Below are 72,089 nucleotides of genomic sequence, written 5' to 3' on the forward strand. Positions count from 1 at the left end.
CTATGGTCAATGGGGACCAGCAACTGTTTAGTTACAAACCTTCTTTAAAATATCTTCTTTTGTGTTTAGCAGAAGAAAGGAAATCATACAGGTTTGGAACAACTTGAGGGAGAGTAAATTACAGAATTTTCATTTTTGGGTGAGCTATCCCTTTAACATTGTTGCCCAGCATGAATAACAGCGCAGCAAACAGAAGTCTAGAGAGAAATTTCACCTTATTTGAGCGGACTTGTTTTTTCCGGTGCGTGATCGGTACATGATTGGAGCGTTTGGGCCGTGAACGACAGAGCAGAACGCGCAGCGCGCCGACACCTATGGCCGACACACACACACACACACACACACACACACACACACACGGAACGGAGAGTGCGGCGGCGCACACGGAGCGGAAAAGACCCGCTCATTAAAGCTGCTCGAGAATGAAACCCGATCCACATATTTTCGGCTTTTTAATAGCAGCCGCAACAGGAAATCATTAAAACGAGGCAAAAAAAAAGTGCTGCGTTAAATGCGTTATTTTTTTAACGCGTTAAACATTTCAAATTAATCGCAAAGATTAACGCGTTAATTCCTCCAGCCCCAATATAGCCTATATATAATAAAACACCACTTTTACCCAAACTGATTAATAAAAACAAGTTTAAATTAATACATTTTCTATAAATATTTTTGTCTTCATTTTCTTTAGTAGGCTATGTCAGAAAAGAAAATGAAGGCAAAAATCCTACTCCAGTTCTTGTTCAAACACACTAACTATACATGCAATATGTGCATTTTAGGTACTTTTTGTGTGAAATCATATTTATTTTGTCCATCAAAAGTGTGCCTTCACTTTAATTGAGCGTGAGCAGCGCAGCAAAAATAGACTCGGCGCCGAAACCCTCCGCTTCACTGCTGCTCACGCGACGCTCCTGCTTGACGCTCACGCGCTGCTCCTGCTCGCGGTGTGAATGCACTCACTGAACATGCACGCCGGAAAAAAAATCGCGCTGCTCGCGGTCTGAAACGACCGTAATTCACAAGGTTTCCTACATGTGCGTTCTGTGTGCATGTGTGATGCTGATGTTGCGCGATCATGTTATTCATGCGGCGCCCGAGTGCATTTGAATCGGCATATGTCAGACTGAAAATCACGTGAAAATCGGCCAATTCTTGTCACTAGCCGATCAATCAGTTCATCTCTAAAATATTAACATTAAAAGTATAATGTTAAGATAGGCTATGCAACAAATTATTATAATGTTATTTCATAACAATACTCATATTAGCAAATATTTAATATTTTTTATAAATATATATTTTTTTACTTTTTTCCGCTTTTTTCCCCAACTTGCTGCGGCCCCCCTGGAGCCCCCTGGCGGCCCCCCAGGGGGCCGCGGCCCCCACTTTGAAAACCCCTGGCCTAAGATACTATAATTTAATGGCATTTATTTTAACCTTAAACTTAATGTTAGCAGTTGTGAGTTCTCCAGAGGCCACAGACAGTGTGATTTTGTATAACAATCATGTCAGTTTTAAGACGCACTTTTTATCACTTTTTTAATTAATGTTTTACACTACAGTTGTGCAGTTTTGGGGGATATATGGCATTTTTTTAAATTTATTTAAATTTATTTGAATGATATTTATTTACAGGTTTATTAAAAATAGCAAAGTTCACATTAAATCTGTATTGTAAAACGCGCTATAAAAGATAATGGGGACTTGACTTGAATGCTAGATGTAATACACTACAGGCCAAAAATTTGGACACATTACTATTTTTAATGTTTTTGAAAGAAGTTCTTCTATCATTTATTTCTGTGATTCTGTGAATTTTCAGGATCATTACTTCAGTCCTCAGTGTCACATGTGACATCCAGTCTATCACATGATCCTTTAGAAATCATTCTAATATTCTGATTTATTATGAGTGTTGGAAACAGTTCTGCTGCCTAATATATTTGATGAATAAAAGGTTAAAAAGAACTGCATTTAATTAAAATAATAAAAAATATTTTCTAATAATATAAATCTTCTTTACTATCACTTTTTATCAATTTATCAAGTAGGCTATTGCTTTATTTCAAAAAAAGAAAGAAAAAAAATTACTGACCCCAAATTACTGACCAGTAGTGTATATTGTTGTTACAAAATATTTCTATTTTTAAAACATTTGCTTCTTTTTTTATTTTTATTTTTTTACTTTTTATTCATCAAATTATCCTAAAAAGTATCACAGGTTATGAAAAAATATTAAGCAGCAGAACTGTTCCCAACTTTGATAATGAATCATCATATTAGAATGATTTCTAAAGGATAATGTGATAGTAATGGTCCTGAAAGTTCAGCTTTGCATCACAGAAATAAATGATAATTTAAAGTATAATGAATGAAAACCAATTATTTTAAATTGAAATAATATATCACAATATTACATTTTTTTCTGTATTTTTGATCAAATAAATGCAGGCTTGATGAGCAGAAGAAACTTCTTTGAAAAACATTAAAAATAGTAATGTTTCCAAACTTTTGGCCTGTAGTGTGTGTGTGTGTGTGTGTGTGTATATATATATATATATATATATATATACTGTATATCATGAACACAATGACGGGGTGAAATGGGCTGTGATGCATGGGGCGCCAGGTAAAATCTTGCCTAGGGCAGCAAATTGGTCAGGTCATCAACATAGAAGTCTCTTAAGATGAACTGAGCAGCTAATGAGTGTGATTGACTATGCTCACTGGCTAGATATCTTAGTCCATAGTTTGCGCAACCAGGCGAAGAAACCGCACCGAAAAGATGCACTTTCATTCGGTAATCTTGAAGCATTGAATTTGTGTCTCCGTTTTTCCACCATAAGAAGCGCAGGTAATCTCGGTCATTTTCCTGGACATGAAACTGGTGAAACATTTTTTCGATGTCACATATTATAGCTATAGGATGCCTTCTGAACCTAACAAGGACTCCGGTGAGATTGTTTATCATGTCTGGTCCTGGTAACAAATGTTCATTGAGACTTGTGCCTTTGAATTTTGCGGAACAATCAAAAACTACACGTAGCTTGTCTGGCTTTTTTGGATGGTAGATGCCATGATGAGGTATGTACCACTTTTCACCATCAGTTCCATCATCATTCACTGTTTCTACATCACCTCTTTCAATGATGTCATTCATGTAAGTAATGTAGTCTGTCTTCTATTTCTCGTTTCTACAGAATTTCTTGTTCAAATGATCGAGTCTGACCTTGGCAAGCTCTCTGTTATCAGGTAAGTATCGTCGTTGTTTGAACGGAAGAGGCATTTCATAATGTCCTTGAGCATTTTTCTTAATACCTTCTTTGAGTTTGTCTAGGAACACAATATCATCCTGAGAAATTGTCTTTTCATCTGCTGTGACATCCTTAAAGTCCGACTCGAGTACACGGATGGCATCCATAGGTGTCAAAGCTGGAATCTCCTTTGTGGCAATTCTGTGACAAAGACTGACCGATGTTGAACCGTTGATACCTGGTGTGGAGCAGCCCACAACACTCCATCCTAAGTCAGTTAGAATAGCATAAGGTTCATCATCTTTACCTAATATGACTTGCCTGGGAGCTAACACTCTGTGGCAGTTGTAGCCAATAAGTAAACCTACTTCACAGCTGAGAAGAGGTGACATTTCGTCTGTGATTACCTTCAAGTGACTCCAGTTCTTTGCCGTTTCCTGCGTTGGTATGTGATCACGATTGACAGGAATACACTCCTTGGTGTATACTGGAGGCAGATCGATATGTACTGATGAATTGTACCCTCTCACACGAAGATCAGACACTCTTTTGCTTTTAATTACCATATTGTCTCCCATCATGGTGGTAAGTTTGAGTTTTATTGGCTGAGTATCCACTTGCAGTGCATTACTCACTTCTTCGTCAATGAAAGTGGTGTCACTCTGAGTGTCTAACAAAGCATAGACAAGCTGTTCATTGGATGGATTTTTGATGGATGACACCCATACAGGTACAATCATGGATGTAATGACTGAACGACCTTCTCTTGTGATATTAAGCGACATGGCATCTGTAATCTCACTCTCACGTGCACGCTCATTGCTTACCGTTGGTTGCTTTCTGTTTCCGTTATTCTCATAGTTGTAATCATGAAGACATGTGGGATGTCGCAGTTTGCATACATCACATGTGTGGCGACGCCGACAATCCTTAGCACAGTGACCTGGTTTCATACACCCAAAACAGAGTTTGTTGTCTTTGACATAGGACCTTCTGTCTTTCAGACACTTTACCATGAATTCTGGGCACTTACAGAGTTGATGGCTGTCATCTTGACACAACATGCATGGTGTTTTTAACTGTCCTATAGCCATTGTCTGTTTGTCACTGTTTACTGTTGTTTGTGTTTGAAGACAATTGCCTTGTTTCTTTTGGTTTCATTTGAGATTCTTCTCTCATGAGGTGACTCACGTGAATGAAGAGCATGTAGAGAAGTGATAGGATTACACACTATTTCTGCTTCAGTTGACATGAATTTTACAAAGTCTTGAAAGCTTGGAAATTCCTTGCCGTCCATAAGTGATGTTGTGACTTGGCGGTTCCACCTGGAGGCTGCCCAGTCAGGAAGTTTCTGTACCAGCTTTTGATTCTCTTTACAGTCGTTTAATATTTCCAGGCCTTTAACATGAGGTATGGCTTGCAGGCAGGCATTTAAGAAGTCTGAAAATGTTCTCAGGCCTTCTGCATCTTTGGATGGTATTCTTGGCCACTTTGACAGCTTTTCACGGAATGCTCTTTGAATGACAAATGGCTGCCCGTATCTTTGGTTAAGCTTGTTCCAAGCATCTTTGTACGCTTCTTCATCATTACGATAAAAGGTGCCTTCAAGATATTTGTGTGCTGAGCCACTGACATACTTTTTCAGGTAATAGAGTTTATCAGCTGCAGAGATGCCTTTTCTATCTATAAGTGACATAAATTAAGCTTTCCAGTCCACAAACTGAATTGGGTCTCCATTGAACACTGAAGGCTCGGGTATGGGTAACCTGTTGATGGCTATGCTGTCCTGAACTGCCTGAGCAAGATGAGACACTTCACTAAGAGATGTTGGCTGGACAACATTGTATTGCTGCTGTGTCGTTGGGAAGATTTTCCGGCTTTCATGTTCATTCTGTATACACTGACTCTTTGTCTCTTGCTTTATTCCTTCATCATATGATTTTACTCTGGCCCGAGCAACCTCCAAATCCTTTTCTATCTGCAGCTGTTCTAATTCAAACCTTTGTGTTTCTAGCTCTTGTCTGAGCTGCTCTTCTAGAGTTCTTATTTTTTCCTTTTGTTGTCTTTCCCTTTGCAGTATTTTGTATTCAGCCTCTTTCGCAGCCAGATCTGCCGCCGCATCTGCTCTCTTGCTTGATGTACAAGAAGATCTAGAATGCTTGCTGACTGTTTGTGAAGCACTGGAACCATATATGGAACGAGCATAACTATGAGCTAAAAGTTCATGTAGACGGCCCTTTTCCTGTTCTGCATCAAACTCGCCATCTGCTGTTGATAACCTTTCTAGCACAATTTTGACAATGTCATTGGTCACGGCTTCACATGCATCAATTTTACGTCTTAAATCAGCAGCGGGTGTGATATGTTCCCTTATTTCACTGAAGATTTTTATGATACAGTTCTTTTTATCATCAAGAGTGTCAGCAATGTCAGCAAGCTGCTTATCAGAGATGTCTGATTTTAAGTCATGTCTTGCTTTACGAGCATCTAATTTCCATTGGTCATACAAAGCCGTTAACCTTCTTTCTTTCTTACAGCACTCTTCTTTCTGGTAAGCAAGCATTCTCTCAGTAGGAATATGTGGACGTTCTGAACGTCGAGGGAGTTCTGCACTGTCTTGTACATGACACTGAAGTTCAGATGTATTTTTATCTTTACATTTAACTGCTCCTTTTCCATCCTTTTCCTTTTTACCTTCTGTTTCCATCTGCAGCAGGCTTTCAGATTCTGGATCATCAGTATCAATTTCCATAGTCAACTCACTTTTATGGCGTTCCAGCTCTTTAGACCATCACGCTGATTCCATCGTGTTGCAATCCGTTAACGATCGTCACGTTGCTCCCATGAACAAGCACGTGCAGCGGGGATGTGAACCAGCGAAGGTGAAGCTCTTACTGTAGCGGACCCCGCCCGAATGATGGCCAAAACTTTACTGATGTTAATGAAGTTTATTGAGTCCGTTTTCACTCCATAAATCACCATAAGACTCCAAAAATCACAGTAAGAGCTAAACAAACAAAGTACAAGAAGCGCGAATTACCGACTAGTTCAAAACTCTATCATTAACATACAGCGAATTACACAAAACAGTCATTACAACAAACAGTTATCAAATATATACATACCTTATGCCTTTTCGGGGGGTGCTTAACAAAGTTGCAAACGTTATAGCTGCGAAACAACTCTGACGAACTTTAACTGCGTGCTCTCCCTTTCCTTCCCCGTAGACTACAATACCCGTCAAAATAAAAGTCCCTCCTTAGTAAGACAGATAATGCATTTCTTAAACCCATTTAAATTCACAGAAATATAAAAAAATGTGTTCAAAAACTAATTAGAATATTTATCAAAGCAAAGTCTGTTACAGGGGGCCTAGGACAGAGCCTTGGGGGACACCACAGCTAACAGGAGAAGGTTGGGAATTAAATTTCAGATGCAAGAGAATACTGTGTGAAATTGTGTCAAAAGCTGTACTCAAGTCAAGTAGAACAAGAATAGATAACAACCCGCCATCAGCAGCCATTAACAGGTCATTCGTTACTCTCACTAGTGCAGTTTCAGTGCTATGCTTAGGACGAAACCCTGACTGAAAACACTCATACAAGTTATTATTACTAAGATGAGCATGAACCTGTGCTGCCACTGCTTTTTCAAGAATTTTTGAAATAAATGGAAGATTTGAGATAGGACGGTAATTATCTAAATTGTTTGGGTCTGCGCCAAGTTTCTTAAGAACAGGGGTTATGGCAGCTATTTTAAAAGATGATGGAACAATGCCAGAACTAAGAGAAGTGTGAATAATACGAGTTATAAGAGAAGATAAAGAGGGAAAACAAGCCTTTACCAAATGAGTTGGTATAGGATCAAGTAGACATGTGGAAGAATTAGATTTATAAATTAGCTGAGAAATTTCTTCTTCAGATGGTAAGTTGAAAGAAGAAAGGAAGAGGAGGGGCAAATTAATTGAGACACTGTGTGGCGAACTACAGTAAGAGGTAGCCAAAAATTACTGTTATTCCTCACAATATAGCCTAACATGGATAAATCATCAATAATGGAACAAAATAATTAAATAAATAACCTATCTTTGTGAACCTCTACAGGCAAATAACTACAACACTATAATATGTAAATTTAAAACTAGTTCGACTTTATAATAACTATTAATTGCAAGAAGTAATTCAATCATTAACATGTAAAGTTTCCGTTGTCAAACTTCATTAATATTTCTCTATATTCTCATGGATGTATAGATTTGAATTGTTTCTCGTTCGTTACTCATACAGTTATCTGCCAAAGATAAATGTCGAAAAAGAAATAAAGGTAAACATGAAAATGGCCACAACAACACTTGGGATCGATTCCCATTAATTCCCCTCACAGATCTTAAACTTTGAGGTGCCAGCTTAGGGGAAACCATAACCATGAAAGACAGAGGGTGGGATGGGAGGAATGGGAACTTGATTGGAGGCACTCTAAGGCTGCGTCTCATTTCTCTGTCTTACCCCTTACTCTTACCCCTTCCCCTCGGTTTTGCGCGTTCATGTGAGGGGAAGTGGTGTCCCAATTCTGATTTTGATTAAGGGCTAGGGCCAAGGCGTAGGGTTACATAGCCTTTGAAACAAAGTTTGCGGAGGACCACACTTGAAAGAGAGGGGTAGGAATTTCTCAGAAGTGAGTCGCACAAATGTAAGTATTTTCAGCAGTTTAATGACACTTGTGTTTTATGATACTTTTAATAAAATGTTCAAGCGGTTTTAATTGTAATGTTTTTTGTAATGTTAACCGCTAGCTAGCAGCTATGCGCTATTTGCCGGTTGCTAATGTTTTGCTTAGCTATGGTGTCGTCGGCGCCGTCGTTAAATACAATTCGCGAACATACCATGACTTGATCCGTAAGCAGTCGTATGCGTCTGAGAAATAATCTTCTTCTTCTACAATGTCTTTGACTGATGGCACACAAGCGTGCAAAGATAAAGAGAGACCAGGCAATTGATATCACAACCTGAGATGACGGCATCTTCGTTTGTTTATGTCAACGCTTATCGCCTCTGTGGACGTAGCAGACAGCTAGCGGAAAGAGAAAATGCCGCAAACGGTAAATCGAGTGGTGTCTCATTACTTAGACACCTAAGAAATTGTTAGACACCTGATGTTAGACCATTATTGAAGACACCTGATGTTAGACACCTGAATTGTTAGACCATTATTGAAGACACCTGATGTTAACAAGCAGAATCACTGAAGGAGAAAAACACTATTTTTATGTCACCATTATGGAAATCGTTTTTTTTGCTTTATTTGGGCTCTTGACCCTTACATTTTTTACTTTAGATTTTGTTTGGCTGTTGTAACTAAGTTATAACAGCCAGATGAACAAAGAGAAAAGGTGATCTGATGGTGTTGGTTATGTTTTGACATAATCATCATTTGACCTGAATCCCTGAACTCATAATAATAATATTAGCTGAAAGAATCACCTTTCCTGTAGCTCAAACACTAGAGCGTTGGCGCTTGCAACGCCAGGTCATGGATTCGATTTCCAGGGAAAGCAAGAACTGATAAGAATGATAATGTCAGTCAAATGCAAATGCTAATGTTAAAATGGGACAAATAATTACATAATAAACGTAAATACATTACTGGCTAAGCATTTCATTTCTTTTCAGTTTGGCAATGATTATGTAGGTCAATGACAAACTAAGATGTTGAGTTGATTATTCTGTAATAAGGTCTAATATATATTGTTAGTGGCGAGAATTTTCACGTGAATAAATACATAGATCCGACTGTGTTAAGCGTGTAATTAAATGGTCCAGTGGCAGAACTTTTACCATCCGTGTCAGAGGATCTGTGTTGAGTGTGTTCTAATCCGCACTCGAATAGTTTTTTTTTCTTTTTTTTCTCATCAAAACCGATTATGTGGTTGAATATCAGGCAGGGACACGTTTGTGTGCATTTTGTTTTGTAATTTCACCGGCACGAATAGAAAGTTTTGAACGGATTGAAGCGCGCGTCCGAGTGAAGAGTTTAGACTGTCACTGTGCGCAAGCCACAAGAGAACACAGTATCCGCGCCACTGATCGCAGCGGCAACGAGCACTTTGATCACTTGATTTAAAAAAACAATTAATTTCAGCGCTAGATCGCCTCTTATTTAACAACGAATGAAATTAACACTCTGCTAGTTCACTGGAGATTTTTTATTTATTTGTATTGATACATTTGTGCGCCGAGATGTTTCAAAAGTGGTAGGGACAATATCGACCACGCCTATGACTACACTTCACTCCAAGGGCCTGTACAAAATCCCTCAGGGGCCGGACCCGGCCCAGGGGCCGACAATTGAATAGCCCGGGTCTAGAGGTTACAAAGGCAAGAGTCGTGCAGCTTAGGTGTTGAATGCTGAAGTCCTCAACAGAAGCGGTTGAGCTGCTTGAAGGTCCGTGTGGGTGAAGGTTTACTTGCAAGAGTATAACCTTGGTTGTGCTGTTATTCCTTCCCTCGTCAGGTCAGAAACTGGGAGCAAGGGTGTGTTCACTTGGGAAAGCTTTTATTCCATTCAGTTAGGGAGGTGATTACTAGGGAGGCGATTATGATTCCTCCATTACTTCCCACCTTTCCACCCTGTGGAGCTTGTTCCATTTTCCCAAAATACACAGCTAAATGAAAACAGTGTCTTTAGAACCTTGGAAATGCATATTTCCTTTACAAACCTTTCTCAAAGTACTCGTAGAGTCCAAACTTTATGTAAATTGGTTGAGGTATCACCCAGATGTCCATTTCTGTGTTAGTGGGTGAGATTACATTGGCTGTTATTCCCAGTGCGGTTTCCACTGTGTGTGAACGGTTCCCTGGGTGAATAAGGAGATATGTTCCTTACAGTTTTCTGTCCATTTTTTGTTGGTTCTAAGCCAAAGTGTATAAATAAAAAGTTGGTGTTTGAAGGCATTGTATATTATACATTGCAATTAATATTCTTCAATGTATTACTTAATTTCTGTTTCTTAGGGTTCTTTGTTCCTACTGTGTTCTAGCCAGAACTGGTTTGGTGGCCTTGGGCAGTCCATGGTCGTTCACAGCTTAGCCTCATGAATGGAGGTTTGAGGTGAAAAATGGGCAACCGTTGATTAGATTAGCCTGTGATCAAGAGGTCGTTGATGTCGTCACCTCTGGCCGTCCTGATTACCATAGTCCTTTAGTGTCTTTCACATCCTTTCACATCCGCTTCTTAATCACAGTGAGACAAAGAGAAGAGGTTTCTAAAATTGAACGTTCGCAAAGACCCGCCCCCTCTTAGTTACTGTCGCTATGTCCGACAAGCTACGCCGTTCTCACGCCACACCATGTTCTCACGCAGTGAAAAATACATTGCAGAGCAGAGAGGAGACTGACAACACGCTGACAGACAGGACAGAGCAGGCTACTTTTCGGTTACGTTTGATATTAAACATATTAAACAAAGTCTCAGCTTTCAAATTTGGTCATTTTTTAAAAGAAATTTAAACAATAAATACCGTTTTGTTGCTCTTTAATGTGCCGTGACAGATCACTGTAGAGCATCAGTTAAAGCTGTTCTTGTGAACCGATCATCTCTTCCTTCTAGTTAATTTATAGCCTCAAATAAACATGAACAAACATAAGAAGGAATGTTGTTTTAACCACGGAAAGGCGTCAGTACACTCCGTTTTTCAAGTTCAAATCCTCCTATGTTAATCTACTAACTCTCCTGACTGCTTTGTCGGACAAAATGGCGGATGGCGAAGTATGATTGGTCAGATCACCTGTCAATCAAGCTCCCTGCGAAGGGTCAATTATTCCTGATTCAAGCAGAATGAGCATAAAATAAAAACGGATAACAATGAGTTGCTGATAAAATGAGTAATGAGTTTAATCGATTATTACTTGAAGCAAATACAAAAAAAAAGTAAAAGTGAAAGCGAATGAGACAGATCTCTCTCTTTACTGACTTATAAGAGCCAAATCATCTCAAGAGAAGAAAAGTGTCCAGTTTCAAAGATACATGAAAGTTTATGTTGTATTTGCATGGAAGAGTAGAAGTGGAAGATAAACTAGATGTTCTGATGAAAAACAATGAAGAACAAGTTAAAAGTTAATATCAGATTCATGTCTCTCTTATAAGTGTTATGGCCTTTTCTTCAGCTCCTGAACGTCAAAGTTTTTTTTCCAGTGTGTATTTTCTGGTGCTCTTTAAGTTCATCATCTGTAGTAAAGGACTTCAGCACTGAAACACACACTTGCTTTGTCTTTTCTGGTGTAATATTCCGAATTAATCTTCTCCTTTGAGTGAATATTCAAGTGTTTCTTTACGACTGACGCCCAAAGAAACTGTTTACCGCACTGATCACAGTTAAATGGTCTTTCTTCAGAATGAGAAGATGTGATTTCAGAGTGAAATCCTGAGCCGCTTCTTCCCAGTGTGAACTCTCATGTGGATCTTCTGAAGTGTTTTTTTCACTGAAGGCAGGAGAATGATTTATTGGCTTCTGTTTTTCCTTTCTTGTTCACGTCCATCACGTCTAAAAGAAACATTAAATCATGTGAGATTTCAAACGAGGAAAAAACATGAAATGAAAAGTGAAGCTCAAAGTCAAGATCACTGATGAGTTCAACAGTCATTTTAATTACATTAAATCTGGTCAACAACTGCTGAGCACGATTATGATCTATTTTAATGTCATGAAGATGATTTGTGTTATAAATCATTAGTTTGGTCATGAAACTTTAGATGACACAGGCTTGACATGTGACCAGTAAGCAATCACATCGTTTCCTACACGACACAAGCTGATTGACCTCTAAGCTAGTGCTGGGCGGTTTACCGGTTCATACCGAATACCGGTGTTTATTTTTGTTACGATATGAATTTTTAATATACCGCAAAACCGGTGTATGTCACTTTAATCGGAACGCGGCGCTGCGCGACACAGTCTCACCCCTCATTTACAACACACGTCTGCGGCGCATTACAGCTGCGACAAGGTTTTATTCTGTCCTCCACGCGGTGTGTCAAAATAGACTAGGCGCCTATATTTAGCGAAGCGGCGCGGAGAGCCGCTTCTGGGAAGCTTCGATCTGAAACACAAGCATTGACTAGAATGGGCACGAGACGTGTGGGGGTGAGAGTGTCTTTTTTTCTCGCGGAGCGCGTGTTTTTATACTGTATTAACGTATCTGAAGTGAACTGACGGTCTTTAGAAAAGTTTCTTTGTTATTACGATTGAATCTTTCTTAATCTTTCCTGATAAAGCAGTGTTTATGAGCGTTGCTGCTTTGTGTACAGCCGTTACCGGGGAAACCACTGTTTCTGCCGCTCCTAAAGCGCGTCGTGCTGTAGGGCTGTCAATCTTCCTTTATAATACTATTCGAATTCCATTCCGTATTTTATTTAATATTCGAATAATATTCGAATATTAAATGCTAAAATTCATCCTATTATTAATATTTACGACATTACACAGTCTTATCGGTCGTCAATGCTTGATGTTGATCGGGCTCATATCTTCACAGATAAACCGTCAGTTTGTCTGATATTGCCTTTTGGCGGAAAGCTGATAAGCCCCGTGATGAGGAGAGAGGCAGAAAATAAGTAATTCTTGCCTGGTTTAGCACGGCGGTTCCTCGGACAGATCGCCTAGCTTGTCAGGTAGTAAGTTGTCATAAAAAAATAACGTATATTTTTCTCTCCGTTTTGGCCTTCCGTCCACAATGAGACGGCGTTTTTATTAATGAAAACGCACTCCAAAGTGGATACATTTGAAAACGCCGTTATCGAGTTGTAGTGTGGACTGTGAATCAAATTGTTGATCTCCGTTTCCGTGGAGACTTTCCTCTCCGCGATTTTTGACAGTTGTTATGACGATACAGCGTGGATAACGTGCACGATTCAAAAACTTTATTGTTTATCAGACGAGTCAAAAGCATTTAATTTTCACATGCGTGTGCCAAGGCGGCGAGAAAGGCAAGATTGCATTTAAAAAAATATATATAAATAAAAAAGCAATATTCGAATAGGAACTTCAGCATTCGAATAGTATTGATTTTTTTAATATTCGAATTATATTCGAATTTCGGAATTTGTTCCAACAGCCCTATCGTGCTGGTACCTCTTTGTAAACAGCCTTGCAAACCTGTATTATTAATATTAGTGTGGATTTTTTCTATAATATTCACTCATGACAATAAAATAGGGCATGATAAGTAAATCTACTGCAGTATTTCCTCTCTCACTCTGTAGAAAATGTGGTTAACACCCATCATGCTTGAAAAAAAAAAAAAAAAACGGTAAAAACCGTGAAACCGGTATAATTTAGAAAAAAAACGTGATGTTGATTTTTGGTCAAACCGCCCAGCACTACTCTAAGCTATGCAAAAATGTAAGAATCTGTTGAGAGACCATTTACATTTACATTTATTCATTTAGCTGACGCTTTTATCCAAAGCGACTTACAATTGCTATACATGTCAGAGGTTGCACGCCTCTGGAGCAACTAGGGGTTAAGTGTCTTGCTCAGGGACACATTGGTGTCTCACAGTGGATTCGAACCCGGGTCTCTCACACCAAAGGCATGTGTCTTATCCACTGCGCCATCACCACCCCTTTTTCGGTGTGAAAAGACCATCTTTTCACACTGAACCAGTTTGACACAGAGCGCTTGCTGAGGCACGGAAGCTAGCACGGTTCCAACCGGATGTGCTTTTAACCTTTCCTGGTCATGACGTCACAAGCCTGTGACGTTCACTCTCGCCACTGGACTATTTGACACATGTGCTTCAGACACAATCACGCAGGGACTTCCCAAAGCGGCATCAATGCATCGCGAGTTCCCTCGAAAGGGAACTGAGACCTGATGTGAGATTTGAACATAGCCAATGCTCACATGCATATTGATCATTTCCAATTTTTTGCATGGAAACAACCGTGCGCCCAATTTTCGCTTGTACGCTCGTTTTGCAAATGAGGGCCACTACACTGTGTGAAAACATATACCAATCGTGCCAATTTCTATGGACTAAATGCATAAGAAAATTAAAGTTCACAATGGTGAGCTACAGCAGGAAAAGCACACAGGCCAAACTAACTTCAAGATTTTAAGTTTCTCAGCACATAAAGATGAACTACTCACCGTGATCTCAGACTGCGGTGATGTTGTTTCTCCACTGCATGGATCTTCATATGTCGTTTCAGGCTACTTTTAACAGAGAAACTCTTTCCACACTGATCACACGTGTGCGGCTTCTCTCCAGTGTGGATCCTCTCATGTGTTTTCAGACTTCCTGACTGACTGAATCTCTTGTCACAATGTGAACACTTGAAAGGTTTCTGTCCAGTGTGAATCCTATCATGTGTTTTCAGACTTTCTGACAGACGGAATCTCTTGTCACAGTGTGAACACTTGTAAGGTTTCTCTCCAGTGTGGATCCTCTCATGTGTTTTCAGACTTTCTGACAGATTGAATCTCTTGTCACAGTGAGAACACTTGTAAGGTTTTTCTCCAGTGTGAATTCTCTGGTGCTGTTTTAAATTGTCCACAGTAATAAAAGTCTTCTCACACTCAAAGCACATGTACTCTCTCACACCAGTATGTCTTTTCTGATGTCTTTGTAAATATGTCTGCAGTGAAAAACTCTTTCCACACTCAGAACATGAATGCGGCTTCTCCTTCTTATGAACTGTCAGGTGTATCTTTAGGGTTGATGCCCTAGAAAATGTTTTTCCGCATTGATCACATGAGAATGGCTTCTCTCCAGTATGAACTCTCATGTGAACATTAAGATTTTGTTTATGTTGGAAACTTGTTCCGCATTGATCACATGTGAACGGCTTTTCTCCAGTGTGGATTTTCATGTGTTTTTTAAGGTGTCCTGATTGTGTGAAACTCTTCCCGCACTGATCACATGTGAACGGCTTTTCTCCAGTGTGGATCCTCATGTGACACTCAAGATGTTGTTTGGTTGTGTAACTCTTTCCACACTGAGTGCAGGTGAAAGATTTATTGGATCTTCTTTTCTTTAAAATTTTATTTCTTGTCTTTGAGCGATTCAAAGGCACAGGTTTGACATGATGTTCCTCCTCCTTCACTTCACTCAGTTCTTCACTCTCCTCCTTCACTTCACTCAGTTCTTCTCTCTCCTCCTCCACTTCACTCAGTTCTTCTCTCTCCTCCTTCACTTCACTCAGTTCTTCTCTCTCCTCCTTCACTTCACTCAGTTCTTCTCTCTCCTCCTCCACTTCACTCAGTTCTTCACTCTCCTCCTTCACTTCACTCAGTTCTTCTCTCTCCTCCTCCACTTCACTCAGTTCTTCACTCTCCTTGCTCTCTTCCATCAGGTCTGACATGAAAGAGAAAAAGACATTTCATTTTCAGTGCATCAAAACAATTCCAAGAAAGATATGAAGTGAAAGGACATAAATGTCAACCATGATGTAACAAAGTAGACAACTGCTATAAATATTACAATAATTTGTATGCCTTTTTATAAGGGTGTATTCACACCTGTCCTGTTTGGTTCGATTGAATTGAACTCAAGTTCGTTTCGCCCCTTGGTGCAGATCTTTTGGGCAGGTGTGAATACAGCAATCGCACTCGGGTGCGGTCAGCCTATGTAGCACCTGTGTACACCAAACTTTCCAGTTATACACTTAGCAGCATTCTGAAGATATTTTCAGAGGGATTTGTTAATAATGCATTCCTGGCCTGATTTATGTGACCTTTTAATCAAACAGTCAGTCTTTTTATTTGACTTTTCTTGTTCTCCTGACTGTTTTCAGAATATGGTATCTCAGAGTTTACAAAGTGTCTTGAGTAGATCAAATAAATCAAACAAAGCAATATATGAAGCAAAATCTTCAGGGGTGAGCTAATGCCAAAATAACAAACAAACAGAACTAACTTTCCCACAAGAAAGCTAACTTTTTCTAAAAACATGTCACCAAAAATTAGGTGGCTAACAGCACTCTGTTAGCTCTACACAGAAAGTACACAGAAAGAAATTTTGCACCTGGCTTTATCATATGTTCAGATCTATCTACCGAAAATATATGCAAAATCATGCATATTTAATGAGATGCCTAATTTGCATAATTAAACATACAAATTTCTAAAACTTGTAATACTTTTTTTATATACTCGTGTAAGTAATCAACTGAGGAAGTTTCATGGTGATATCTATTATTTAAAAAAATGTATCCTATTCACCTGTAGTGTCTCACCTTAACTGCTAAATTTAACCATCATAGAGTGAAAGTTTATAATTCGGATGTGTTTTTTCTTGCCAATTTACATATTCAAACCATTTTAAATGCAGACGAACAGGCGAACATCGGGACTCAAGTTATTTTCACCCGAAGCACACGCAGAGAGAGAGACGGAGAGAGAGAGACGTTTCAGACAGCACTTGTACACCGAACTGATTCCTCTTTTGCGTTTCCTTGCCTTTGAACCACTCGCGTAGCTACGGGTGGGCCAGGCCCACCCACCTGTCAGTCAGGCCCATCTAGTCACTCAGTGGCCTCACAGGGTAGCCTAGGAAATTATGTTGCGATTATAACAATTTTGACCTATAAAAATAAATCTTAATGTTTCTTGATTCTTGTTTGGTTGTCATGGTGATGACGAAATGCCCGCGTAGCGCATTTCGGAGTCAGACTCAGATGATTGCGAACAGCCCATCCCCCCTTCACAACGACGAGCACATTTCACAGAGGGTTTCACTGAAGTTTAGCTAAGGAACGTTATGTTAAACTAAAATGAAACAGAGCAACAAGTTTGTGTCAAAAAGACCACGGCCACCACAGGAGGAAGATAATGCAGATGTTCAGGAGAATTGACTGAATCGTTGGACTATAACGAAATCATTGCAGTGAGTGTTCAACTCTTAAGGGGGTCGCACACTGGACGCGCAGCGCCGCGTCTAGGACAACTCTCACCTGAAAATCCGATAATGTCAGCAATTTTCATTCAAGCAGCTGATTTCTGTACATGAATATAAAACTAAACGTATATTGCAGCCCAGGGTGAAGTCAGATTCATTAACTACGATTTGAGACAAATAAATGTAAATTTAATATAAAACTTTAAACTATGAAAAATAGCGCTCTGTGGCACGGCAGGATTTTGAACAAGGTCCTGAGCCGTTGCTGGGCGCAGCGGACAGACGCCGCCGGTGTGTGTACACTCAGAGAATAATGTGTTCGAATTTAAAACTGTGTGCGACCCCCAGCCCCGTCGTCTCCTGTTATAAGCTAGTCATCAAAAGTAAGCCAATCTACGTTTATGTAGTTGCCTAGTCAATGTTGTTTATATAACGTGGTTTATGTGGCCGCTGAGCCAGACTATGACCAAGCATTGTTTTTGGTTTTTACACACTGTCCACTACTGTCCTGCTGCTGATTTGTTGATGTTGTTTCGCATCTGTCAGATGCGCGTGTGTGTGTGGTGTGGCCTGGCCGCGCGCAGTGGAAATGCTGTTCTTATCGTTATGTTCTTTATTAACACTGCTTATGATGACTTACATGCTTGTGCTCTGATTAAACTGTGGTGTATTCAAGCAGGTGTAGTTGTGTTGGCCTATTTTGATAACAGATGCATTTTAGGCTGTGCCCACCAGATTTTCTCTGGGCCCACCCACATTGTGATTCCTGGCTACGCTACTGCTTTGAATGGACACATGCACACACAATGATATTAAAATACTTGTCTAAATGCTCGTCTCAGCAAATATTCTCTCTCTTATGTCATAAGTGGACAGGTGAGAAAGAAACCAGGGCCCGTATTCATAAAGATTCTAAGAATCCTCTCAGAAAACTCTTCATTTAGCTTAAAAACTTTTATGTAGGAGTCTTAGCTTAAAATCAATTCGGGACCGATCTGAGAGCAACTCTGAGTAAGGAAAAGACAAAAACTATCATCTTAGTGAGGAGGCGGGGTTGACCCCGTTGCTATGTATGACACAATCTTTTGAAGACTGTGATTGGTTGGTTGACCAAGAAGGAAAAAAATAATGATTTTTAATATAGGGTCTATTCTTAGCCTTCACTTTGAAATTACATGCGTAATTTTTCCTATTTGACCATTTTCTCTCTCTCTCACACACACACACACACACACACACACACATTATATATGTTTATATAAATCTTTTTTTTTTTACCATGCTGTTAATTTCCTATAAGGTATTTGACTGACTTAGAATGATAAAAATTGTTCCACTCTTTCCAGTTACACTGATTGCTGGCATGTCTATTTAAGTGTTGGTTTGAATGTTGGTTTTAATGTATCAAACATGGAATTTTCCCAGTGGCCGAATATCGTAATGTAGTGATTACTTTCATTTCTGGCGCTATGGCATTTCTGCACTGTGTTGGAGATATTAGCGCGTCTCTAAGAAGATCAGTCACAAACATGATCCCTGCACAATCTAATCTATAGCGTCTTATTAACTCACTGTCATCCATTGTCTGCAACACATTTCTTCTCCCTCTTCGTCTTTCTGTCGTTTTCTCCTCTGCTAAAGAAACTCTTAACCCTTTCGCACGTACGATCACACCGGTGTGATCAGTCTAGGCTGGTCCCTGGAGCGTACGATCACACCGGTGTGATCAGTCTAGGCTGGTCCCTGGAGCGTACGATCACACCGGTGTGATTAGAACGGTCAGCGCATCACGTGATCAACTGCTAAATTCAAATGTGCTTTCGCGCGTTGGCTGGCGCTGAGCCAGAGACAGGCGCGCTCAGAGCTGTCATATATCACAACTTTTCAGTGTTTTCAACCACATAATGCTTATTTTAGGTTTCAGACATACATTTACATAAGTACTAAAAAAACAATAAATTTAGAGTTTGTAAAATACACACTGATGTCTATGGAAGAGGCAACAACAATCCTTTCCATTATAACGTTTTATTCATATCAGATACACATTGTGTAAGTAACTTTAAAGTTTACTCTATTCTTCTCCCATTTCACCAGCCACTTACTTTTATGTATTTCGGGAGAAGTGGATGAATTCACGTGTTGTAAATCCAACAGATCTGACAGCTCAACTAACGCGATCGTTATAAAGGTGTTTAAACAACAAAACACTTCCACTTGCATATATTTGACAATCGGAATATCAGATATTTCATGCCATAGCTAACAAATTTGTGAATATTTTGAATTAAAAAGGAAAACTGACATAAAAGCAGATCATCATTCATTCAGCGCTGTTGTTGCTGCGGTATGTCACGTGAGAAGCAATGACGCGTCACCATGGAAACCATAAAGTGACACGTTCTAAATAACGGTCGCCTTGAAAAACTCACGCTGGGGGGTCAGCCAGAATATTTTAAACTTACGTGTAAAAGGGTTAAGCCTCTTAAAAGTCCTCGTCCGTGCTCCTAACAATTTTGACCTAAAGACCTCTTTTAATGGTTAAGATGCTTTCTGAATGAATTTTTTCTTTACTAGGATTTTTTCTTTAATTTTAAGAGTAAACGCCCACATTTCTAAGAATTTTGTCTCTAGGAGCTACTCTTTGCATTTAGATTCTTTATGAATACGGGCCCAGATATTTGTCATTTTTTTCCGGTTCGTGCATTCTGTCTTAAAGGTCCCGTTCTGCGTGAGCCCATGTTTCAAACTTTAGTTAGTGTGTAATGTTGCTGTTAGAGCATAAATAATATCTGTAAAATTATAAAGCTCAAAGTTCAATGCCAAGCGAGATATTTTATTTAACAGACTACAGTGAACGGCTCGTTTGGACTACATCCCTCTACTTCCTTCTTTAATGACGTCACTAGAACCGTTTCTTGACTAACCTCCGCCCACAGGAATGCTCCCTCAACTCTACTGGCTACTTGCGCACTTCTAATAACTTAGCCTACTGTGTTTACTCAGCTCTTACGGTGATTTTCTGAAGTAAAACTGACGCTTCATCTTTTGTGTGATGTACAATAAACTTTATTAAACTCATCAGTATATGCTTGATCATCATTCAGACAGCAGACTTGTAGGCTATTAATAAATAATGGATACATACAAGCAGATGACAAATACGTTATAATAACCGTAATTAAACTACTAAACCATACCTGTTTCATCTCTATACGCACTCTGACTCTGTAGGCATTATTGTCCGACTCGAAATGAACACCATTACTGAGAGTGTGTAAACGCGTCTATACATTGACTTAACATTGAAATCACTCGCGCCAGACGGTCTATTCGCGTTTGGTGTGAACGCAGCACGAGGGTGAGGGCGAGAGAGAGAAAGAGAGAGAAAGAGTGCCTGCGAGTGCGAGTGTGAGTGAGCGAGCGAGAGTGAGGTCTGCGGTCTTGGCCATTAGTTGATTTACTTGTTTATGTGTAGATAATACGTTGACAAATATGTTTAAACTTAAATAAACTACCTATACAAGTAGCTATGTCTCTGTATTAATTTGTCCTGTTACTGACGTAATGCGCCTCATTGACAAATTGCGCAACCAGATGTTCGAATATATGTGTTTTTTTAGAGGGAATATTCTAACGTCATTTTTGAGCAATTTTGACAGCCCTATATGTGGAAACACATCAAGCATTGGTCCATGTTTAAAGGAAGGACATATGCCTTTTTATGTTGCACTTTAAGTTGTTTTTCATTAATTATGTTAAAAAGAAGATATATGCCTTGTACACTTTAAGTTGATTTTATATATTTTAATTTAATAATTTAAAAGTGTTAATAAACAAAAAAAAGAAGTTTTTTTGCTGATCCGAAAAATGATCCGATCCGTGAATCTGATCCGAGAAACGATCCGAACCGTGAGTTTTTTGATCCGTTGCACCCCTATTTTACATCTTGTGAAAAGGGGCATAATACGGGACCTTTAAAGTAACATTAGACACCTAATATTCCTACTGTGGTCTGTGTTATTAATATATAAAAAAAAATATATATATATATACAGCTTTAACAAAGATGAAACTATACTTAATTTCTGTACCTGAATACTACTGTTAGACTTTGTAGCTTTGTTTAGTATCTTTGCTTGTAATTTGTGTATTTATGTAACCAGTGTAATAACTCTGTGCCACTGCTTAACTATAGATGTGTTAAAAAATAATGAGAATATACATATATATCCGAGTCCTGATCGAGAGGTAACGTCCGATTCCGATCGTGTCTGAAACCACGTGATCGGATCGGGACATCCCTATCGAATGTCGCTCGATTTTGCTGCGGTAACGTTGGCTGCTCCACAAACGTTGGTGACAGCATCAGTTGTCGTCGGTCACGCCAAAGTAACTAGACATAGTTGTTTGCTGTCTTACTCTTACCGCCGATATGTGGCCGTCACACTGCATATGGGATTTTACGATGCTAATTCCCATTGTCCCCAACTTAAATGCTTTTCTGCAAACACTGCAAAATCCTTCATCATTTTTACCACTAACGGGCTGCAGCCATGTCTTGAAATTTTCGTTTTCCAGCCACTTCAGTTTGAATTTGCACTTTCCCATTTTTCCTCTGACCTGTCGTCCACCGCTATACAAAATGCCCGCGTATCAATGCAATTTTGCTCCGGCCGAAACCAATTACAAACTGGTTCCGTGTGTTTAACACACTAACGTACATTTTGCGACAGCAAATAACATGATTAATTATGAAGGCAGCGGCTATATTCAAAGAAATTGATATAAAATTTTCTTCAAAACAATAAAAAAAAAAAGAAAATTACATTTACAGACTCAAATATAGTGATCGACCGATATATCGGTCGGTCGATAAATCGGGCCGATATTTGCGGGTTTGACGTGTATCGGCATCGGCCGATACGCGGCTGCTGCGTTCGCCGATAGTGTTTTCCCAGCATTATTTACAGACAGGCGTCCGCAGGCAGCTCTGTGTTGCTGGAGACGCTGCAGTTCACGTGCAGCCCATGCACTGCCCCTCCCACACTAGCAGAGTGCTGGAAGCCTCATCAAGACAACGGCAAGTTTTAAACTTTCAAAGCATCTTTTAACTGTTTGACTTAGCTGAAATATTGCCATACACTTTAAAAGTGGAAACATGTTGCTTTATATGTGTGTGCAGCAAGTTTGTGGGTCCAAATGGAAAACGCGAATGCCTCATCTATAAAACTGCTTGTCATTGTATTTAGGGAGCTGCAAATAGCCAAGTTCGAGGCTATCCATATGCATACGGACACTGGTCATAGGATTAAATAATGCCGACGTTGTTCCGTGATATTTGTGGGAGTTTTATTCAGCGACCACCTGGCTGAGGTTTGGACGTGTGCTCATAAAAGAAGCGACGCGGTTGCGACACGCATGCGATGCAGCGCGCTCGTTTGTCCAGGCGCTTCTATGCCGTGGTGAGATGAAAACAAATACATTTTTTAGGGCCTGTTCACATATCGCGTCTTTTGCGCGCTCAAGTTCGTTATTTCAAATGTAGGCGCGCGGTATGCGCGCTCATAATGGAAGCGACTCGCTTGTTTTTTCCAAGCGCGTCCGCGCTGCATCGAGATAAAAACATCTCAACTTTTCAGAATGCCGCATCCGTGGTGGAATAATACGACAACATCGAAAACTCGGCCGAACAGCTGATCATAGCTGGACAGGGCGGGTTTTTATTTCTCATCTCCATAAATATATGTAGTCGTAAAGGGCAGGAAATAAATTAATCCTTCCTCCATGTCATCATGGAGAGCGCAGTTCATGGCTGCATAGCAAAGACAGACGTTTATTATGCTGCTTGCTTGTTGCTACTGTGTGCAATAGTGTAATTATTTTATTCATGCTTAAATATTTATTTTCAGAATTTACTTAAAGAATTTGAATTATGCTTAAATATTTATTTTCAGTAATTTTAGCACTGAACTTTTTTTTACTTGTTCTACCTCACGTGTTTAATATTTGTCAAATATTGTTTTGTTTTTTTTTAAGTTCAATAAATGTTCCTTTTTTAAATTGAGTCTTGTAACATTTGTTATCATCATTGTGTCATTTTTATGATGTTAACTGAGTGAGTAAAAGCAGTATCGGCTCCAAATATCGGCCCAAGAAAATCGGCAGCCCGTATCGGTCATCGGCTAAGGCTGATGAAAAAAAATCGGTATCGGCATCGGCACTAAAAAATCCATATCGGTCGATCCCTACTCAAATAATGCTTTTTGCCTTTTAAGGCCTTAATTTTCGTAAAATCCATTTAAGGACTTTTAATGCTTTTTAATGCCCCACGGAAACCCTGATATATAAAATAAATGTAAAATAAAACTGTTTAAATATTTAAACTTAGTTTCACCTGATGTTGACAATCAATATGAAACATCCTTTTAATGACCATTTGTTAAAAAACAGAAACTTTTGCAGCTATTTCACAGTTTAACTGTTTATATAAATGTGCTGAAGTGCTTGAATGTTTCTTACATGAATGTTCTTCAGCATCACGAATGAATGAAGAATAAACACCAACCTCTTTGTTCTTCAGGATCTTCAGTGTGTTTCATTCTGCAGGGTTCTGGATCACTCATGTTCTCACTGTCCTCTTTAATAAACTCAGACTTTGCAGATTTCAGCTCTTCCTGATGCTCTGATGCTCGTCTTCACTTGTAGCTGATGGGAATTAACAGCATTTATTGGAGAATTACTGTGGGAGGATCTTAACTGATGATGTGACCGCTGTGGGAGGAGCTTCACTGATGATGTGACCGCTGTGGGAGGAGCTTCAATGATGATGTAACTGCTGTGGGAGGAGCTTCACTGATGATGAATTGCTCTGGGAGGAGCTTCACTGATGATGTGACTGATGTGGGAGGAGCTTCACTGATGATGTGACTGCTGTAGGAGGAGCTTCACTGATGATGAATTGTAGTGTGCGGAGTTGATCTGCCAAAATCAAAAATATATAAGTTACCGAGTTTGTTTTATGCTTATGGACTACAGAATATAATAATGTCAATTTTCAGTCTTCACATGCAATCCATGTGCATTTTATTACCATCATGTTTTCTAAGTTTCTATAAGAAAATGCAAATACATAGAACATCCCCTCAGTCTGTTGACACCAATGAAATGAGCTTTAAGTGTCAATTTACAGGAGATCTGAAGACATCAGCATAATAAATGAGGTGAAAACAGGAACTATTGTCATGAAATAAAGAGCAGATCTGTATTGATGAGCCTCAGACTATCAACAAGCCATTCAGGATCATCAGCAGATCATCTCACTTTATTCTGAGTGTTTGCTGTTAGAAACACATTATTTGAGTCAGCCAGGATACATAATGTAACAGATTTGTGTACAGAAACTGACAATGATCATGATACTCTTAAAATAAAATAAAACGTAACGTTTCCGGTGTCAAAGTTTATTAATATTTATCTATATTCCCATGGATGTATAGATTTGAGATTTCCCTCGTTCGTTAACGTTACTCATACAGTAATCTGCCAAAGATAATTGTCAACAAAGAAATAAAGGTAAACATGAAAATGGCAACAGCAACACTTGGGATGCATTCCTATCAATTCCCCTCACAGATCTCAAACTGTAACTCTTGACTTGACATTCAGTAACAGTTCTCACACAAACATCGAGACAATCACACAAACGAACACAAACTCGCTCAGGTCTGAATGAACTCAACATATTCTCCTCATGCTCGCTGCTGCTGCTGCACTAAATGTTTATTTCAGAAGGAAGACGCCAGAAAAGACGCACAAGTATCGCTGTGATCGATGAAAACAATACAGAAATTAGTTTGTCGCTTAATCAAACTCTATAAAGTGTTTGTAATGGTTGTATATGAGAAATACCGTGAACTGCTCTTCTCTCCTCAGAAGACTCGACGCTAAAACTCTCAATAATGAGGGAAGAGAGACGGCGCGAGCGAGCGGTGACGTCATCGGTCTCCAACGCACGCGCGTACGGGACACCCCCGCAGCCAATCAGGGCCACGCAGATTCAGCTTTACTAGTAGCCTTCCATTATTAATATTTTAGAACTGAAGTGACTCCAGTTACTAAAGGTGAAAGGAACTTTTTCAAGTGAAGCACAAAATAGTCAGAATAAGCAGAGGAGGATCACCTCCATCCAGTCTGAAAAGTGTTTTGGCCTGTAAAGTCCGGCTCAGTTTATTCTAGCGTCTTAATAGTTAATAGTATAAATAGTAAAGGCATGTTGTAGATTAGCACCTGTAGAATTTCCTTTTGTTGAAACCCCAGATAAAAGTAGAAAGCTTCTATTATTTTTGGATCCATGAGGCAGTTCGACATTTCCTTACTAAAGAAAAAACACTGAAATAAAATACTTCTACAGAAGACTGTACCCAGATAGCAGACCAACATTGAATCTACATTGAATCAATGTTAATGCATTAACCAAAAGATCATTGAATCAATGTTGAAATTTAACATTGATTTTTCATCAGGTTTGCACCCTGAAATAATGTTATATCAATGATGAAAAATCAATCAATATGGTCATAAAATCAATATTATTTCAACCATAATTAAATCACTTATTTAACATTGAATCAACATAAAATCAATCTTACTTCATGTACAGCAAGATTCTATGCTAGTTTATCATGCTTGTACTATGCATTTTTAAATGACTCCTTTCAGACAGAAACCATGTAGGTGTTATGGAGTAACAGTTGGGTTGCAATTAAATATGTTTTTTAATCAAAATGTCATTCAAAGTAAACTACATCCTTCAGTTTACAAGCAAATGTATTTATTTATGCCCCCAAAACTGAACATGAAATTTCACATTCAGAAAAAAAATGCATTTTGTGGTGACAAAGACAGTGCAGTAAAGTTACTACGGTAAGAAAGAATGAAACATTACTCTGATAAATATTTCAAGTTCAATTTTATTTATGTATCACATTTAGAACAGACCAAAGTACTTTACAGAAGAACAACATTAAACAATATAGCATGCATTCTATAAAAAAAGATATAACATGCATTATAAAATAAAACAAAAATAAGAGCAACATAGCTGAGTAACCATAAAAAAAGAACTAGAACAGAAATCAGAACTCAGCTATAAATTAATAACACCAACCAAAGAAAATAATCAATATAGTAAATAAAATAGGTAGGTTTTAAAACAATTAAAACGTAGGCAGAGAAGGGGCTGCTCTAATAGGCAAATGCACACTTACCTCTAACGTTACTTGGGTAAAATACCATACTGTAATTCTAATGAACTCAGGGGTTTCCACCACGAGCAATACCCCCAAGCTGTTCAGGGGCGTAACGGAGCCATCTTTGTACCGAAACAGACAAAAATAAACTCTGAGGCCTCCTTTTTCCTCTGCCGCCTGCTGTTGTAAGGCATCTAAACAAAACAAAACACAATTAGAAAATATTTGGAAATATGACTAATTATAAATGACAAATGTACTACAAAATTAAGTGAAACTTGAAATTTTGAAAAATACCCTGAATTCAAAATCATTTGAATTTATTTTACTATTTACTTAATTTTAGTATAGACCCTATTACAGCTGTTATTTCTATATTTTTTACCCATTTTTGGAAGTTCTGGAAACGCTATATCATCATGGATAAAAATAAATAAATAGCTAGCTATTATTGGAATACAAAAATTATATTAGCTGTCGTGCCCGTCGTCTCCCATTTGCGTGCCCAACTAACGTAACGTTATGAACTCACGCTTCTTTGCGCCTTTTTTGACTTAAGGGTTAGTTCACACAAGAATGAAAATGAACAATTTACCCACTGTTAGTTTTACCCACGATGACGTTTGGTAAAAGGCAAATTGAAATTCAATATGGGAAAATCCCGGCAGTTGGTTTGTTCATGTTATTAATAAATTTAACATAGCAGTTCATTCCGACTCACAAAGGAAAAGCAAATAAGTTGTAAGAAATATAGATACATAAAAATGAGAAATGAAAGATTAGAGATTTAAGATTAACTTACCTCTAAAAATCACTCTGTCGTTGCCCGAATGCTTCGTCTGTCTGTTTCGCGCTTGAAATCTGTTAGCCGCATTTGAATTCTGTTGACTGTTATCCACGCTTCGATCTGATTGGCGGTTGGCAACCAATGTTAGGATTGTCTAGGCAACCAGTGGAGAAATTTAAGCTGACCAAAAATCAACATTGATTCAATGTTTGTCTTTTCAACACCGAAAAACATTGAATTATCCAACATTGATTCAATATTATTTTAACATTGAATTTTCAACATTGTTCCAATATGATTTTAGCATTGATTTTTCAACATTGATCCAATATTATTTAGCATTGTATTTTCAACCTCAACCAAAATGATGATTCTGATGGAATTTCAACATTTAATCAATGTCACCTTGCTATCTGGGTATTCTCATAACTTAGGGTGTATTCACACCAGGAAAGTCCGATAGTTCACTTGCTTTGGTCCGGACCAAATAGAATGTTGTTTTTTTTTGTTTGGTACGGTTCGCTTTCACACTGCTCTTTTTGCAAGTGAACCAAAATGTGTAAACAAAACCACACGTGTGCTAAGGTCGTCCATTCATTGGACAGGAATTCTCAAGCAGGGAAAAGCAGGAAGTGCACAAACAGGCTCAGCATGGAGATATTTCGTAATGTAATATTTGTTATTTTACTGATTTGGTGTTATTCTCTACAAACGCAATATGAAGAAACTATATGGTATAGATAAAAGCCCGGCCGCACTGACAATTGATTGCTTGGGTCGTTACATGCGCTTCGTGAGGCACACTAGCGCGCACACACACACACACACACACACACACACACACACAAGGTCTCTCGCTCCCTCTCTCTGCCGTGCGCGCGCTCTAGCTCGCTCGCTTTAGACACCATTATGCCAAAATGTCCGTTTTGTTAAGTATCCTCATAAGAGCAGTCAAATAAAAAGGCGCAGTTTTCTGCAGTTGGGTCGGTTCATGTTCACACCGTAAACGAACCGTACCAGAGTTCGTTTGGAACCGTACCGAGACCACCTCTTCAGCTGGGTCTCGGTTCGATTGTTTGGTCCGCACCCGAGTTCGATTGCTGTATTCACACCTGCCCAAAAGGTCCGCACCAAGGGGGGAAACGAACTAGAGTTCGATTCAATCGAACCAAACGAGGCAGGTGTGAATACACCCTTAGTCTCATAACTCAGCAATTTGTAATTATTCTACTAAAAGCTACTAATTACATCTTCCACAGTGTACAGTGTAATAAGATTACTGTACTACTGTAAAGAGTAATTCTTATTTTACTTTTAGAATAAAAAGTAATTAAATTACAGTAATTAATTAATTAGTTAGTACTGCATTGCACCCAACACTGATTACGCAAATAGATCCTGAATTGACCCTTCGCCACGCCCGAAAACCGCCACAGGCCAGTCGTGGCTTAGCAACCGTAACTATGCGCGGGAGGTCTGGCAAGCTTTCGAGCGAGAGGGAAACCTGCTGAAGCGTTGTGCGTATGGATAGTCCAAATCTGATCCGGTATCCTAAAAGTTTGAACGAGGTGGTGGATTTTTTTCCCTTCCCGAAACCTAAAACCCAAGGGGAGAAATGCCGGGCGTCATCTTTTAACAATGTAGATTGTTCCAAAGCAGCTTTACAATGATAACAGGAAATTAAAAGTAAAGTGTTTTGGCTTTATAGCAGCTCTAGAATAAAGTTATTGTCCAGGAGGAGGCTCACTGACATAACTTAACGTTACTTAAAAATATATTTCAGCATTTTGTCAATCGACGGCCAAACCAGTAACGTAACCCCAATCTGTTCGCAACTCTCCCGGTGTTAGTTCTAGTAAAAGTAAAAAGGTAGTTAGTAAAAGGAGCAAACATCACGGGGCTTGCCGGAGATCTCCAAGGAAAAGGTTGGTATGCAAACTTAATCAGTTCATAACAGTAAGTTAGTCCGACGTGTGAGCAGTAACGTTAGCCTGGCGGCGCTAAAAATATAAGCGGGAGAATGTTATCATTGCGGTCTGGCTAATGTCTTGTGTTTATTCCACAATACATATGGATAAGCTGTTTGTTTTATAAATATTAGAATATTTTCAAATTTCACTTACCCTGCTGTGCATGCACAAAGCTGTTCCTCAAATTTGTGTGTTTCCCATTTGAATAGTCAGAGTACGAGGCGGCTGCTTCTTGTGCTGGGACCTAACGTTATAGGCTTTAGCTTCAATTTTGATAAAATAATTATTCTCTAATCGTTTGCATATTATGTTGTGGATATAGCCCTCGAATGCATACTGCAGTCTTGCTCTCTCATATTTTCACCTGTTCGCCGAAAATGACTAATCTCCTTAGGAATGTCTGAAACCAGTGCATATATACTGTAATAGACGTGCCAGGCATAAAAGCTTGACAGGCGTAGCAACAGTAACTAAGGAGGGCGGGGCTTAGCGAAGGGTCAATTGTATTTGAATGACTATTTAATATTACCTCTAAACTTTGACTAGGCTTGGCATGTTGCATATTAATTGTTTTAGGAACCTCAGATAGGCTATATTTGAATTGTTGTGTATGCTGTGCTACTCTATAATGATGTTGTAGTTAAAGATGCAGTAGGGAGTTTTTAAAAAACGTTGACTTAGCCTGAACATTCGAACAAGCACAGCTTATACAGGTCACTCCCCCTCGCTCTTGCTGCGCTACAGCCCTCCCTCCACAGCTCCTCCCCCACAGCAGAGCCTGCCGTGAACGCGCAGGCTAGTAAACATGCAGGGCCACTGATGATGGCGGATAAACAGTTATCGCACATTCACTGGTAGGGACGAAACATCAACAATATGCTTTACATTGACTATAGCCTGCCCATACTTTGACTACAAACTTTGTCCTCAAAACATTACGTATTTTGAAATACATGTAATGTAACTATATGACGTTGCACTCTTTCTATAAGTTATAAATAGCTAGTATGATAATATAACGGTAGCTAACGTTACAGTAAGTAATTATTCTAGCGATATGTAATGCTAAATAAGGTTTGCTAGTACATTATTTCAGCAACATGACAAGCCAGTGAATTAGCAGGTTTCAATTGCTAAGCAAGCACAGTGCGTGACATTTTATCTGTATGTTATGCGGCTAGAGTTTTGTCACTGAGTCAATGGGCTCCGACGAGGAATTCACACCCACAGCGACTTCGACGAGTCAACGGGTGGGGAGAAGAGGAAGCCGTGGTGTGCGCGGAGCATCAGGCAGGGCACGTGGGAGACAGTAGTTATAAATACCTCAGTTATAAATGTTTTCCCTTTGCACATCAGGTATAATATTGTTCAATTAAATTTTGTTTATATAATATATAGTGTAGTGTAATGTTAGAGATTTTTTTCTGTTATCACTAGGAGCAAATTCAACAATTGAATTTACAACAGACACAACAAGTTTTGAAGCAATGTTTGGCACGGGATCCAAGCCTAATCTTTGATGTCCTCAGCCATTTGGGACCTGCTGCTCCTCCAACATTACCTCCTGTCCCCGAGCAACTATCATGGTGCATCTGCCAGAGACGCAGAGAGATGCCCACTGTGGTGGATCTTTGCATCTCAACTCTGCCACACATGGAGGCATACATTCTGCAGGCGGGAGTATTGCGTCTGGCCCGGAGGATCTGGAATGACCTGAGTGCTGGAGTTGACCTTACAGATGAAGGTGGAGACAACAGGCAATTTAGACATGCTGCATATAGACAGTTTGTGGCTTGGCAGTGTAGGACTCTGGGTCCTGGTCACAGAGTGGTTATCCCAAGCTGCTGTGTCTGGGCAATCCGGGTCAACTTTCCAGATCCTCATGGACAATACAGGGGATTTACTCTGAGGAGGGTATAGCTGCTGTGGGGGTGTGCTTTTAAAAATTTGAATGCTTTCTTGTTGTGTTTAAAAATTTAGCTTCTTTAAAATAACATTTCTATTAAAAGTTTTGTAAATATTTTTAAATAAAGGGTTTAAAATTTAATTATGTAACTGCTCATTTGTGATAACAAAAGCACCATTTTACCATCGTACATTACTGAATTATCTTTTGGATCAATTTAAAACACATCATTCCTATTGAAAGTTGGAGAATCACTGGGTCAATACTAGTCATGCAATGTCGAGGAAGCTCACTAAGCCAAGGAATAACAACATCTTAGAAATTGTATCTTTTATTTTGCATATTGGTAAAATAAATTGGCTCTTTTTGCAAAGTACTCCTGCACAAGAAAATGTGTGAACATTTAGATATACATTAGATATACTGTTTCATTGTCAGATTCAATGGTATATTAAATTGTACACATGGGGTACTTTTTATCCTTGTGTGCACCAAACCCATCTAGCGTGTTTGCTGGCAAAAAGCTCTTTTTTTAGTTTCATCTGACCACAGAACCCTGTGTCGTTTGAAGATCCAGTCATGTCTGACAACTGAATATGCTGGAGTTTGTTCTTGGATGAGTGAGGAGTTTATCAGTTAATGAACGCAAGAATAAAAAAAAAAAAAAACATTTTAAACAGAAATATGTTGAGGGAGATACTTTTTGTTTATCAAATTTAAACAGTATAGATAGTGTTTAGGATATTTAGTTTACTTTATGTATATTGTATTATATTATTAGCATGGTATATGCTCTTCTTTAAATTACTTTTTTAATTATATGCCCATGATCAACCACGCCTGAGAAAGTTATTTTGTGACTTGAATTTCTGTTCAATTCTTTATTGAACACAGCTCTGGCCAATAAAAAAATTACATTCATTACATATAGTTAGTGAAGCATTCAACAATTATCTATGGAGATGTGTTAAAAGAATAACGAGTCTCAATCACAATTCATATAAATAAGCCTACCTATCTTTGTTGGATTTGTCATTTTGGCTGTCAATATGGATAAGCAAATGTTTCAAACCTTGTACGAGTTAAAAAAATCTGGAAAGGTTCCCCATGGCATTTCTAAAAATGAAAAATATGTCCTTCTTAGAAGGGCACAGAACTTCACAATCAAGGGTGCGTGAAGTCACACTTAGTGATTTCTCTGACAGTCTCTTCATTACCAAAACTATAAACTACTTTCAGATGAGGTTTTATACTATATACGGAAAAGAGGAGAGGGTGTACTGGCCAAAGTTTTGGACTCAACAGAGGAGGCCAAACGGGTATTTGATTAGTTCCACGGCAGTCCAATTGGTGCACACTGTGGTGTTCAGAAGACAACTGATGCCATTAGCATGGGCGCCATATAGGGGGGAAAAGTTAGGACAATTCCAAGGGCCCCTGACTGACAGGGGCCCCAACAAACAAGTAAAAACTAATTTAAATTTTATTATATTATACACTTTATAAAACGGTTAGTTCCAATCCTTGATTCTGATTGGTCAATAGCTGTGCTTTATTCACGATAAAACACGGCTATGACCGCTTCACCCAATGGTTCTATGTATCACTACAACACCCCTAGCAACCACTCTTAGCAACTTAAAAACGTGTGTGATCTAATTGATATTGTTCATTGAAGCTATAGTGGAGTATTGTGAGAGATCGAGAAAGTGAGTGTAAAGTTACCTGCATTCACAGTAGACATTGCATTTTCCTTCAGGTCAGTCCTATATTCATAATAAAATAATCCGTTTGAATGTCCGCTGCGATATCTTGTCCTTTTAACAGTTAACCATTAAGGGGTTTTCCGTGCCTATAATGTTACATTAGTCACCAGTCAGTTGCGTCTTCCTTCTCCGTGAAAACAAGTTTGAGTCTTTTCAATATAAAAGTCTCTGTACTAGATGCAGATATAAACAGTGAGTAGCTTACCTCAACCTGCATGTAAGTTACAGACAATAATAAATTAATCCAGTTTGATGTGTTCATTTAGACTGAATTTTGTCCATTAAATGACATCTATACAGGCGTTATTATTCCCATCATTCCAAACCTCAAAACCTATTGATTTAGTGATCACTGGATCTGTTTTGTAGCACTATAATAACCCTGATGCGGAAATTCCCTTTTACACGTCAACTTTATTTTGTTGTTGGCATATATTTGCAGTTATGTTAAAAAATCTGCTGTTTTCATTGTTTTGAGATGATAATGTTAATTTATTTTAATTAAAAAGTTAATATATATTTAGTCCTAGAGATGTGGTGACAACAGCTGCGCAGAGGGGGCCCAATTAGATTTTTTTTGTCATGGGGCCCAAAATTCCTGGCGGCACCCTTGGCCATTAGTAAAAGGTTTTATTGGCCTGCCATGACCATTGATATTAAAACCTGGGTGAGTGCAATTAACTGACATGTCTTAATACTTTCCTAGCTCTATCAAAATGAAATTAAACATAAATGTTTTAGGTTATGCACTGTGCAGCATGCCAGAAAAAGCAAGCTGAAATTAAGGACAAAGCTGAATATACCCCTATTGAGGTAAGTTGTGTATTTGTTTAATTAAGAATATTCTCACTTAAAGAAAGGTTTTTTTTTTTTTTTTTCAGGTGGCTGAGCCATGGGACATTGTTGGCATGGATTTAGTGGGAAAGCTCACACCAATAGGCCTGTCGCGATAGTCGATAAGTCGATTAATCGCACGATAAATTAAATGAGCCTGATAATTTTTCCGGCCGCGATAATTCCATTTGCATGCTTGTTTGTTTTCCTCGTCTCTCTCTCTCTCTACCAAAGAGACTGGATGACCACTCTCGCTCGGTTCTTTATCGTATAGGAGGAGTGAACCCTCTTGTCAGTTGCATGGACTTTGTGCGGGGAGGCGGCACCGCGGCGCTTGTCAGTCACATGGTCTTTGTATGGGAAAGCGCCGGCGGGACTGTTTGCGGCTACTGCCGGGAGAGAGAGAAGACGCTAGTTGTGAGTTGCGACAGCGAGCCCGATCACATGAAAATGCGTATCTATACCACGAATGTTATTTCTCGTGCCATTTATACGCTAAAAATAGTTTTTGCGTGCATATGATACGCTCTTTATGGCGTGTAATAGGCACGCACTCCTCACCCCTAATCCTAACCAAGTATTTTCACTGCGTAGCATACACGCAATAAAGTGCGTCTCTGTCTTCCCGACAGTACACAATCACTTGACAAAGTAACAGGAGGACAAAGTAACAGGAGTAACAGTGCAAAATTGTGCGATATGGCTTGTTGAGGCTTTTTTTTTTTATTTGTTTTCAAAGGTCCTAACTGTCAGTTTTGCCTGTTATGGAATGTATCACTATTTAAGCCTAATGTCTAAAGCCTAATGTTTAATATTTTTTGAAGTGCAATTTTGTTTACATCCATTTTATTTATTAACAGACATTTATTTTGTTAACAGACACTGAGAGTCCATTGCTTTCATTGTTTTTGGTTGTTTTGTTCATTTTTTTGGATATTTAAAATGTTTTCCGTTTTCAATGTTTAATATTCTTTAGAAATAAAAGTTTATAGATCGTTGAAAAGGTGTACCTGCATTATTATGCCATTATAATTATATTAAATGAAAATGGTCTCAGAACGACAATATTATCGTTTATCGCGATAATTTCTTGGACAATTTATCGTCCAGCAAAATTTGTTATCGTGACAGGCCTACACACCAACTAAAGAGGGCAACCAGTACATTTGTGTAATGGTAGACTATTTCACAAAGTGGTGTGAGGCTTTCCCACTAAAGACTAAGAGTGCTGAGGTGGTAACAGCCTGCATTGTCAAGCTATTTTACAGATTTGGTGCCCCAAAAAAGCTTTTGACTGATCAAGGCAAAGAATTTGTGAACAAGGTTAGAGAATTACGCCTTTAAATTTTGAATAATTGGAAAAATATTAATAATTAAAGTCTTGTGTTGGTTTGTATAGATCAGTATGGGTGTCTGCCAAGTACTTGGCATTAAAAGAAGTTTATGTGCCCCATACCACCCGCAGACCAATGGACTGGTTGAAAGAGTAAATGGCACAATTCAGAGGTATGAAAGTGACCATTCAACTGATAAAACAATACATGAATGGCAGATGAAGAATGTATCTGCTCTTGTCTGTTCATTGTATATTTACTCATTTATCAGGTACATTTAATTGAAACACATAAGTCTCACACTCACTATAGGTGATTAACTGTAAGACTTGTTTTTCAGGTCTTTGAGCAAGCTTGTGAGAAAACGTCCAGACACATGGGCATATTATTTGGAGGCTGCAATGTTTGGTCTCCGAACTAAAAAACAAATAACCACCAAATTCTCGCCCTACTTTTTAATGTTTTGCCGTGAGGCAAGATATCCTTGTGAGGTGCCAGACAATTATGAGGTAAGCACAATACATCTAAATTATCTTTTAAAAAACAATTGCAAACCTGCAATTGCCAATCAAATTCAATTTCTTTATATAGATCAACGAAAGTGTGGAGGACATTGTGGCAGAGGAATGTATTACAGAATGCATTAGAAGGCAGGACAGAATTTTTAAAACCGTGCAGGACAACATTACAAGTGTGCAAGGTAAAGTTAAAAAAAGGAAATTGGAGAAAGGAATGGCCATTGACATTCAGGTTGGAGACAGGGTCCTGCGGCAGAACATCAGAAGCAGGCAGAGAAAGGGGGGCAAGCTGAACCCAGATTATTTGGGTCCATACACCGTTATAAACGTGGAGGGCAAATCCATTGATGTGGTGGATGATGAAGGGAAACAAATTTCCAAAATCAATATTGACCATTTAATTCATTTTTTGGAGGATCCTCCTCCAAAAGTTCAGAAGTTTTGCCCTCCTGCTACTGTGTCTTCAGTCCCTCACGTCCCTCCCCAGTCCCCTGCTCTGCCCCTCCCTCATGTCGTGATGCATCCTGGAACACAGTGTTCTGTTCTTTTTAATCCAACACCTGCTGGCCCACCATCTTCAAAATCCATTTCTGCTGCCTGCCTTGACCCCCAGCCTACCTCCAGTCCTGCCAGCCAGTCTCCACCTTTACCTGGCCTTGCACCTCATCCTACCTTCAGTCCTGCCAACCAGTCTCCACCTTTACCTGGCTTTGACCCCCAGCCCTGCCACCCAGTCTCCACCTTTACCTGGCCTTGACCCCCAGCCTACCTCCAGTCCTGACAACCAGTCTCCACTTTTACCTGGACTTGCACCTCATTCTACCTTCAGTCCTGCCACCCAATCGGTCGTACAGCATTCCCCCCAAATACCTTGTTCTTCAGGTATGTGTTGTATGTGTTTTCCTTCATAGTTTATATCTCGTTCATGTAAATAACATTTGTTCAAGATTTTCTTCTGTCTCTCTGTAGTGTTGCAAGACATATGGGCAAGGAAAATGGGTGGGAAACTTTGCAGCAAAGTTGGCCCGTACAAGGTCTTTACCTGGGATTTGGAACGCCTCAAACCTGGGGCGAAACTTGAAAGTGAGGTTTGTGCTGCAGTTAACATGATTAATTCAATTTCCTGTAGTTCACTGTCATTTTGCTTTTAGAATAGACCATATTCTGTAGTCATACAGTTATACCTTGTAAGTCGGTCATCCTTCTTTTTGACCACAGGTCATTAATGCGTACCTGACCTGCCTTGTGAGGAATTATTCAGGCAGGGCATTTGTCCTGGATTCCTTTCAAGCCACAAATATTTGGAAGAGGAAGGCCAGTTTGATGAAAAGGGTAAAAAACAAAAAACCTGATCCCATACAAGTAACTTTCATGTTCTCAGATTATTTGGTAAGCTGTTATTGGAATGCCACATTTATACCTGTATGCTGTAGATGGATCTAGAGGCATATGATGTGCTGGTGGGGTTAGTTAATGAGAATGACCACTGGACACTCCTGCTTTGTTATTTTTTTTTCTCCATCCTTCTCTGTAAACTACAAATGCTTAAATGTGAGTCATTAATTCATGACCCAATCTTGACAGATGATATATCCCAAAGAAAGGAGAATTTTGTATGTAAACTCCTTTGGTGAAAGCTGAAGCAAACTGCTTCACTGCAGAAAGGTTGTAAGGTAAGGACAAATGTATGAAGATACTCAAAATGTTGGTCTGTTATTTTTTATTAATCTTCTTTTCTTCTACCAAAGTGAATTTATGGCCAGCAAAGGCACTCCAACCACAAAGTGGCAATGTCAAACATTACCACACAGCATCCAAAGGGATGGGAATTCATGTGGTGTATTTGTCTGCAAGATAAGAGTCTCACGTTAACGCAGCACGTTAACAGCGATCACGGCCCACCACTAATTTATATATATATATATATATATATACAGTACCAGTCAAAAGTTTGGAAACATTACTATTTTTAATGTTTTTGAAAGAAGTCTCTTATGCTCATCAAGCCTGCAGTTAAAAAAAATAAAATAAAAAAAACAGTAATATTATGAAATATTATTACAATTTAAAATAATGGTTCTCTTTTTTAATATATTTTAAAATGTAATTTATTTTTGTGATGCAAAGCTGAATTTTCATTTTCATTCAGCAAGTACTCCAGTCTTTGGTGTCTTACGATCCTTCAGAAATCATTCTAATATGATGATTTGATACTCACTTATTATCAATGATGGAAACAGTTGTGCTGTTTAATATATTTTTTTGGAATACTTTGTTAAGGATTTATTGATGAGTAAAATGTTAACAGCATTTATTCATAAAAACAGCATTTATTCAAAATAAAAACATTTCTAACAATATAAATCGTTACCATCACCTTTTATCAATTTAACGCATCCTTGTTGAATTAAAGTAAATGTTTCCAACATTGATCATAAATCAGCATATTAGAATGATTTCTGAAGGATCATAAGACACCAAAGACTGGAGTACTTGCTGATGAAAATTCAGCTTTGCATCACAAAAATAAATTACATTTTAAAGTATATTAAAAAAGAGAACCATTATTTTAAATTGTAATAATATTTCATAATATTACTGTTTTTTTTACTGCAGGCTTGATGAGCATAAGGCTACGTTCACACTGCAGGGCTTAATGCTCAATTCCGATTTTTTGAAAAAATTCGATTTTTTTGCAAGGCCGTTCACATTTCCAATTAAATGCGACCTTTTGTGATCTCCTGTGTGAACGTGAAATGACCCAGAAGTGACCCGCATGCGCAGAAGAGTACTCAACGGTCAACGACGTCACATGTTGTTTGCGGAAGTAGCTAAACTTTAACCAGAGCCCGTCTCTGCTTCAACTAACTGTGATTCTCTCACACACACACACACGCGAGCGCACGCAGCGACCGTTACACAAGAGTCAGACAGCAGCCGCTGACCTATCTAATATCAGATTCAGCACAAATAAGTTAACATGACGTATTTATAATGGCCGTGGGCTTTTTTTTTTTTTTTTTTTTTAATTAACGGGCTCGTCGAGGTCGACCCGTTCGGCAGATTTACCTCAGCTCGACAAATATGCAGTCCGTTTTCAAACCGACGACTACTTCAATGCAGAATTATGACGTTTTTCGCGTATCAATGACGTGCGGGTCGGATACATGCGACCTGGCCGTTCAGACTGAAGTCGCATTTCAAAAGATCGGATATGTATCGGATTTGGGACCACATACCCAAGTGGCCTGGGTCGCATTTGAAAAGATCGGATCTGTGTCGTTCAGACTGTCATGAAAAGATCAGATACAGGTCGCATAGGGGCAAAAAAATCGGAATTGGGTCGTTTCAGCCTGCAGTGTGAACGTAGCCTAAGAGACTTCTTTCAAAAACATTAAAAATAGTAATGTTTCCAAACTTTTGACTGGTACTGTATATATAAAAATTAGGCTACGTTCACACTGCAGGCTGAAACGACCCAATTCCGATTTTTTTGCCCCTATGCGACCTGTATCTGATCTGTTCATGACAGTCTGAACGACACAGATCCGATCTTTTCAAATGCGACCCAGGCCACTTGGGTATGTGGTCCCAAATCCGATACATATCCGATCTTTTGAAATGCGACTTCTGTCTGAACGGCCAGGTCGCATGTATCCGACCCGCACGTCATTGATATGCGAAAAATGTCATAATTCTGCATTGAAGTAGTCGTCGGTTTGAAAACGGACTGCATATTCGTCGAGCTGAGGTAAATCTGCCGAACGGGTCGACCTCGACGAGCCCGTTAATTAAAAAAAAAAAAAAAAAAAAAAGCCCACGGCCATTATATATACACGTTATGTTAACTTATTTGTGCTGAATCTGATATTAGATAGGTCAGCGGCTGCTGTCTGACTCTTGTGTAACGGTCGCTGCGTGCGCTCGTGTGTGTGCGTGTGTGTGTGTGTGTGTGTGTGTGTGTGTGTGTGTGTGTGTGTGTGAGAGTGAGAGAATCACAGTTAGTTAAAGCAGAGACGGGCTCTGGTTAAAGTTTAGCTACTTCCGCAAACAACAAGTGACGTCGTTGACCGTTGAGTACTCTTCTGCACATGCGGGTCACTTCTGGGTCATTTCACGTTCACACAGGAGATCACAAAAGGTCGCATTTAATTGGAAATGTGAACGGCCTTGCAAAAAAATCGCATTTTTTCAAAAATCGGAATTGAGCATTAAGCCCTGCAGTGTGAACGTAGCCTTAGTGGTGGGCCGTTATCGGTGTTAACGTGCTGCGTTAACGTGAGACTCTTACCGGGCGATAAAAAAAATATTGCCGTTAATCTATTCTCAAAGTTGGGTTGGGAGCCGGGTCTATACTACGCAAGCTATGATCTTTCACCTTGATATTTTAGCGCGGATGTATACCTAGCCGAATTCAGTGTTCGGTACGCATTTTCAAACCGAACGGTTCGTTGGATCATTTTTCCTGCCGACCAAAATTCTGTTATTTCAAATGTAGGCGGGATGGTAGAGACGCTGGCGCGACCACAACATTGTACGACATCAAATGGCAAACGTAATGCAAGCGGAACGAAACTGACAGGGTTTCCACGCGTCCTGGAAAACCTGGAAAATGAAAGACCAATTTTCCAGTCCTGGAAAACACATGGAAAATGGGAAATAAAGTAAAATGTCCTGGAAACATTTGTGTTGTCCTGGAAAATAATTTTCCCTCCTTGTGGATGAATGCAAACGGGTTAAACATTTTACGCATGAATGTCTGTTTTCAGCTGCCTTCAATAATATCAGAGAATGTCTAATAGGAAGAGAATTGACCTATGACTAAGCCACGCCCCCAAACGCGATGAGCCAATCATAGTGCGCATAGCTAACCCAATACACTCGGACATTCTCTGCTTCCACGTCCATTGAAATGCATTGCAGTTAGTCAGTTTTCATTCGTTTTTATATGTTTTTTCTTGTCATTTTAAGTTTAAAATGGTCAAACGGTGTGCATGGGGTACATGCAACTCCGAAACTAGGTATCCTGAGAGGCTGGGCGACGGTGTGTATTTTTTCCCAAACCACATCTCAACCGAGAAAAGTGTCTGCTCTGGATTGAGTTATGCGGTAGACCACAACACCAATTAAACGTGGATAAATTAAACAAGGATGTCTACATCTGTTCTAAGGCAAGTCAACAACGTATTTGAACGTTATCTTTAACATCTCTAATGTAACGTTAGGCTAACTTTAGCCTAGCTTCTAGCTGCGTTGTAACGTTACATCATGTCACTTAGCTTCATTCACGTATCTAACACAATGTTGTGTTTTACACAAATATAAGTAGGCTAAACACTTTGCAGTTTTAACGATGTCCTGTATGAACATTCGATCGCGCCTACGCCTCTCTCTCTCTGACACACACACACGCATTCCAGCATTGCAATCTTGACATCGCAGCCTGTTCATTATGCTGCGTTCCAGTGGCGTAGGTTTGATTTTGAAATTGGTGGGGACGGGGACGTCCCTACTAAATTCTACGCCCCTGCTGCTGGTCAAATTCACGCGTATCGCGTCTAGTTCGAAGCTTGAACCTTTTGAATCCATTCGCGCGTCTAAAGCGAATAAGACGCGAGTTTAAAGCAAGCGTTTGAAGCGAAATAGCACCAAACTATAACGTTTACACTGTCACCTGTACATCTTTGTATGGAGCTGAAGCTTATTGACCTTCTCAACAATAAAATTATTAATATAACCCTCCAATGCATAGTCAAGGCCCTTCTGGTGACTTCGAGATGATATATAATATTTCTGTCTTCAAAAATCATCAATTGCCTCCTGTGAAATGTCTTCTACTGTGACAACTGCCATAGCGCCTGTTACCGAATGTTGACTGTTTGTCCGAGTGAGTGGCTGGGCCGTGGCTTAGCCATAGGTCAATTGGCACTCTCTGGTTACTTCCGGTTTCTGGACTGGCTGCAGTAACACGTCTCTGTCCATGCGGGGGAGCTCGTAGGCGAGTGCAGAATGAATGGAGGTCTATGGAGCTATACCCATCAAAATCCACTTTTCTCATGATATAATTTTTTGTCTAGTAATTTGAATGTTGTATTCGAAAGGAGATGCAAAGAAATTACACATTGCTGGGTGTTAGATTTTTTAGAGTCACTTATTTGCTTTAAAAAGTCTTAAAATGTCAATGACGTCATACACATCGTACGACCAGAGATACTGCTTAACGGCAATCCTTCAGTCACTCTGGTGCTTTCAGCTCTGCGCTTTGTTTTCTCTCGAGGCATCGACAACACAGCTGACACAGGTAAACACACGTGCTAGAAGAGTTTTTGTTTTGTTTGTTTCTGGTCTCGCTTCGGATGCCACGATGCCATCAAGCGGTATCTCTGGTCGTAATCAGTCTTTCACTGACCAATCAGCGTTCATAAGCAGAATGCTAGCGTGTTATGGGCAACAACAACTCAACCTGTAAGAAATCAGAAGGACAGAAGTACTCGTTCATTCAACTTTCAACCTATAACCCATGTTGACCTCGCAAAACCTACAATTAAATCTGAGATTTCTCAACAGCAATCGGGTGAAAGAGACGAATTTAGCCGTCTAGCCCATAGATATCATATAAAGGCTAGATGTCTCGTCAAGATTTCAGCGAGATAAGAGGATTTGTGTGCGTGCTGATCACTCACCTTAATTCACAGAGCCCTGTGGTAAGATGGCCGCCGGTGATACCGGAAGTGACTCCGCCTTAAGACATCTAGCCTTTATATGATATCTATGGTCTAGCCCAATAGACTCCCATTCAGTCTGCACTCGTCCGCGATCACCTCCAGTGGAATTCTAATGGAACTGCAACCAAGATTGATACAATGGGGCTAATAGGAAGTGCCAAGGCTCTCCGTAGACGGGCTCTGGTAATATTGGGCTGGAGCTGTCTGCTTTCATTTCTGCATGTAGCCAGCACAACGCCCCACGTGACACAAACCTGCCAATATGTACGCATTTTGTGTAGCAAGTACGCAATTTGACATCTCAGTACGCTGGTAGTAGCCTGGCAAGCCAGACCTACATCAAGATGTTAGGTCTGGCAACTCACCATAGTCACGGCTCAATCCGAGGGGCGGGATAAACGGCTGTCTTTCAAATTCCCTCTGCACGCAATAGGACAGCGCTTCAACCAACCAGAGCGTTTTCCCAACAGCGGAGCTAGTCGATAGATTCAACTTTTGCCATATCTGGCCGGCAAAACTACGAACACATCTTCCTTTTTTTAAGAATGACTTAAGTGCCGTTCTTTGCTCTTTCCTCAAAGAAAAGCTTAACTCCAAGTCCTCCAGTGTCGCGACCAAAGCCGATTCGAAAGGCTGTTCTCCAGCAGCAGCCGTCATTCTTTGTTTTCAAGTAGCAGGCAGGGAACCGTCGCAACTCTGTCGTCATTATGTTAAGCCTGCCCCGCCTACTCTATACACAATGTGATTGGCCTGACCCAATTTAGGTTTTTGCAGCTCAAAAGTCAATGGAGAGTTGCTAGACTACCCTGGCTGCAAAACACATTTTGCTGCCGCTAGGCTGTGTCCAGATTTCTAGGCTATGCTGGTAGGACTTGCCCCTCTAAACTACAGACATGTGACATGTGCAAATGTAGCAAGTAAAATAGCAGTGTATGAACTAAAGTAGAGAATAACTTCTGTTTTAGTAGTGTGACATTGCAAGTAGAGGAAAGCAGGTGGCATTGTGAAAGACAACAATCTTTGCACAACTTTAATACAGATACGGTATAGGTACAATATCACATCTGTTTCAAAATAAATCTCGATATGATAATATCGGTATATCGCCCAGCCTTAGTTGTGATAACTTGACTCGCACTGTAGCAGCTGAAAAAGTCTTGAAAATGTCCTGGAAAAGTCCTGGAAAATCATTTCAAGAAAAGAGTGGGAACCCTGAACTGAGCTACTCCTTATTGTGTGGTCGACGGACCGTTGTTTATCAGTTTGGACCAAAGCAGCGCGAGCCGATCGTGATCATGCAACACTGTTACTTCACAGCGCTAAGAGAAAAACATTTAACCACAAGTTCCTATATATGTGAAAATGCTTATAGCTCAGTTTCAATTTAGAGCTAAACGCGATCTGAGGCCCTCGCTAATAATTTCTTTTCCACTCGCCTGTAGCTACTCGCCTGTTGGTCGCCCCGCCCACAATTTGATCTCATGAATATCCAAGTGTCCGTTTTTATTTCGGCTCCCATGTTAACAGGTTAGAGTTTGCACACTGCCTGCGTGAGACGCGCGTGCGTTATCATCTTCAACCAAAGCCATCAGCAGAACATGGCAAAAAGAGAAGGCGAAGTCTGGGACACCCGAGTGAATTGAGCAGTACGTCACTGAGCAGAGGAGGAAGATGTCAGATCTCATGGTCCTCCAAAAGCAAGCAGTGGAAGTGGCAAGCAAACATAACGTAATCTTAAAATAATCTGTTTCTACTGACAAAGAAATAGCAACTTGTGTTTTCACCTTTTGCCACATTCTGCTGATGGTTAGGTTCTATTTTGTTTGTTTAATGGCATGAAGTATATATGCTAAAGGAAATACATGTAGGGATGCACCGATCCACATTTTTTCACTTCCGATCCGATCCCGATACCTGAATTGGGATATCGGCCAATACCGATACTATTCCGATACCAGAGCTGTGTTTGAATTAATATTATTATCATCATTATTGTTTATTTTCTATGATGCTGAAATAAACTTCTCTCAACAGGCAAGTATGATATGTACGTATGTATGCATGTGTGTCCAAAAAGGAAACTTGAGGTAAGTATAAGGTCAGAAAAGGAAGTCAGAAAAACAGAAAATCCTGTTAACAGGAAAAAACCCATGCTGAAAACAAATATGCAACTGTAAGGGTTTCAAATTGATTGTCATGTCAATATTTATTCTTTATTAATATTTAGCATTCCCAAAATGTCAAATACTTGAGTCTTGAAATATAAGAAAGTGTAAACATCTTACACACACACTATCTGAAGGGTGATCCTCGCTCCGATGCTGTAACTCTCTCGATGAATGCTCGATCAACATCCGCCATGTTGCAAACAGACAAGTGGATTTTGCCTCAGACGTGCGTCAATGTCGCTTCAAACTTTTGCTTTTTACGTGTGTCAATTTCGCTCTGGGCACGCGAATGGATTCAAAATATTCAAGCGTCCAACTAGACATGGTAGACGCGAATTTGATGCGCTATTCGCGTTTGGTGTGAAACGCACAGTAACGTGGTGCTTTTTTAAATGTTTGATTGCGTTTGTTGTGTTGTAAGACGCGAGGGAGCTTCAAAGAGCTCTGAATTACGGCTTTGCAAACATTGCATTTTGCTGTCTTGCTCTGGGGTGTTTCCAGTGTGAAGTATTTCCACAAAGCAGACATGTTGGCTAGCCGCGAACTACAGAATGGATTTCCTGAGCGGGGGCGTGTCTCATAACTCTGTGTCTCATTGAGCCGCGCCTCCGTTCAGGAAATCCATTCCGCAGTTTGCATCCAGCTAGCAGACTAGCCGGCGGGAATCGCTTTTGGAGTCATTTCAGCAGACAACATTAAAGCGCAGACATGACTCATGGATATCGGATATCTCCGCAGGTTGGATTGGGAAAATCCGATACGTGAATTACGCTGGTATCGGTCCCGATACTGATACTGGATCGGATCGGCCCCATCCCTAAATACATGCGATCTTGGTCACCTCACCTTTGTAGCTTAAATACATATTAATTAGTTGATTATAAACTTTATTTTCATGAAATAATTAAAGGTCCCATTGCATGGATTATTTGATTATTTTGGAATGTTTCCTGGGGTGGCCTTATAATGTTAGTATGTTTTTTAGATCAAAACTTGTTATAATTTGATAAGCCTAATTTTAGCCTATGATTTGAACGCTGTTTGAAGGGGCATGTCTGTGTGAGACTTCAGTGTAAGCACCCACTGCTGTGATTGGCTGACATGCTTGCATATGAAATATCTAGCATTATGTGGAACTCTCTCGAATACTTTTACTATTACAGCTATTATACGTTTTTACTATTACAGCTATCGGGATTAAAGAATCGTGAGAAGTTTTAAGTATTTAGATCTATTCCCATCACATGAAAGGTTGCAGTGATGAGCACTGAGCAGATGACAGTCTGTTGATCGCGTGAATGAAGATCTTATCATTATAACACAGTTTCTGCACTCTCACTAATGATTTCACCAGTGCAAACAAGAGGTAAGTACAGTAAGAGCTTCGTTGTGCAGTATAAAAGCGTCATTGATTTTATAACGATTTTGGCAAGTGTCTAGATAAACTCGCGCTTTGTGATTGACAGCTTGGGAGATTGGAAAGGGATTGTTCTTTGGTCGCTTTCTATATATTTATTAAATCACAGTTTAAGTAAGATGTGAAGTTGATCGTTTAGTCACTGGCTTGATTTACTGATGCATAAACAGTATTGAACCACTTTGAGAGAAAGATTATCTGTCTGAACTTCAACAATTACACATCAGAAATTCACATAACCCACTGGATCTTCAGAGGCTCGGATGAAGGAACTAAAAAATATACCTTTGTGTTCATTTGTACTATCAAACACTGAGCAACTGTCATGCTTCACTCGTTTGCAAGCCATGATGTCTCTCAGGGAAAAACCATATCGCGCTCGCACAGCTCATTTTCTCAAGGGCAGGCCAAATTCTTTTTGCAGGCAAAGAAGAGAAAGGGGAGGTAACCTTTCCCCTAATGACGACATAAGGGGAAGATTTCTAGATTCGCCCATCTGAGCTTTCATTGTCTTAAAAATACCCAGGGCTTGGTTTACACCCATCAAAATGTCTAGTGCTACATGCTAGCCCTCTTTTTTAATCTAGGGGTACTTGGCATAGCAGTAACAAAGTTTTGGAGAGAGAGAGCACAGGAACTTCTTGTCTCCAGTCTCAGTAGCACACATCCAAAACGAATAAGCTTAGGAAAAGTATTTATTGAAAAAGAAAAAAAAGACTAAAGGAAACAAACTTCAGGAGGGGGCAAAGGCCAACAAAACAAACAAAAAGGTTTCTAACTCAGTTTAAACCAGAACTTACCTAAACATTAAAAAAATAATAATAATAAAAAAATATAGTTCCAAATAAAGTTCCCTTTCTCCCTGACGACACATAACCAGGAGAAAACCAAATTCAAACAAAAATGGCACCCACCTCCCTACAGGTTTCCTTACTTTCTTGATTTTGTATATAATTTTTGCTTAGTTTAGTTGTGTGTGAAGCCTACCCTAGGTTCATTTATTAAACCCTTATATTATAGCCAGCATATAAAGCCAGCACCATCTCACAACAAGGAGAGAGAGAGGGTTGCAGATGCTAACTTGAATTCTTGATGCTTTTTGTCAGGAGTGCGCTGAAGCGTTTGTTTGGGTTCTTGGGGTGGTCTGTGTTGAATCCAAAGTTAACTTGATGAAGTTGCCGGAAGAAGACAGGAGAATGAGATTGAGCCCAGATCTGAACTAATCGGATACTCTTAAAGGTCCTATCAGTTCACACCCCTTTTGTTGAGGTGACCAATCAAAGATGACTGGGAGAAAGTCTTTGATCCATCTTATTACCATTTGCATGTTCATGCTGGCATGGAGAATTTTTCCAGTCTTTACACAAAAGTATAGTACAAATATTTATGATGCAATTTATCAAAACATGTTGTACACCATTGATTATAAAATCAAAAGGGGATTATTTTGATACTAATAAAGAGGGGATTTGAAGACATTAAAGCAGTGATACATCATCTTTGGATATCAACACTGGAAGTTACTCTAACATAACTAAAGAATCATAAGTAGGATAATAAAACATAGGGACATGCATAAAACACAGGAAAAATACTATACTAAACATTATACACATTCAACCATCACGGTTCGGCACGGTCAGCCAAGTGTGCTGAGAGTTCAGGGCCGAGAACGGTTTATAATTGTGCCGTGCCGTACCAGGCTCAAGTGGAAACACAACTGGAACCTTTTCTGAAGGTGGAAAAGCAGCTTTTGTTTCTCAGCACATAAAGATGAACTACTTACCGTGATCTCAGACTGCGGTGATGTGGTTTCTCCACTGCATGGATATTCATGTGTTGCTTCAGGTTAGTTTTAACAGAGAAACTCTTTCCACACTGATCACACGTGTGCGGCTTCTTTCCAGTGTGGATCCTCTCATGTGTTTTCAGAGATGATGAGTCACTGAATCTCTTGTCGCAGTGTGAACACTTGTAAGGTTTTTCTCCAGTGTGGATCCTCTCATGTTTTTTCAGAGATGATGACAGACTGAATCTCGTGTCACAGTGTGAACACTTGTAAGGTTTTTCTCCAGTGTGAATTCTCTGGTGCCGTTTTAAATCTCTCCCTGTAGTAAAAGTCTTCTCACACTCAAAGCACATGTACTCTCTCACACCAGTATGTCTTTTCTGATGTCTTTGTAAATATAGCATCTGTGAAAAACTCTTTCCACACACAGAACATGAATGCGGCTTCTCCTTCGTATGAACTGTCTGGTGTGTCTTCAGGGCTGATGCCCTAAGAAATGTTTTTTTCCGCACTGATCTCCGGTGTGGATCTTCATGTGAACATTAAGAGTATGTTTATGTGGGAAACTCGTTCCGCATTGATCACATGTAAACGGCTTCTCACACGGACCAGCTGGCCCACGGTTCAGCACGCATGTGATTCGCGGATTAACTGCTTAATTTAACCATCATAGAGTGAAAGTGTATTATTTGGATGGGTTTTTTCTTGCCAATTTATACATTCAAACAATTTTAAATGCTGTAAATGTGTTATCTTCACCCAAAGCGCATGCAGAGAGAGAGAGAGGTGTGTTTCAGACAGCACTTGTACACCGAATTGACTCTTTTGCGTTTCCTTGCCCTTGAACGGACACATGCACACACAACACACAATGATGTTAAAAAACGTGTCTAAATGCCCGTCTCTGCAAATATTCTCTTGGTTATGTCATAAGAGATCAGGTGAGAAAGAAAATGGATGTTTGTCGGGTTTTTTTTTTCAGTCCGTGCATTCTGTCTTAAAGTGACAGCAGACACCTAATATTCCTACTGTTGTCTGTTATTAATATTAATAAAACAACAAATTACAGTTTTAACAAAGATGAAACTATACTTAATTTCTGTACCTGAATATTACTGTTAGACTTTGTAGCTTTGTTTAGTAACTTTGCTTGTAATTTGTGTATTTGTCCTTATTTTATTATGGACTGTTCACCTGTTTTTAATAATTTTTAAACTTTTTCAGTTAGGCTAGTAGTGTTTTCATGTGGTGTCGAATAACTTCAAGTGAGCTTTAAATAACAAATGAAAAGCAAAGTTTCTTTAGCCTACAAAGTTACATTCCCCCATATGATCATATTGTGCTCAGAAGTTTCTTCATATGTAAAGTGATCCACTGGAGGCAAGTTGTAAAGAGAACCCAAGTGCAGCTTTATTTCAATCACAAAATCAAAACAAAACAAAAGCATGACGTGGCACGAACTCAAAAACGGCTTAAATACACAGACTAATGACAAGACAAGGGACACCTGTGAACAATGAACAGACGATTAACCAATGACAAGACACATGGCAGGATCACATGACAAACAGGGAATCACATGACAGACATGGAAACATGACATGAACAAAACCAAAATGTGACATCATATTGCGTTAGTAGCTGATGATAACACCATAAAAAAATTTCACTAAATTGCAGAAAAATGGAGCGCAACTGGAAGAAAACATAAATAGAGGTATTTCGCATTTCATGGAAGGAGAGCTCAATTACTTACAGAGAGGCTTTAAAAGCTGCTAGATCTGCTTATTTTTCAACCCTATTAGAAGAAAATAAACATAATCCTAGGTATTTATTTGAAACAGTGGCTAAACTAACGAAAAATAAAGCTTCAAGCCCAGATGTTTCCAAGCAGCACAGCAATAATGACTTTATGAACTTCTTCACTTATAAAATTGATAATATCAGGGACAAAATAATAAATATGCAACCGTCTACTACAGTATCACATCAGGCAGTACATTGTAGTCTCCCTGAGGAAAAATTTGATTTGATTCATTTATTGCTATAGGAGAGGAAGAATTTTGCAAACTCGTTAATTCATCTAAATCTACAACATGTATGTTAGACCCTATACCGACTAAGCTACTGAAAGAGATGCTTCCAGAGGTCATAGATCCTCTTCTTAATATCATTAATTTGTCTTTGTCTCTAGGATACGTACCAAAAAACTTTAAGCTGGTTATGATTAACCCCCTGAGGTCGGCTATCGCGCCGGCGCGATAGGCTCGTTTTTTTCCATATGAGTGCAAAAAAATAATAAAATAAAAATATTATTTTTTATCTTATATGCTTGTGTTATACATCAATCTATCCTGTTAAGTGTGTATTATTTTTGTGTACACTCACAATAAAAACAAAGTGTTGTGCTTTTCGCCAAATAAAGAAAAATAAACACGAAGCGAGTTCTGCCTTCTCTCTGTCCGTGTAGTCCATTCTGAAACGCGTCCGAAAATGAATCATAACTCAGCGAATACTTCTCACACAGGCACGAGAGATATGTCTTTATGAAGCTTGAAATCTCCTCTTTTAAATGAAGTAATTTATATAAAAAACAAATGTTTTCAACTCATGTAATCCGTTTGAAAGCAAGGAGAGGTACCGTTTTTCCTTCTGCCTCATTATCTCTATAATCAGCTGCGGCCGCCCCGCCCCCGGCGCGATTCACATGTAAATCGTTAGATGATCTAGTATGCAGCGCACCCGCCCCCTGATCAATGCCATAAAAAGTTTCTTCATCAGACTTACTGATAGTTCATCGCGTTTTGAGTATGACACGCTTCTCCGGTAATAAAGACTCCCTTCAGATGATTCTGGACGGCGAGGAAGAATGCACCTTTTCCTCAGAGAAAGATTGTAACTCAGACGACGAACGGCAGCATTTTGAAGAGCGAATTCCGCCGAGAACACAATTTCGGAGTAAGTTTTACTCAAAAGTCTTTTGTCTTTTATTTTTCGTGTTCGCATTTATGAGGAAAAAACAATATTACGTGACAGTTCTCCATTATGGACGTGAGCGCTCTAAAAAAATCACTAAAAGACTTTTAAACTTTCACAGAGACCTCAAAACAGAAAGTACAAATCCTTTCTTTAAAACGAATTTTGTTTTGTATCAATTGTATCTTACTTTTAATAATTTTTTCATTAACAAATTTCCTGCACAATTACTAGACATGTTTTCCTTAGATATTATAGGCCAAATTGCAAGCACAATATGAGGAAAAATAAAAAAGAATTGAGATGCTTCCAACTGTTGCTCTTGCATTCTTGTGGCTCAGTGACTCACCTGAATGAATGGCTAATTAAGTATGCGGGCCCCATTGTCTCCTCAGGTGTGAACCACTACATATACATGACCGTTGACGCCCACTCCGCATATGGCCTTTCCAAACAGAAAGTGCTTTGCAAAATTCAAATCAATGTATTGTGTTATGTGAATGATAAGGCAGGGTGATTTTCACTTCATTTTGAAGAAAAAACACTAGGCGATGACATCTTTTAGACAAAAGTCTTATTGGCACATATTTAGAATGTGTTTTATGGCCTTATTTCAGAAACTTTAGTTTTTAGTTTTTTCAATAACCACGCATAAACATTATTCTCTCAAAAATGCAGACATGTACATTCTTGTTGCTCACATTTCATGGTAGCCCTGTTTGTGCTAAATAGTGTGTAATTTTTTTTTGCCATTAATATGTTTATAAGCAACTGAAAAAAGCAAAAATGTCAGGGCATGTCAGAACATCTCAAGGACCCCAAAAACACCTTAGACCCCAGAGGGTTAAACCACTTGTTAAAAAAACGCAACTTGATCATACAAAATTAGTCAATTACAGGCCGATCTCGAATCTACCTTTTCTGTCAAAGATATTAGAAAAAGCAGTATCTTCACTGTATCTCTCTATTAGTGTTACTCGATCTTAGTGCTGCGTTTGACACCATTGACCACAACATTCTTTTAAATAGACTAGAAAACTATGTTGGCATTAGTGGAATTGCAATAGCATGGTTTAAATCATACTTATCTGACCATTATCAGTTTGTAGCAGTAAATGAAGAGATGTCTCATCGATCACAAGTTCAGTATGGCGTACCACAAGGCTCAGTACTAGGACCGCTGCTGTTCACTCTGTACATGCTACCATTAGGAGATATCATTAGGAAACATGGAATTAGCTTTCACTGTTATGCCGACGATACTCAGCTCTATATTTCTTCAAAACCTAAAAAAACTTACCAATTCACAAAATTAACGACGTCTTTGCATTGCTGATATAAAAAATTGGATGACTTGAATTTCTTACTACTTAATTCTGAAAAAACAGAGATTGGACAAAAAACTTCCTCACATAATAACCTAGAATACTGTCTAACACTTGATGGCTGCTCTGTTAAGTCTTTGTCGTTGGTTAGGAACCTGGGTGTGCTCTTTGATACCAATCTTTCATTTGAAAGTCACGTGTCTAGTATCTGTAAAACCACATTTTTCCATCTTAAACATATATCTAAATTATGTCATATGCTCTCATTGACAAATGCGGAACAATTAGTTCCTGCATTCATGACATCAAGGCTAGATTATTGTAATGCTCTACTGGGTGGTTGCCCTGCATGCTTAATAAACAAACTACAGCTAGTTCAAAACACAGCAGCTCGAGTTCTTACCAGAACCAGGAAGTATGACCATATTAGCCCAGTTCTGTCAACACTGCTAGATTAAAGACACATCTTTTTTTACCTAGCATTCACAAAATACATTATAGACTTCTATAATTCAATGTTAGGCTGCATAGATTAGGTCAACTGGAACCGGGAACACTTCCCATAAATCCTGATGTACTCGTTACATCATAAGAAGAATGGCATCTACACTAATTTTAGTGTCTTTGTTTATCCCGAGGTTTTCTCGCAGCCTGCCGGATCTAGGCCATATCCAGATCTGATGAAGGACCTTCGCCTGGACCTGATGACAACGTAGTGCTGAAGTGCCAACTAGTCTCTCCCTGTGGAGGATCCCTTTCCCACTCTACAGATAAAGCGTTGTCGAAAAAAAAAAATTTGCATACCTACCCCGAAGTGATCAAATAAAATAAAATTCTGTATCAAAATTTATAAGGAAAGACCAGTAATTTGTTTAGGCTTGGTTTGTAGGGAATATCAAACCCGCACACATATATTCAAACACACATAACTATAGAACCAATTCTTAAAGGAGAACTCGGCAACTCCAGTCACTTCTTCGCTGGTTTTCCCTTTTGTTGTCGCATGTTTTCCCCACGAGCTCCCCCTACAGCTGTGGGGGGGGGTATATTTCACAACACGGTCGTAAAAAACTCACTTGCGGCGGCCTCCTCCCCCTCTCTACCGCTGCTCATGTGCGTTTGTTGTGATCGGAGAAAGCCAACTGTATAGTGTGGAGCTTTGTCTACCGAGGTGGGTAATCTGGTGGTAATACATCATACATGCGTGTGTGTTTATGTCGAATTGCCGTGAAGCAATTCGTGTTTCGCGCTCGTTCTCGTTTCTCACGAGACTTCCAATTTCTATCTTGCCGGTAGTCCCCAAGTTGCAAGGTTGGTTTTCCGCCTGGGAACGCTGGGGGGAGTGGGGAAAGTCACCAATATCACCAGAACAGGTTGTTTAACCATCCAAATGATTTCTAGACAGTTTTATTAAGTTAAAAAAGTTACCAAGTTCTCCTTTAATGCGCATGTGAACGCCATCAGCGTTTCTCACAGGATCGCGTTTAAAGTCTGTGTAAAGAGAATGGTGTCGTCTTAGCGGCCCCTAATTTAATAACAAATGATCGTTGCGATGGAAGCAAATCAATGAACAATAACTTTAGCTTAAATCAGGGTTTCTCAAACTCGGTCCTGGAGGGCCACTGTCCTGCACAGTTTAGCTCCAACCCTGATCAAACACACCTAGCTGTGAGTTTCTAGTGACCCTGATGACATTGATTAGCTTGCTCAGGTGTGTTTGATCAGGGTTGGAGCTAAACTGTGCAGGACAGTGGCCCTCCAGGACCGAGTTTGAGAAATCCTGCCTTAAATTATACGTTTATCTCTGTAAAGCTGCTTTGAAACAATCTACATTGTTAAAAGCGCTATATAAATGAAGATGACTTGATTTGACACTACGAAAGATCTCCATGATAAGCCTGTTTTTGCACTTCCTGCTTTTCCCTGCTTGAGCATTTCTGTCCAATGAATGTGTGGCATGATAAGATAATCCCATTTGTCCGCATTATAGTAAATTATGTGACGTGACTAATCTGCGCTCGCATTTAAGCTTGAGCTTTTGTTTGTAGTAGGATTAATTGGTTGTTGCTTCTTCCTCTTTTTTTGTCCTCTTTCCCCTTTTCTACTTTTGAATTTTTTGTTTTGTTTTGAACTGTTTTCTTTGGTAAATATGTTGATTTATTTTGTACATAGTCGATTCATTTGAATTTAATTGTGCATCTGCATTTAACACTGTGTGCTGTGACTGATCACTTCACTGGGGCCCTTGTGCTGTGAGCGTTGTGTGTGTGTGTGTGTGAGCAACATGGCATCATGACTTTGCGTAAACATACACGCCACTTTCAAGTCAAATGTGGCGTGTTATTTATACGCATTTTGAGCTATCCGCGTGTATGTTTACGCCGAAACGAACCGTCATCTTCCGCGTGTATGTCTACGCCAATAAACAAAATCTAATCATAACCATTTCTTAAAACTACGTAGGCTACAATTATAAAGAAAAACAACTGACAGACAAGTATAATCACAATAATTTATTTAATGAGAAAATGTCAAAATCGGTACCAAAAGTTGTTCACGTGACGATGTGTCGCAGTCCTCTCTGGCAGTGGTTTTGTATATGAGGTAACAAAGCAGAATTTAAGTTATTAATTCAAATCCATGAAAATGTTAATCCGTCTTCGGTTCGGTTCGCTGCTCTGAGGGCTGCGCGGCAGTGCGCGCTTCATTTCATTTCAAATGTGCATGACGCAATCTGTGACGAAGCAGGCGAGGCGAGAGCCAATGAGCGTTTGATATTACTGCCGTAACCATAGTAACCTGTCATAACACTTCTTGAGGGCGCAATTTTTGAATTTGAATTCATAACAAGCGCGGGGTTTGACGTTTACGGTCAAGATGACGATTACTGGATAAAAGGGCTGAGTTTGGATCTTTTTTTTGCAAATAATGGATTCTGAAGGTTTGGATTACATCAAGCTAATAAAATTGGTGTATTTTGTGAATCGATGTTGTGTTGTAAGGTTATATTAAATTATTGTGATTATACTCGTCTGTCTGTTGTTTTTCTTTATAATTGTTGCCTAGTTAGTTTTTAAAAATGGTTATGGTTAGGTTTAGGGGTAGGATTCGTGGCTCAAACTATGTTTTAATGCCATATTGTTCATAAAAATGCCATTTTCCTACATACCTGTCCATTACGTTTTATCATTTTAATATTGTCCATAAAATGGGTATGTTTAGGTGTGGGAGTACAGTTAAGGGATCTTACATTTATAATCTATACATGGTATTAACCCCAGTGACGGGTAGGTTTAGGGACGGAGTTGGGGTAGGTCATATTTATACAGTAATGTAACGTTAAATCAACGGCGTTGATAAACACGCTAAAAAGCGATTATGCGTGTTGATAGCACGCCAAAAATGGAAATCGAATTGGCGTCATACATACGCCATTTCATGAGATCAGTCTGGTGTGAGGGTAACGTAGGTATCTTTTGCGAGGGTGCCTCTTAATAGAGGCCACAGTTTCCTTTACTTTTTTCATTATATTTTAATGTTTGGGGCTTGTCTCCTTTTTGTGCCTTAAGTTTTTTATAAATTATAATAAACTTTTTTAATTTTGCATAAATACCTGTATTTCCATTTCTTACTGTCTTTAGAGGGGAACCTGAGCTGGGATTACAATCTCTGGGTGAAATTCCCAGGGTGGTGTAGTCGAAGATTTGTAATTTAATTGTAATGTAATTTGTAATTGTAATGTGATGATCATAATCTAAATCAGAGAATATCATAGGTTAGAGCGCTTGGCGTGTTGATGATTTATTTTTAACAGCAGATTCAGGTGAAGTTAGATCTGATCTGCACGTCTAGCGCATGAGCTTTAGAGCCCCCGTTAAAGTTCAGGTACAAGTCAATATGCAGACTTTTGGACACCGAACATGGGTTGGAGCTCTTCATCTTGAACTCTCAAAAAGCACCAGATTAATAAAATTTACAAAATGGTCTTAGAGGAACCAATGTCCACCCACCATAGTCTTACAAAATCCTGTGGGAAACACTGTATACCACAGCAAAATAAGTCTATATTAAAAAAGGACAAATCTTGGCTATATTTCTCAGATGATAAAAACAAGTTTTTGTCACTTGATTAATATGAAACTTAAAATTCAGGTCACAGTCCAAAATGACGCCTAGGCTCTTTACTTCTTTTCATAGATTGTAGGGCTAAGGGACCCAATCCAGCTTCTAAGGGACCCAATATAAGAATACAGCTGTTCTGCGGAAGAGCAGAGCATAACACATGTGATGGTGCAGTTAACCCACAGGAACAGACACATTTCATGCTGAGCATGTTTACACACACACACACACACACACACACACACATTTAATTTTAATTTTGTGTTGAAAATAAAGTAATGTAAAAAGTAAAGTAATTAAAATAATGTTAAATGACTAATGTCTGTGGGATTTTTATTATTTATTTATTGGAACAGAACTGTGTTGTCTAATCCATGCAAAATACCAAAAAATTAATACCATCTATATTAGAGCACGTGGCATTGCACACGATTTTGGAAATCGTGCTTAATATTTTCTAAACCAGAATTTATTTTCAGTTGAATTTTCTGATTGCCGTTGATAAACTGTCAAATCAAATATTACGTGTAGGAGAGCGGGGTATTCTCATCGCTTGATAAACACAAATAGCTAGTACTCTCGTCGCTTGATAAACTTAAGGTTGAGCCACTGTAGTCTGTTGGACTATTTTAACGATGTATGCGGTGATGTGGTTTCTCCACTGCATGGATATTCATGTGTCGCTTCAGGTTAGCTTTAATAGAGAAACTCTTCCCACACTGATAACACGTGTGCGGCTTCTCTCCAGTGTGGATCCTCTCATGTGTTTTCAGAGATGATGACAGACTGAATCTCTTGTCACAGTGTGAACACTTGTAAGGTTTTTCTCCAGTGTGGATCCTCTCATGTGTTTTCAGACCATTTAAGTGTTTGAATCTCTTGTCACAGTGTGAACACTTGTAAGGTTTTTCTCCAGTGTGGATCCTCTCATGTGATTTCAGATCTGCTGATCGACCGAATCTCTTGTCACAGTGTGAACACTTGTAATGTTTTTCTCCAGTGTGAATTCTCTCATGTGTTTTCAGATCTGCTAATCGACTGAATCTCTTGTCACAGTGTGAACACTTGTAATGTTTTTCTCCAGTGTGAATTCTCTCATGTGTTTTCAGATTTGCTGACTGACTGAATCTCTTGTCACAGAGTGAACACTTGTAATGTTTTTCTCCAGTGTGAATTCTCTGGTGCAGTTCTAAATTGTACGCTGTAGTAAAAGTTTTCTCACACTCAAAGCACATGTACTCTCTCACACCAGTGTGTATTTTCTCATGTCTATGTAAATTAGGCAGCTGTGAAAAACTCTTTCCACACACCGAACATGAATGCGGCTTCTCCTTCGTATGAACTGTTAGGTGTGTCTTCAGGTGTGATGTACAAAGAAATGTTTTGCCGCACTGATCACATGAGAACGGCTTCTCTCCAGTGTGGATCCTCATGTGAAGATTAAGTTGTGATAATTGACTGAAACTCTTCCCGCACTGATCACATCTGTACGGCTTCTCTCCGGTGTGGATTCTCAGGTGTTGATTAAGACTATGTTTGGTTGTGAAACTCTTTCCACACTGAGTGCAGGTGAAAGATTTCTTGGCTCTTCTTTTCTTTGAAAATGTCTTTTTAGTCTTTGAGTGACTAAAAGGTTTTTCTCCAGGTTTGACATGATGTTCCTCCTCCACTTCACTCAGTTCTTCACTCTCCTCCTTCACTTCACTCAATTCTTCACTCTCCTCCTTCACTTCACTCAGTTCTTCTCTCTCCTCCTTCACTTCACTCAGTTCTTCACTCTCCTCCTTCAATTCACTCAGTTCTTCACTCTCCTCCTTCACTTCACTCAGTTCTTCGCTCTCCTCCTTCACTTCACTCAATTCTTCACTCTCCTCCTTCAATTCACTCAGTTCTTCTCTCTCCTCCTTCACTTCACTCAGTTCTTCTCTCTCCTCCTTCACTTCACTCAGTTCTTCACTCTCCTCCTTCACTTCACTCAGTTCTTCACTCTCCTCCTTCACTTCACTCAGTTCTTCACTCTCCTCCTTCACTTCACTCAGTTCTTCACTCTCCTCCTCCACTTCACTCAGTTCTTCACTCTCCTCTTTCACTTCACTCAGTTCTTCACTCTCCTCCTTCACTTCACTCAGTTCTTCGCTCTCCTCCTTCACTTCCATCAGGCCTGACAGAAAAAGAAAAAAAAATATTACATTTAATTTTCAGTACATCAAAATAATTCAAAGAGAGAAATATAAAGTGAAAGGACATGAAAGTGAGCCCTGCTGTAATAGTAGAAAGTAGACAACTGCTATAAAATATTATGATAATTTGATGCCTTTTTATAAATTATTATGTCCTTGAAACTTTCCATGAATGCGGTAAATTTACCTCAATAAATTATTATTTTTAAAACATTATAGGCACAAATCCATTGTTTCTTTAGCAAGAACTATTACTTGAACAATGACACAATTATCTAACATATTAACATTAAAATATACAATACTGCCATTTTTGACACCATCTTTGAGATTGATATTTATTTGACTAAAACGTTTGAATTATTAATTGCCGTTCAAAGTGGGACACCAGAAACACAAGCTCAAGTGAATAACCCTGTGAGAAATAACAAGCGTTTAGCATTCAAGTGGAGTGGATTGTTTATTTTTACATTTTGAATTATTATTATTTGTTATATGTTGAACAGAATGTGACGTCATTTCATGGCCGTTGCAGCTTCAAACATCACAAGCTCAAAGTGTAGAGTGGCCATAACTTTAACTGGCTTTATCTATTTTATTAGCATTATCTTTGTCCTACATGTTTCACTAAACCCTGTTACTCAAGATAAAAATAGGCTTGATGAGCAAAATCTGCGCAGAACCGATCGCCGGTAATCAGCGCGAGATGCATTCTGGTTATAAATGTGTCCGAGTGCGGTCCGCCTTGCTCTGATGTCATGCTGACGTCACTTGGGTCTGAAACTCTCGCGAGCGCAAGTCGGCTGTGTTATCCTCTTTTTAAAATTTGCACCCTGTTGACTTAAATGGGGCAAGTTTTAAACCTGCTTTTAGCCTCTTAACATCCTTGATGTGTCATTACAAGTGCACAGGTCATGTGAGTGATTCCTTCAGAGTAAAAATGATGTTAATTCAGCCAGTGCACGTACCTGTCTTTATTTCCTGTTTTCGGTCAAAGTCCACAGTAGTCGATTGTCGAGTTCTCCAATGTTGCTTAGTTACCTATGACTCGACAATCGACTACTGTGAAATAAATAAATAAATGAAAATAAATAAATAAATACAGGTACGTGCACTGGCTGAAACAACATCATTTTTATCCATATCTTGCACATCTACTACAGTCAGATTCACCGTGTTCACTCTGAAGGAATCACTCACATGGCTGTGCACTTGTAATGACACATCAAGGATGTTAAGAGGCTAAGAGCAGGTTTAAAACTTGCCCCATTGAAGTCAACAGGGTGCAAATTTTAAAAAGAGGATAACATGGTGTAGGCAACACCGATTTTTGGCGTTGTTCTCTGTATTGACAGCACTCCAAATTTACCAAAAAATGAGCTCAATGTTAAAATTGACCGGAGTTCTCCTTTAATGTTTCTCACTAACGTTAGATCTCGCAGCGATGTCATTTCTTCTGTGGCGAATTCAAATGCTTTCTTTACGGGATCTCTTATTAGCGCTGTGTAGTAACGGTGTCACATGATCACGATCGACTCGCGCTGCACTGGTCCAAACTGATAAACAGCGGTCCGTCAACCACACAATAACGAGCAGTTTCGTTCCACTTGCATTACGTTTGCCATTTGATGTTGGACAATGTTGTGGTCGCGCCAGCGTCTCTAAAGCCGGTTTCAGGCCAGTGACACACTGGCTGCGTGGCGTGAGCGTGGCGTTTCTGTTGCGTGTCAGCTGCGTGGCGTTTTCCATGTCTTTGCACACCAGAAGCTGTCTGGCGCGGCGCTGCTGCTGCTAGGTGACATATGATAAGCCTCATTGGTGATATTTGATATATATGGGGAGAGAGTTGTGGAAGGCCTATACTTCATGTTGAACATAAATATATAGCAGCTAAGACAATGTCGGCAGTGTTGACGGCAAAATAGATTATAGAATATTTCGTTCTGTATTGACAGGTGCAATATTTGAAAATCGATAATATTTTTTCAATTACATTTATATTCAATTACAATTATATACAATTACAATTATATACTGCGATCCGCAGCACTCCGGAGCAGATACACAGAGCTTCTATTTTTGCCGGATGCCGGAGAGCTCCGCAGAAATTCAGCACTTATATCGCGCGATCATACATGAATTTGCGAGATCTCGTGGGTCCTCATGCTTTCAGCTGTCAGTCATGGCCGCAGCCGTTCCGCAAAAAATCCAGACCTGGTGGGTATTGAAGGACGACGGCGCACGGAGCTGACACGCAGCGGAGCCGATCCGCAGCCGTTCCGCAGTTGGTGGAAATTAGGGGTTACACTGCACACGTCTGCGGCGCATTACGGCTGCGACACGGCTACCGGAGCTGATCGCGCCCATTCTAGTCAATGCTTGTGTTTACACCGGCCGCGACGCGGCGCGTTTTAGAAGCTTCCCAGAAGTGGCTCTCCGTGCCGCTTCGCTAAATAGAGGCGCCTAGTCTATTTTTGACGGACGCGCGTCCAAGTCGCACCGGAAATACAAAATAAAAGTAAAAAAAAACCTGTCAATTTCAAAATAAACACCCTGTTCAGACTCCCAAACGTATTGCACGTATATTGGCCAACTTACCCATGGTACTACAAACCCCAAAATCAGAAAAACAAGTCGGACAGGCAAATCACGTGGTCTCACGCATCCAGTCGCTCCGCTTCTGATATGCTCCCGGTGTGAGGTACCGCGTGGAGGACGGAATAAAACCTTGTTGCAGCCGTAATGCGCCGCAGGCGTGTGCAGTGTAAATGAGGGGTCACACCGCAAGCGTCAGCGGCACGTGAACAGCGCATATTTTTTCCGCCGTCCATATTAATCAATGAGTGCATTCACACCGGGAGCAGGAGCAGCGCGTGAGCGTCAAGCAGGAGCGTCGCGTGAACAGCAGTGCAGTGGGGGTTTCGGCGCCGAGTCTATTTTTGCTGACCAACAAATGACCAACAGCAATTTAAAAAGAAAACAAATGTCCAAAAACAAACTTGTTGCCAGAACAATAAAAACAAAGATGAACCAAGATATAGGCTATAAATTAATTATTTAATAAAATAAGCTTCTTGACAAGTCTTTTCTCTTAAATGTATTTGAAAACGAAATAAAGCAATGCCAACTTATCCATTATAGAGTACTCAGTCTGTACACAACCCGCGGTTCAGCACACAGCGGTTTATATATATAAAACATGTCTGTAATTAAAGTAAAATGATTGATAAACACGTATTTGGTATTTAATAAAATATATACATTGGGTATATAAAAAGTACATTGGGTATCTTGTTCATTATACTTATTTTCATATAAAAGCAACAGAACTTAAATTAGATCCAGTTTATTAGCAACACCGTGCACGAGCGTGAATCCAGCAATATCCGCCTGATCTCACAGGTGTCTGACTCTGATCCACTGCGAGAAGAGAGATCTGTCCGTCTCTCCTGCACTTCTCTCACTCCGCCAACTCTCGACTCAAGACGCATCTCAAACAAGCCTAATCTCAATCCATTGTCTCAGTTTTAACACAAACTGTAGCACTGACTGTATTCATCAACCCGGCTACCAAAAAAACTATTGCGAAATGACGGCGTTTCCATTAACCGATGTTATGCGACTAAAACGTCATGTTTTCCTCTCGCGATCAGTCATTCCAAAAGTCATGTCAATGGATGTAGGTAGGTTTATATAGGCTATATATCACAGCCACCAAACTAGACATTATTATTATGACTATTAATGTAAAGAGACGTAGGCCGAAGCGTGTTATCCAAGCATTAATGGCAAGTGTTGCAGGCCCCGGCTCAGGAGACCCAGCTGACAGAATACTGTGATATCTGTAAAACAGGATTCAAAGAAAGAGACAAGAGAGTCGCATCTGCTCTGATACAGCTCCTCTGCAGATATATTTATTTTATACACAATAAGTCAATTTTAGCACAACAGTTGCTTTTAAAGCATTAATTCACAGTCTTTAGTCTGTCTCATCACATCACTTTTGTCACCAACATCAAAATAAATCACTTTCAGAATCAGAAGTCTCATTTCTGAATCTTTACCATCTTTAGTTAACATTTAACTTATATATGTATTATATTTAATAAACAGTAATATAAATATTCATTAACACAATGATATTTAATATGAATTTACTTCATACTGGGAAAGACTGTTTTCCAAAAGGCACTTGCTTTTTAAAACAGTTGTGAAACACAATTCACTCTTTTACCTCCACAGGAATGGATTATAATGAATACAGAGAGATTCAGCAACTTTCTATTCCTCCCTCAGTGCCTGGTCACGTGACTGGCAAGCGTGGCAAATGTGATCACAGAGTGAGCTTCAAAGATACACTTAACTCTACCTATTCACTCATTAACAAGAGCAAACAAACCTTTTATGATCAAACAACTATTAATACAATACTAGTTCGATAATAATGACCACCGGAGCATAACTTAACTTATTTTCTCCACGTGATGGAGAGAGCATACATCAAGACGAACAAAACGTCCAAAACGTCATCATATAAACACATTTAACATTTAACATTCTCCATTCGTTTACCAAACATGGTAATAATGCAATTGCTGTGGTATATTTAAAGGGTTTCTCTTTTGTATGTCCATATTTTTACCTGTAAAACAGGATTCAAAGAAAGAGACAAGAGAGTCGCGTCTGCTCTGACACAGCTCCTCTGCAGAATCAGATATGAGGAAGCATGCGCAATTCGCGACTCTCCAACCAGAATGTCAAAATAAGAGTCCCTTTCTCCCCATATAAATGTAAATATACATTGGTTCATTTGCATTTCAACACTGCATAAAAACTAATGCAACAATTTACCTCATGACAATTTACAGTACATATTGAGAAGATAAGTGTATCACACAAGTAAAGAACCTTATACTGTGAGCGGCACATATGAGGTGTTTTCTCACTCATTTCTCCTCCGAGGTCTTGATTGTGGCATTTCTTTGAGGTTTAGAATCCAGTATTCGTGTAATTATTTTGTCTTTTATGAATTTAATACAGAACTCTGTCTCGTATTCTGTCCAAACACACCGGGCTTTGTAAGTCAGGTGACTGTAAATGCGCAAAAACTTCCATGAGTTTCCATGACAGTTTTGCGGGATATTTTTTTCTAATTGCCTGAAAAACCACCTCACGCGAGCGTAAAACCTTTTTTTGCAATAAATGGGAGTTTTGGGGAAATTGACGTGTTTCCATTGAGCGTATTTTCAATTCGCAATTTCAATTTTCGCGATTTGAAGGGTAATGGAAATGCGGCTCGGAAACCAACCTTAGTTATTAGCAAGCATGTAAGGAGCCTCGCTGATTGATAATTAGCTATGTTAACATGAGAATAACAGTTACAGCATGTAATACATGCACAATGCTGGTTAATATCAACTGCCTGTACAAGTAGATAATGTTAATGTTAAGTATTTAATCATGATGCTGACTATTTGCTCCCTCAATCCAGATGAATATTGAAACATATTTTCAAAGATTTAGCTGTGGCAGCTGAAGTAACAAGAGAGGGTCAGAAAGCAATAGCTGTAGAGAGAGATGTAGGAGAGGAGGAGGACTGCAGACTTTTAGCAATGGCATAGCAATGTCTTTAAGTTATCTGACACTAAGTGTTGACAATGGAAATGTGTATATGTGTCAATAAAAATGTATGATATATTTAACCCTTTTGTTGTTCCTTAATCACCCCTCACCCCACCACCGCAAATAGAATCTAATTCTGTGGGAAACACTGGTTTCTAACATGAATGTTCTTCAGCCTCATGAATGAATGAAGAATAAACACTAACCTCTTTGTTCTTCAGGATCTTCAGTGTGTTTCATTCTGCAGGGTTCTGGATCACTCATGCTCTCACTGTCCTCTTTAATAAACTCAGTCTTTGCAGATTTCAGCTCTTCCTGATGCTCTGATGCTCGTCTTCACTTGCAGCTGATGGGAATTTACAGCATTTATTGGAGAATTACAGTGGGAGGAGCTTCACTGATGATGAATTACAGTGGGAGGAGCTTCACTGATGAAGCGACCGCTGTGGAAGGAGCTTCACTGATGATGAATTGTAGTGTGAGGAGTTGATCTGCCCAAATCAAAAATATATAAGTTACTGAGTTTGTTTTATGTTCATGGACTACAGAATATAATAATGTCAATTTTCCCAAATATAAATAATGGTAAGAAAAACAGTTGAAAGCATAAACAGTGTGGTGGCAAGCAATTTTATATTACTGAATAAGAGACAAACATGTATCAAATGACCGCGAGAGGAGGGCATCCTTCCTTCATTATTGTCCTGACTCCCCCAAGGTTATTTCTCTAGGATAAATGAAGATATGTCTCAGTTATAACTAGTTTCTAGGAATATAAGAAAATGCAAACACATAGAACATATACAATTTCTACCACAACAGAAATAAACATAGGCAACATATAGTAACCATCAAATACCCTCAGTCTGTTGACACCAATGAAATGAGCTTTAAGTGTCAATTTACAGGAGATCTGAAGACATCAGCATAATAAATGAGGTGAAAACAGGAACTATTGTCATGAAATAAAGAGTGTTTTCAGCAGATCTGTTAATATTGATGAGCCTCAGACTATCAACACTCATTCAACAAGCCATTCAGGATCATCAGCAGATCATCTCACTTTATTCTTAGTGTTTGCTGTTAGAAACACATTATTTGAGTCAGGATACATGACAAAAGCCTGTTAAACTGCTCCATTGAAAGACATTACTGTTATTCCTCACAATATAGCCTAACATGGATAAATCATCAATAATGGAACAAAATAATTAAATAAATAACCTATCTTTGTGAACCTATAGAGGCAAATAACTACAACACTATAATATGTAAATTTAAAACTAGTTCGACTTTATAATAACTATTATTGCAAGATTTAATTAAATCATTAACATGTAAAGTCTCTGTTGTCAAACTTCATTAATATTTCTCTATATTCTCATGGATGTATAGATTTGAAATTTTTCTCATTCATTACTCATACAGTAATCTGCCAAAGATAAATGTTGAAAAAGAAATAAAGGTAAACATGAAAATGGCAACAGCAACACTTGGGATCGATTCCCATCAATTCCCCTCACAGATCTCAAACTTTGAGGTGCCAGCTTAGGGGAACCATAACCATGAAAGACAGAGGGTGGGATGGGAGGAATGGGAACTTGATTGGAGGCACTCTAAGGTTGCGTCTACTCTTACCCCTTCCCCTCGGTTTTGCGCGTTCATGTGAGGGGAAGTGGTGTCCCAATTCTCATTTTGATTAAGGGCTAGGGCCAAGGCGTAGGGTTACATAGCCCTTGAAACGAAGTTTGCGGAGGATCGCACTTGAAAGAGAGGGGTAGGAATTTCTCAGAAGTGAGTTGCACAAAGTACTTTCAGCAGTTTAATGACACTCGTGTTTTATGATAAAATGTTCAAGCGGTTTTAATTGTAATGTTTTTGTTTTGAATCGCTAGTTAACCGCTAGCTAGCAGGTATGCGCTATTTGCCGGTTGCTAATGTTTCGCTTAGCTATGGTGTCGCCGGCGCCGTCGTTAAATACAATTCGCGAACATACCATGACTTGATCCGTAAGCAGTCGTATGCATCTGAGAAACAATCTTCGTCTTCTACAATGTCTTTGACTGATGGCACACAAGCGTGCAAAGATAAAGAGAGACCGGGCAATTGATATCACAACCTGAGATGACGGCATCTTCGTTTGTTTATGTCAACGCTTATCACCTCTGTTGACGTAGCAGACAGTTAGCGGAAAGAGAAAATGACGCAAACGGTAAATCGAGTGGTGTCTCATTTCTTAGAGGAACGTTCTTCCCCCTACCCCCCTTCACTCGGTATCGAGGGTCAAGCAGAAGACGCAGACAAAGGGGAAGGGGTAAGACAGATAAATGAGATTGTCCCGGCTCCTGCACCACTGAATTTGCCTCCAGCTCCTGCACCACTGAAGTTGGCTCCACCTCCGGCTCCTGCACCCCTGAATTTGCCTCCGGCTCCTTGCCCACTGCATTTGCCTCCGGCTCCTGCACCACTGAAGTTGGCTCCGCCTCCGGCTCCTGCACCCCTGAATTTGCCTCCGGCTCCTGCACCACTGAATTTGCCTCTGGCTCCTGCACCACTGAATTTGCCTCCGGCTCCTGCACCACTGCATTTGCCTCCGGCTCCTGCACCACTGAATTTGGCTCCAGCTCCTGCACCACTGAAGTTGGCTCCGCCTCCGGCTCCTGCACCCCTGAATTTGCCTCCGGCTCCTGCACCACTGAATTTGCCTCCGGCTCCTGCACCACTGCATTTGCCTCCGGCTCCTGCACCACTGAATTTGCCTCCGGCTCCTGCACCACTGAATTTGCCTCTGGCTCCTGCACCACTGCATTTGCCTCCGGCTCCTGCACCACTGAATTTGCCTCCAGCTCCTGCACCACTGAAGTTGGCTCCGCCTCCGGCTCCTGCACCACTGAATTTGCCTCCGGCTCCTGCACACCACTGAATTTGCCTCCGGCTCCTGCACCACTGAATTTGCCTCCGGCTCCTGCACCACTGCATTTGCCTCCGGCTCCTGCACCACTGAATTTGCCTCCGGCTCCTGCACCACTGAATTTGCCTCTGGCTCCTACACCCCTGCATTTGTCTGTTGTCAGTGAAAGGAACTCTTAATGCTTCAACATACCAACACTTTTTGGACAATTTCATGCTCCCAACTTTGTGGGAACAATTTGGGGATGGCCTCTTCCTGTTTCAACATTGCTGCGCACCAGTGCATAAAGCAAAGTCCATAAAGACATGGATGACCAAGTTTGGTGTAGAGGAACTTGAATGAATGAATGAATGAGGCATTTATATAGCGCTTTCATATGTATTACAGTAAACCCAAAGCGTTTTACAATCATATCAGGGGATCTCTCCTCAACACCACCACTGTGCAGCATCCACTTGGAAGATGCGACGGCAGCCACAGTACAACAGCGCCAATGTGCTCACCACACACCAGCTAAAGCTGGAGAGGAGAGAGACTAATAGAGCCAATTCAGTGGATGGGGGATTATTAGGAGGCCATGACTGGCAAGGGCCAATGGGTGAAATGTGGCCAGGGCTCCGGGGTTTAACCCCTACTCTTTACGAGAAGTGCCATAGATTTTTAATTACCACAGAGAGTCAGGACCTCGGTTTTATGTCTCATACGTCTCTGACCTCAACCCGATAGAAAACCTTTGGGATGAATTAGAGCAGAGATTGCGAACCAGGCCTTCTCGTCCAACATCAGTGCCTGACCTCGCAAATTCACTTCTACACAACAAAAAACTCATGTGTTAAATTAACTCTCCTGGGAGTTTATTTTGCTCCACACTCAAAGTGAAAGTGAAAGTGACATGTGACGGCCAAGTATGGTAACCCATACTTGGAATTTGACCTCTGCATTTAACCCATCCAAGTTAATGCACACACATTAGGAGCAGAGTAGTGAGTAGTTAACACACACATACTGCAAACGTGGATACACACACCCAGAGCAGCGGGCAGCCTTTGTGTGGCGCCCGGGGAGCGATTAGGGGTTAGGTGCCTTGCTCAAGGGCACCTCAGTCATTTCCCACCGGCTCTGGTGAATCGAACCAGCAATCTTTGGGTTACCAGTGCAACTCCCTAACCACTAGGCCATGACTTTTAAATTAACACTGAAGCAGTGTTAAAGTTAATGAGATAATTAAGTGATTATTTGAGTGATGATTGACCATTATTGAAGACACCTGATGTTAACAAGCAGAATCACTGAAGGAGAAAATCACTATTTTTAAGTCACCATTATGGAAATCTTTTTTTTTTTGCTTTATTTGGGCTCTTGACCATTACATTTTTAACTTTAGATTTTGTTTGGCTGTTGTAACTAAGTTATAACAGCCAGATGAACAAAGAGAAAAGGTGATCTGATGGTGTTGGTTATGTTTTGACATAATCATCATTTGACCTGAATCCCTGAACTCATAATAATAATATCAGCTGAAAGAATCACCTTTCCTGTAGCTCAAACACTGGAGCATTGGTGCTTGCAACGCCAGGTCATGGATTCGATTTCCAGGGAAAGCAAGAACTGATAAGAATGTTAATGTCTGTCAAATGCATAAATGCTAATGTTAAAATGGGACAAATAATTACTTAATAAATGTAAATACATTACTGGCTAAGCATTTAATTTCTTTTCAGTTTAGCAATGATTATGTAGGTCAATGACAAACTAAGATGTTGAGTTGATTATTCTGGCCATTACATTCACTTTATTGCCATTAGTGACAGTAAGTTAGGCTACTGTTTAAATTAAATGTAGACCAGGGTATAACAGATGCTTCTGGTTTATTTGTTGAAGGAACCTCCTGCTATTGCTATTAAATCGGAGCAACAGCACGCTTATGATATTTATTCCTACAGGTTTTTTTTTCCCCAACTAGTTTAGGCTACGTAGCCTTAAAACACTACACATAGTCTATGATAGTATTAATAATAGCATCAAAAGCATAAATACAATGATAATTAACTGCATTAAAAATCTGATATTTTTTACTGTTAAATCAATTATTGCATGTAAATAGAATAATCTGTATTAGTTTGCTGCAGCAGGTGCACAACATATTTTCATACGACATGAAAATGCAGCTCATAGATGTGCGTCAATACTGTTCACAACGACAAAACATCTATAAACATCAACATAATCTCACAAAAAAAAAAAAAAAACTCTTTCTGCTGGTTGTGTAAAACTGTGCTGAGATAGAGACAGAAACCATTTCAGTTTGTTTTGTAATCTCATTCAATGTCAGTCATGTGTGCAGTGAAATATAATGTATAAGTGTAGTGGTTTATGGTCTTAAATATTCATATTGAGAGTTTTTGGTCACGTATCACCTAAGGCGAGTGTGAGAGTGTCAGATGATTCCTTCCTATATTACGGGGCACCAGCAAAGGAATTTCACCTTGACAATAAAAAAAAAATTGGAAGATTGGAAGATTGTTGGAAGATTGTTGAAATAATTAGAATTATATAAATTATAGGAAATTCATCATCTGATCAATCTGAAGGATTTATTGAGATTCTGGCAAGCTTGTAGAGCCTCTGATTATCAACACAAGAATGACACAGTTTGCAATAAAGATCAATTTATTGACAAAGAGATATGCAAGAATAAAATATCACACTCACTAAATACTACTAAGGAAAATGACTAAACTACTAAGAAAATTAAATCAATAATCAAACAGAAACTACAAACAACTACACAACTGGACGTTAACACTGAATGCTAAGTAGATGAGCAACGGATTGGACAAAGCAATGAATGGGTAATTAGAAGTCTATGGAGGAGTCAGTTGTGGTCTTTCTAGATGCTGGAATGAGAAGCATTTACTATGAATACAGATAATGTGTCTAATGTATCTACCTGCATATGATGACCCTAGATATAGTCTCTACACAAATAGCAATCTCATATAACAACAACATAATGCCCAGGCCTTTGGGAAGAGGTTTGGTTAGCTTATAATTACGTTCCACGTGGTCAGGTGATCAGTCCCTGTGATGGGCTACGTCTTCCACTGGTATCTTTCCGTTCGCAGTGGGAGTAAACTGGATCGCTTTCCAACAGTTGCAGAACCGCACTGAGTGCTGGATGTTCACTACTGGTTAGGGTGCATCAAAAAACACAATTCTTGAATTTTGATATGGCTGGGTGCTAAAAGTGTTCCAATATATGTAGAAACAACACATGCAAAATATTTGTCCAGTACATGATGATTTAGGGGTGCCACCGCACATCTGTTTTTGTTGGATAAAGTGGTTAACAGTGCTCAATGGAGATCATGGAGATCTGAGGTAAACAATACTACAGCTCAAGAAAACTGAGGTGATCTTTCTGTTTGAGGTGATCTTTCTGTGTTGGGTATGTATTATTACATATTACTATCATATCTGTAGTTGTGTCTTTGTATACTTTGTATACTCATAAGTCATTTAAGTCATATTTATAGGTATTTGGTGCTCATTACATCTAGCTAACGTTAGCTAGCAACCGTTTGCTATCTATGTTAGCTAAGCTATTAAGCTTAACATCAACAGTATTCTAGAGTGGACAATGTCATATTCAGAGTATACAGTGGGGAGAACAAGTATTTGATACACTGCCGATGTTGCAGGTTTTCCTACTTAAGAGGTCTGTAATTTTTTATCATAGGTACTCTTCAACTGTGAGATGGAATCTAAAACAAAAATCCAGAAAATCACGTATAATTTTTAAAAAATTAATTAGCATTTTATTACATGACATAAGTATTTGATCACCTACCAACCAGTAAGAATTCCGGCTCTCACAGACCTGTTAGTTTTTCTTTAAGAAGCCCTCCTGTTCTCCACTCATTACCTGTATTAACTGCACCTGTTTGAACTCGTTACCTGTATAAAAGACACCTGTCCACACACTCAATCAAACAGACTCCAACCTCTCCACAATGGCCAAGATCAGAGAGCTGTGTAAGGACATCGGGGATAAAACTGTAGACCTGCACAAGGCTGAGATGGGCTACAGGACAATAGGCAAGCAGCTTGGTGAGAAGGCAACAACTGTAGGCGCAATTATTAGAAAATGGAAGAAGTTCAAGATGACGGTCAATCTCCCTCGGTCTGGGGCACCATGCAAGATCTCACCTTGTGGGGCATCAATGATCATGAGGAAGGTGAGGGATCAGCCCAGAACTACACGGCAGGACCTGGTCAATGACCTGAAGAGAGCTGGGACCACAGTCTCAAAGAAAACCATTAGTAAAACACTACGCCGTCATGGATTAAAATCCTGCAGCGCACACAAGGTCCCCCTGCTCAAGCCAGCGCATGTCCAGGCCCGTCTGAAGTTTGCCAATGACCATCTGGATGATCCAGAGGAGGAATGGGAGAAGGTCATGTGGTCTGATGAGACAAAAATAGAGCTTTTTGGTCTAAACTCCACTCGCCGTGTTTGGAGGAAGAAGAAGGATGAGTACCACCCCAAGAACACCATCCCAACCATGAAGCATGGGGGTGGTAGCATCATGCTTTGGGGATGCTTTTCTGCAAAGGGGACAGGACGACTGCACCGTACTGAGGGGAGGATGGATGGGGCCATGTATTGCGAGATCTTGGCCAACAACCTCCTTCCCTCAGAAAGAGCATTGAAGATGGGTCGTGGCTGGGTCTTCCAGCATGACAACGACCCTAAAGACACAGCCAGGGCAACTAAGGAGTGGCTCCATAAGAAGCATCTCAAGGTCCTGGAGTGGCCTAGCCAGTCTCCAGACCTGAACCCAATACAAAATCTTTGGAGGGAGCTGAAAGTCCGTATTGCCCAGCGACAACCCCGAAACCTGAAGGATCTGGAGAAGGTCCGTATGGAGGAGTGGGCCAGAACCCCTGCTGCAGTGTGTGCAAACCTGGTCAAGAACTGCAGGAAACGTATGATCTCTGTAACTGCAAACAAAGGTTTCTGGACCAAAAATTAAGTTCTGCTTTTCTGATGTATCAAATACTTATGTCATGCAATAAAATGCAAATTAATTACTTAAAAATCATACAATGTGATTTTCTGGATTTTTGCTTTTTGCCTCTACATGCTTTGTAAGAGGGAAAACCTTAAAAATCTGCAGTGTATCAAATACTTGTTCTCCCCACTGTAGATGTCTCATGTGTATTGAGAGTAGCATTGTAGTTGTTACAGTAAATTAACAGGGTAAGGCCACGTGAACATGTCCCATTGACCTCCATTCATTTTGTCTATATAGGACAAATGAATGGACAATCTT

The 72,089-nt window shown here is 39.6% G+C and overlaps 2 protein-coding genes across 3 annotated transcripts; both read right to left on the reverse strand.

The window, feature by feature from the left end:
- Window positions 1-11,124: 11,124 nt before the first annotated feature.
- On the reverse strand, window positions 11,125-47,639 carry LOC308691643 (uncharacterized protein). Of its 2 annotated transcripts, none has more exons than XM_081367075.1 (4): window positions 47,615-47,639; window positions 23,721-24,133; window positions 14,404-15,610; window positions 11,125-11,796 (listed from the first exon to the last, which is right to left on the reverse strand). In XM_081367075.1, the coding sequence occupies exons 2-4, from the start codon at window positions 23,776-23,778 to the stop codon at window positions 11,754-11,756; spliced, it is 1,308 nt and encodes a 435-aa protein (XP_081223201.1). In that variant the 5' UTR covers window positions 23,779-24,133; window positions 47,615-47,639; the 3' UTR covers window positions 11,125-11,753. The 2 variants fall into 2 exon arrangements, with proteins under 2 accessions (XP_081223201.1, XP_081223200.1); XM_081367074.1 differs by lacking the exon at window positions 47,615-47,639 and adding an exon at window positions 25,064-25,213.
- An 8,699-nt stretch (window positions 47,640-56,338) lies between these two features.
- LOC308694039 (uncharacterized protein) lies at window positions 56,339-62,926 on the reverse strand. Its single transcript, XM_081371283.1, has 2 exons — window positions 62,863-62,926; window positions 56,339-58,201 (listed from the first exon to the last, which is right to left on the reverse strand). Exon 2 carries the CDS (start codon window positions 58,194-58,196, stop codon window positions 56,670-56,672), a length of 1,527 nt encoding a protein of 508 aa, XP_081227409.1. The 5' UTR covers window positions 58,197-58,201; window positions 62,863-62,926; the 3' UTR covers window positions 56,339-56,669.
- Between the last annotated feature and the right edge of the window lie 9,163 nt (window positions 62,927-72,089).

This window comes from Scardinius erythrophthalmus, assembly GCF_964197995.2.
Source record: "Scardinius erythrophthalmus genome assembly, chromosome: 1".
Classification (NCBI taxonomy): Eukaryota; Metazoa; Chordata; class Actinopteri; order Cypriniformes; family Leuciscidae; genus Scardinius; species Scardinius erythrophthalmus.

Bases quoted from the DNA above. Each gene is read 5' to 3' on its own strand.
- LOC308691643 (XM_081367075.1), bottom strand. From the start codon at position 23,778: ATGAGTGATCCAGAACCCTGCAGAATGAAACACACTGAAGATCCTGAA. The intron at 15,611-23,720 runs GTTGGTGTTTAT...CTTTCATGTCAG, and splicing joins AGATCCTGAAGAACAAAGAG to ACCTGATGGAAGAGAGCAAG. The intron at 11,797-14,403 runs GTGAGTAGTTCA...TGTTTCTTTTAG, and splicing joins CACCGCAGTCTGAGATCACG to ACGTGATGGACGTGAACAAG.
- LOC308694039 (XM_081371283.1), bottom strand. From the start codon at position 58,196: ATGGAAGTGAAGGAGGAGAGCGAAGAACTGAGTGAAGTGAAGGAGGAG.